General features: G+C 33.8%; 1 protein-coding gene and 1 long non-coding RNA gene across 2 annotated transcripts; one reads left to right on the top strand and one right to left on the bottom strand.

Moving 5' to 3' along the window:
- Positions 1-34,691: 34,691 nt before the first annotated feature.
- On the bottom strand, positions 34,692-51,353 carry LOC107854134 (salicylic acid-binding protein 2). Its single transcript, XM_016699126.2, has 3 exons — positions 50,742-51,353; positions 35,527-35,664; positions 34,692-35,166 (listed from the first exon to the last, which is right to left on the bottom strand). Exons 1-3 carry the CDS (start codon positions 51,114-51,116, stop codon positions 34,885-34,887), a joined length of 795 nt encoding a protein of 264 aa, XP_016554612.2. The 5' UTR covers positions 51,117-51,353; the 3' UTR covers positions 34,692-34,884.
- On the top strand, positions 35,660-37,974 carry LOC107854135. Its single transcript, XR_007052041.1, has 3 exons — positions 35,660-36,321; positions 36,415-37,313; positions 37,659-37,974. It is a non-coding gene; the product is annotated as an uncharacterized LOC107854135 (long non-coding RNA).
- Positions 51,354-72,089: the final 20,736 nt, after the last annotated feature.

Here is a 72,089-nt window from a genome sequence, read left to right as displayed (position 1 = left end):
AGAAGAAAAACGTACCTTACTAAAAACTGAAGAGATAAAATCAATAACCCCATAGAGATCATGCGTTACCCACTTTGTTTAGAAAGAAAGAAAAAGACAAAGATAACAAGATACACATGAGATTTGAACTTTCAACCTCACTTAAAATGTGCATCCGATCTTTATATTTTGATTTGAGTACGCACATTTATATTCAAGTTATTTTAAAAAAAGAAAAAAAAAGATATCATGCTACATTATTTAGACAGGAAGCATGAGTTCACACAAATTCGAAAACATCGAAGATGCACCTCTGGATTCAGGATGGATCCTATGTATCTGTAAAAGTTCAACTGAAGCTAGTACTTTCAACATGCATAAAACATACATTTATCTGTAAAAGATTATACTAAAATTGTAATATTTCATATAGATATTATAAACAAAAATATGCAAAATTAAAAAGAGTATGAATAAAAAAAAGGCTAACATTAGTAGTCCTTTCTCCAAAAAGTTATGAAATAACTTATGTGCACCATTTTAATATAATTTTTCTTTAAATTAGATATTCGTACTTAAAATTTAGTGTGTGTGACATAAATGATGATTATCGTAAATATTTTAGTTTTACACATAATATATTTGTTACAAACTATATTACATGATATTTGAATATACTCTTATAGAAAGGTAATTTTATAAAGAGTGTATAGGTATGATAAATGTCATTTATTATAAGTAAAAGGCCACTAGTGAGACTAAAGTATAACATAAAAAATCAGTTCTAGAGAAAATCAGGAAACAATAGTGAAATGCCGTTATAAGGAGGTGAAGTTATACTGAGAGGTCTAACTGTACTACAATATGGAGTTGTTATAGTGAGGGTGCACATTTTATTTTCATGTTATATTGATATGCTATTAACAAAAAATTGGGTGTCAAATATGACCAAAAAAGTGATGAGAAGCCCTAAACTTGGTCATATTCGACACCCTATTTTTTGTAGGACTAAAAATAGGTTCTGGGTCAGGGTTAGGGCTTGAGTTCTACGTCAAAGTCAAGTCTCAAGGTCCTTAGTTAGGGACAGATCTTGAGTCAAAGTCCTATACTGGGTTCTGAGTCAAAGTGAAATCTTGGGTCTTGGGTTCTAGGTCAAAGTAAGGGTCTAACCTCGGGTTTCGGGTCATATTTGAGTCTCGAGTTAGGGTCGAGTCCTAAATTCAGGATCATATTCATGTCTCAAGTCTAGGGTTAGGGTCGAGTCTCATGTCTCAAGTTAGTGTTCTATCTTGAATATTTTGTAATAGTCATGACTCGGGTCTTGAATTGCGATAAAATATTATGTTTTGAGTCAAGGTCAGATATAAGGTTTTGATTCAAACTAGGTTTAAGTCAGGGTAAGAGTCAGTTCTTGGTTCCTTAATTGGGTCTTGGATCCTGAGTTAAGGTCAGGTAATTAGTTCCTGGTTAAATTTAGAGTTGAGTCTTAGGTTATAGGTTGAATTTGCATCTTGGGTCCCGTTGTTGGATCGAGTATAGGGTCAAAGTGGGTCTTAGATCCAAGTCAAGATTGTATCTTTAGTTTTGATTTAAATTAGGATCTCAAATCTTGAGTTGGGGTTGGGTTATAGTTAGCGTCAAGACGCGGGACTCGAGTTATGAGTCAAAGCTGAAGCTTGAGTCCTGGAACGAGTTGGGATCAAGTCTTGAGCCTCAGGTCAGAATTAGGTCTTAGGTTTTGATTCATGATGGGTTCTCAAGTTTTGATTTAGGGTCGAATCTCAAGTCTATTATTTTGAGTGTTAGATCAAGGTCGAAAAATGAGGATTGTGTTCTAGGTATTGAGTTAGGATGGGGTCAAAGTCAAGTCTTAGATCTCTGGGATTGGATTAGGTAAGGGTTGGGGTTGTGAGTCTTATCCAAAGGCTTGAATCTCCATAAATGGTAGCAGAGGGATGGAATAGAAAATGGTGGACCATTTGAAAAAAATAAATCAAACTGAGCGGGTCATGACCCAACCCATTTTAGTCCTACTAACTTTTGGGTTGATATAAGATCAATTCATTTATTAACTTAGTCCACTTTAACTTGTTCAATATAAGCCTGTTTAACACTCCTAACAAAAAGTATGACAATTACTGACAAGAAAATAGTTTAATCTATGGTAGTAGCAACTACATGTCAATAATTTGGAAGCCTGTAATATGGAAAAGAATCTTCCAGCCAAAATAGTACAGAAAGCAGAGAAAGTGACAAATAATGAATAGAGGATTCCTTATAGCCAGGGACCAAGAGGACGAGGAGGGATTGTGTATCACTTAGTTATTAAGTTTAAGATATACACATTATATATTGGAAAATTTTAATATGTGATAGTAGATTTGTTGAGTTAGGTTGAAATTTTCTTTATGATTAATATATAAATATGAAATTTGTGTAGTGTAATATAAATGCACATTACAATACACCCTTATGGTGAGTCCTTTCTCGGACCCTGCGCATAGCAGGAGCTTTAGTATACCAGGCTGTCCTTTTTTTACACAAATATAAAAGACTTAGGTCTATAATAAATCTTTTGGAAAAACTGGTTATGGTAATAACTGGGTTGAAAAAATATGGAACCAGATTTTTGATAGACTATTGATCAAAAATTGTACAGTAATTTCAAGAAGGATTTCTTGAGGAATTAATTTATGAGCTAAATGCATGGATCAAGGAATTCAAACTCAATGTTGGTAAAATTACAATAACATTACAAGTGAAGGAAATAAAAAGTTATCTTCTTCTTTTTCGGCAAAGGCGCAGATATCTTGCTCTCTTTAAGGAAATTCAAGCCCACTGTAGCAAATTATTTCACTGGTATAGCAGTAATATTCTTGACCTATCCTCTCTAGGATACAACAGCCTTCTCAGAAGGAATAACTCAACAACTCTGGACAAGAATTGAGTCCAAAGCTCCATAAAAAAAACTTTCCTTTAACTAATAAATTTTCTTTTTTACTAACCTTTGTGAACTCTATACTATATTGTATGTGACCAAACCATACAAAAGCACCTCTATTTATAGATGTGGAAGTCTTTTATGCAGTGAATAAGAATGAATAAGGGGTAGTATAGATGGAATGTTAATGGATTTTAGGTTATAAAAGTTGCAAGAGTTACAACACATAAAGAGTAGGATAATGGAGGAATAAAGAGTGAGAAGTTACATGAATCTGAAGAAAAATGGTGGCCAAATTTAGCCACCACTACCAAAATTCAAATGCATTATATGACAAAATTGTTCATGCACATTTATACCTTAAAAAGGCTATTAACTCCAAAGTAATAAATATCCTATAATGCCACAGTTGAAAAAGAGATATGCAGCAAACTCTAGGCTGCCTAATGTTTTCCTTGTGATGGCTTTTAACCAAGAAAAATGTAACAGAAGGAGTAAATAGCATGAATGCTCCATTATGCTGCATAACGTCCAAAAAACCATGCATAATAATATTAAATAATACTAATATTAAAATGCTAAAAACAACATCAATAAACCATCCTGGGTTTTGAACGTTAGAAATTTTCTGGAGTTCTGTTCTTCAGTTCCAATACGACTCATGGGTACGAGCCGTATGTTGGGGTACGAGTGGTATGATCTTGTCGTATGCTAGCCAATGTTGGTTGGTGGAATTTTATTGGTCACTAGAATGGGTACGGCTTAGGGGTATGAGTCATTGGGCTTGATACTAGTTGTATTGGGGACTCGTATGGTGGGAAGTGTTTGATCCTCCTGGTATTTCATTCTGCCAGGGATATGGGTCATGGGTACGGATCATATATTGTAGTTACAACTTGGTTGGATGAGTCGTATACTAGAAAGTATTTGATCCAAGGGTTGAGTCTTGGATATTAGTGGTGGGTATCAATTGTATAAGAGGGTACAACTCGTATAGGTCAGTCGTATCCCTGTGATGGGTTTTTAAAGGATTTAAGTGGGGGTATTCTAGACATTTACCTACTTACCCTAACTATGACCCACGACTTCTAATACACTTAGGAGTTTATTTACCCTATTATTCTATTCATTAACACTTAAGAATTATGTTGTAGTTATAAGGCATGATTCTCTTCCCTCATTGTAATTTCTACTTAAGGCAAGGTTTATGTGGTTAATTTTATGGTTTAACTATTTCATGAATATGATTTTTAACTATTATTTAGGGATTTTGATATTAAATGCTTGGTTATGATTTTCTAGGGTTTTAATTATTCTTTTGTATGAATTAATGGTGGTTTTGGACAAATGGATTACATGGTAATGGTTTAATGGTCTTTGGTTATATTATGGCCCCAAGGTGTTTGATAAAATGCTTATAAAGATATGTTCATTGCATTGACTTCTTTTAATGAAACTCTTGAATATTTTAAACTTGGTAAAGGAATTATGCATGATTTAAATGGTTTGAAAAGGCTAAAGGCTAAATGGTTATGCTTATGGAGAATATGGAAGTCTCCCAAATTGTTTAATATGGTATATGAAAAGGGCACTTGAAAGTTTCCCTTTAACTTAAATGGTTTGTCTATGGATATTACTTGCAAGTACGGGGTGGTATGATGATACCATAAATATTAGCCTTGGTTAACAAGATGGTAAATGCATTGGTTGGATATTGGAAATAGTTTTAATTAGGCATTAATGGCCGGGTGTGTAGAAAAGTCATGGAAGGTGGCGGTCTTGGAGCAACCAAAACTGAAAACTCGTATTTTCTGATATAAGGATTGGTCTTAGCGGAAAGTGTGCATGATGTCACACTATTGGGGTATGTACTAGTCAGCCTATGGGATACTTACCTGGTCATACGGCTACAGGCACTAGGGCCCTTTCAGCAGGGGAAGTTGAACCCATATAGCCTGTGGGTGGTTTAGGACGAACAAGCTACACATCCTAGGTAAAGGTCTTAAATGCATGTTAAACCTGGTACTTTATCCCGGCACTTATATATATGTATGGTTGTATGAAATTTGGATGGTTTTACTTAGTTTTATAACTGGCATTATTTTCTCCTTATGCTGAGATTCATGTTAGCATCCACTCGTTAACCCCATCTACTGGTGGTTGTATACCCATGCTATGTGGAAATCAATCATTCTACTCCTCCTATTTAGCACGCAAATTCGGTATCAATATTTGGACTGAAGTGGTGAGCTTTCATCCTTTCGAAAGGTATCATTTCATGTTATGGATTTCTTTAGACACTATGTCCTTTATTTTGGATGTTGGTTTTGGCCATGGTTGGGGGCATGTCCCAACTATATTTGTTTACTCTTTTGGATAGAGGCTTTGTGGTACTTTTGGGGGTTGGTATGGGCAGGATCGGTGTTGGTATTTGCCTTGGCATCAGTATTAGTGTTGGGGCTTACACCCTTAGACGATATTATTGGTTCTTCTATCATATTATATTTTGGGATTGATTATGATATTACATTTTGGTATTCTCTTTAGTTATGGCCTGGTTTATGGCCTATACTTTGGCTTGGTATGGTTGGTCGGTTAGTGTAGTGCGGATGGACTTAGTCGAGTCGATCACGATTGTGATCATATCCTAGAGTCTTAATGACAACATTCATACTATCTTATTATATGTTCGAAATTCAGTCCATCTAAGGCTGGATATAGGTGGTTGGGTTGGGTAACATGGAGTGGTCCCCGATCCTAGTTGGACTTGAAATTCCTATTACGACAAGGACTAGGGTTGGGTTGTGTCAAGTTGGTATCAGAGCCTAGGTTTATGGTCACTTGTGATTCTACAAATTTATGTTGAGTAGAGTCTCTTTTAGGGGTGTGAAGTGTGCCACACTCATAAGGGAGAGTATCATGACCCGAGACTGCCCCCTAGTCGTAACACGGTGCTTGGAACCACAAATATTCCCAAGCAAACCCATAAACTGGCATACTACTTAAGAAACTGATTTTTAGTATTTTAAATAGTTGGTTCTACCGTGCAGAAATATAATCATGATAATATTTGGGGAAAATATAATACTAATACAATTTACAATCTGATAAAACTGAAAAGAGAACTGAAATTACAAGGCTAACTCTGACTGACATCTATGAAGCCTCTACTATATTGAATATAGATAGCTGGGACATGCTTCCAACTACCACTAATCAATACATATGAATAATAAAAATATAAAGTACACGAATATCTTACTGGAATCCCTGAAGTAGGAGAACTCATCTCCTACTGGATGGAAACTACACCTGCCTGGTCATGATACGTAGGCTACAGCTGATACCTATATTATGAAACAATATAGCCACACAGACGTATATATGGATTAATACTTTTGGAATGTACTGAGTAAGAAGGGGTGAATGCAATAAGTAAACTGATTTCATTCATAATCTTAAAACATGCATGCTAAGTGTAAGTAGACTCACCAAGAGATTGAAATAAACTAAAAGCTGAAATATCTTAAAACATGAGTAACAAATATAATCTGATAACTGGTGAAACACTACACTTAGTTTCTTAAAACTTTACTTTTTGTATAATAAGTAAATCTGGAGATGGAGTATGGTATAACATGAATACATAAACATACAAAACCAAATATACATGTACTGAGTTGATCTGATTAGTTGAATAATTGCTTCCTGGTCAACAGAATGATTAAATCTGAGAAAAGGGATAACTAGCACTAATATACTAAGTAACTAATATATAAACACGGACTACTGATGTCCGAACACTGATTAGCTGATGACTGAATACTGATCATGTAATACTAAACTGAACTTAGTCTGAATGACTAGACTAAAACTGTGAAGTACTGTGCATATGAAATAAGGAATAACTGAACAACATAGGATAACTGAACATGGATGCATGAAAAATTAATATCTGAGAATTCAGGACCAAGCATTAGCATATTTCTGAAATAATCTATAAACTGAAAGACTAAAATCTGATAACTGAATAACTAAGAGTCTGTATACTTTGGCAATTAAACCTGAACTGAAACTATACTGAATACTATATTAAGACTGCGGGAGGTATCATGTAGCCGACATGCCCCAATATCAGCAAATCGGTGTCTAATCTATAACCCTAGTTGGAAGGGTGTCAATACCATGCCACGGGTACTAACACTGGTTAATGATGTGGATCCACAAGGTTAATGTCACGAAGGACTAAGGAGTTACCCTATACTAGCAGGTGCTCTCATGAGATGTGTGTCAACCCTAAATTAAAAGGAAGACATCTCAAACGTACGCTGGCTATATAGTTCTTTAACTTAGGGATTGCTACTAAGGGTCAAACCCTAAACTGGTAGGAATGCCCCCATCCCTGTGTTCACTTGGTGCTAAATCCTACTCCTAACAGAATGACACCAGAATACTAACTAGTATATATACTGCTAACTAATAACTAATAAGCTCAAGTCATGGTATTCTGAAAATAACAGTGCCTATGGATTCTGGGGTAATTAATAACACATAAATTGATAATGCTCATCATAAATATGGATATCTGAGTGTACTGATAAGATTCATGGATTAGCTGTCGGAATACTTGAAAAGTTGAATTTAAGTAAATCACATGGGTATCATATGTTCATAACCCACCAGCACTGAAGGAGTATAAAATACAAAATTAAAGCTTAAAACTTTGGGACTGAATTATGGTTCAAAGACTCAAAAGCATAGACATTTCATCAAATACTTGGGAATAATGAAGTTGAACATGATAATATCTTAAAAACCAACATCACAGGGTCAGGAAAACTAATTTAAAAATTCTCAAAGTTAAGAGTTCTTAAAAATGACTAAGTCCCCAACACTTAATGAAATTTTCAGGCTTTAAGGCTCTTATGCATGCAACTAGAAGCTGAACTAAGCTAAGAATAAAATGGGGTATTACAGAGAGACTGCAAGACAGTTAGGAATGTTTCACTTTCTTGGTATTCTATCTTTAAGATTAAGTTTTCAAAACTAGAATATTCTCTAATCCTTTTTTGTTCATCTTTCAGATTATGCCTCCTAGATTTGGAACACAATGAAATTCTTCTATCCCATTTGGGGATAATGTTGAAGGGGTACGTCCCACATCTGGAGTAAATCTTTAATCTAATGGCCCTAGTCCTGATGGGGATGGAGTTTCTCCTATTCCAGCTAGTTCTCCTTAGGTCCCTCGAGGAAATATGATGAACAAAAAATTTTGTTAGTCTATTCATGTTATTACCTAATTGGTTATTGCTCAGGTTGAGCGGGGTACGACTGGTGCTTTGTCTGCTGAGGCCACAAGGGTTGGTCAATTTATAAAAATAGGTCCTCCTACTTTTATTGGAGTAAAGGTGGAGGAGGATCCACAAGGCTTCTTGGATGAGATAAAAAAATTGTTTGGTTGATTCAGGCTACTAATGTAGAGAGGGTTAACTTTGTATCTTATCATCTCAAAAATATTGCTTATCATAGTATAAGGAGTAGGATAGGGATAAGGGTGATATGGAAGAGTAAGGGTTATGGGAGGGTTTTTTTAATGCCTTCTTGGATCGATTCTTTCCTCAAGAGTTAAGGGAAAATAAAATGGAGGACTTTGTAAAACTCAGGCAAGGGAGGATTTTAGTAAAGGAATATGATTTAAACTTCCATCAGCTATCAAGGTGTACTCCTGACTTGGTGGCTGATATGAGGTCGAGAATGAGAAAGTTTATTTCTGGGTTGAGTAAAGATTTGATTTTGAAGAGTAATACTTCTTTGATGATTAAAGATATGGACATCTCAAGTTTGAGTTTTCATATACAACACGTTGAGGATAAGAAGCAAAGGAAGGTGAAGTTTGGGGATAGGCAGGGAAAGAGGAGTAGTTTTTCTGATCAAGGAGGTGCTCAGTCTTAGAGGTTGTAGAGATGGTGGCATATGGAAAAAAACAAGTGGGGAAGTTCTGGCTCTTTTTTTGTTAGTGCTCCTTATCAGTCGGGAGACAGGCGTCATCAAGGTGGTAACATTTCTTGGGCATAGGTTGCCTAATCTCAAGCGAGCGGAGGTCAATCAGTTCCTTCGTGTCCTTCTTTTCAATTCTATGGTTGTACTTATCGAGGTTATTGAAAGAAAGAAAAGGATAAATGCTTCAAGTGTGACCAGGTAGGCCATTAGCTCAGAGATTATCTAGTTAACAAATTTACTATGGGGGAGAATAAGATTTTTATCGCTTTATCTTCTACTCTTGTACCTGGTGGTAAGGCATCTGGTTTTTTTACTGCTCCTAGTTCTAGTGTGTATTGAAATAGGTTACATGCTTTGACGTCCCAATAGGAATTTGAGGCATCACCTAATGTCATTACGGGTATGTTACAACTTTTCTCTCATGACATATATTATTTGCTTAATCTGGGGTTGACTTTTTCTTATGTGACTCTATATATGGCTGTATCTTTTATTTTGGATCCGTAAGTTATTTTGGATCCTATTCCTATTTCTACCCTTGTAGGTGACTCAGTTATTGCTAAAAGAGTCTATGAGAGGTATCTGTTGGCGAAAAGCAGACCTTGGTGGATCTATTTGAGTTAGATATGCTAGATTTTGATGCAATTCTAGTTATTGATTGGTTGCATCCTTGTTATGTATCTTTGGATTGTCGGACCCGTAGGGTTGTATTTAAGTTCCCTAGTGAGCTAGTTATAAAATGGGAAGGTAGTTCCTTACCTCATAGGGAGAGGTTTATTTCCTATCTTAGAGCTTAGAGGTTAATCTTTAAGGGTTGTCTTTATCACTTGGTCTGGGTTAAATATTCTTACTCAGAATGTCCTTCTTTGTCTTTGGTCCCTGTGGTTAATGAGTTACTATAGGTCTTTTCGGATAATCTTCCTAGTGTTTCTCTGGATAGGTAAATAGAGTTTGGTACTGATTTGCTTCCAGAAACTCATACAATTTATATTCTTCCATATAGAATGGCTTTGGCTGAGTTGAAGGAACTTAAGGAGCAACTTAAGGATCTTCTGGATAAGGGGTTTATTCGTCCTACAGTTTCTCCATAGGGTGCACCGATGTTGTTTGTGCACCAGAATGATGGTTCCCTTCGAATGTGTATTGACTAAGGCAGTTGAACAAGGTGATGATCAAGAACAAGTATCCTCTTCCTCTGATAGATGATTTGCTTGACCAGTTATAAGGTGACAAGTTTTTCTCTAAGATAGATCTTCGGTATGGGTACCATCAACTTAAAATTAGGGAGGTGGATATCTATAAGATGGATTTTTGTACACGGTATGGGTATTTTGAGTTCTTGGTGATGTCATTTGGGTTGGCCAATGCTCCAGCAGCATTTATGGACTTGATAAATAAAGTGTTCAGGCAGCATTTGGATCTCTTCATCAATGTGTGTATTGATGGCATTCTAGTTTATTTGAAGAGTGAGATGGATCATGCTAATTATCTATGTGTGGTGTTGCATACCTTAAAGGAACAACAGTTGTATGCCAAGTTCTCTAAGTATGAGTTTTGGTTGAATGTTGTGACTTTCTTAGGTCATATAATTTCTAGTGTAGGGATCATGGTGGATCTGCAGAAGGTTGTCGCGGTAAGGAGGTGGCCTAGGACCATGACTCCATCCGATATTCAGAGATTATTGGGTTTAGCCAATTATTGTAGGTGGTTTATGGAAAGTTTTTCTTCGATAGCTTCTCTTTTGACTAAGTTGACTAAAAAGAAGGTTAAGTTTTCTTAGTCAGATGCTTGTGAAGGGAGTTTTGAGAAGTTTAAGGATAAGTTGACTTCGACTCCAATCCTGACTTTGCTAGAAGGAAATAATGAGTTTCTGGTTTATAGTGATGTATCTTAGGTAGAGCTTGGTTTTGTTTTGATGCAACATGGGAAAGTGATTGCGTATGCTTCCAGGCAGTTAAAGGTATATGAGAGAAATTATCCTACTCATGATTTGGAGTTATTGGCTGTCGTGTTTGCTTTAAAAATATGAAGGTATTATTTGTGTGGTGTTCATATGGATATGTTTTCTGATCACAAGAGTCTTCAGTATGTGTTCACTCAGAAAGATCTTATTCTCAGGTAGAAGAGATAGCTTGAGCTTTTTAAGGATTACGATATGAGTCTTTACTACCACCCAGGAATGGCTAATGTGGTTGTTGATGCTCTTAGAAGGTTATCCATGGGTATCTTAGCTCTTATGGAGGAGGAAAAGTGGGAATTGGTGAAGTATATTCACCATTTGGCTAATATTGGAGTTCGTCTCTTAGACTCTAAGGATGGTAGAGTAATGGTGCAAGAAGTAGTTTAATCGTATCTTTGCGTAGAGATTAAGGAGAAGCAAATACAGGATCCTATCTTGATGAAAATTAAGAGTGTTGTTGGTGGGCAAAAAGTAGTGGTGTTTTAGATTATTTGCAATGGTACTTTATGGTACCAAGGGAGGTTGTGTGTTCATGATGTCGACAGATTGCGGCAAAGGGTTTTGGATGAGGCGCATGAGTGACACTATGTTGTTCATCCCGACTTGACTAATATGTTTCATGATCTCAAGGAGATTTATTGGTGGAATGTTATGAAGAGGGATGTGTTTGATTTCATGGCCAAGTGTATGGTGTATCAACAGGTTAAGATTGAGCACATAAGGCCAGGAGAGTTGTATCAAGAAATTAATTTGCCAGAATAGAAGTGGGAAGTAATGAATATGGACTTTGTTATTGGTTTTCCTCGGTCTCAGAATCAATATGATTCAATTTGGGTCATCATAGATAGGATGACTAAGACTGCATATTTCTTACAAGTACGGACTAACTTTTTGGCAAAGGATTACATAAAGTTGTATCTTCAGGAGATTGTGAAGTTACATGTGGTGATTGTTTCGATTATTTTTTATTGTGGTACGCAGTTTACATCTCATTTCTGGTAGTTTTTCTAGAAAGGGCTGGGGACTCAGGTTATTTTAAGTACTGTTTTTTACCACAGTCAAATGGGCAAGCAGAGAGAGCTATTCAGACATTGAAGGATATACTTAGGGCCTATGTGGTTGACTATGGTGGCAATCGGGTTGAGTATCTACCTTTGGTGGAGTTTGCTTACAACAATAGATACAATTCGAGTATTGGTATAGTTCCTTTTGAGGCATTGTATGCTAGGAGGTGTAGATCTCCTATTGGTTGGTTTAAGCTTGGTAAGGCAAACATGTTTGGCCCAGATTTGGTTCATCAATCGATAAACAAAGTAAGGTGATTCGGGATAGGCTTAAAGCTGCCCAAAGTTGCCAAAAGTCCTATATGGATATTAGGCGTAGAGACTTAGAGTTTGAGGTCGGGTATAAGGTATTCCTTAAGGTGTCTCATATGAAGGTAGTGGTGTGGTATTGTCTAGAAGGGGAAACTTAGTCCTCAGTTCATTGGTCTTTATGTGATTTTGAGGAGTGTTGGGAAGGTTGCTTCTAAGCTGGAGTTGCCTTCTAGCTTGATCTTGGTTCATCTGGTCACCATGTTTCTATGTTGAGGAAGTGTTTTGGTGATCCTTCTTTGATTGTTCCTTTGGAAGGATTGGATATTTTGGATTCTCTGTCTTATAAACAAGTCTCGATTCAGATATTAGATAGATAAGTTCGTCAATTGTAGACTAAGGATGTGGCTTCGGCTAAGGTTTTATTCAGAACCATAAGGTGGAAGAAGCTACATAGGAAGCGAAAGAGGATATGAAGTCCAAGTATCTGCATTTGATTTCTGCTTCTGGGATTTGTGCAGAAGGTATGTGTCTTCAACAGATTTTTTTTTGAGTTTGTTAAAGAAAAGATTAAAATCCTTGTCTCTTTGTTTTCGAACTTTATTAAAAGGGTGTTTGATAATCCAAATGACTCTGTATGTGGTTACCCCTACCTTGTCCGTTATTCGGGAATAAATGTTCCTAGTGGGGGAGACTGAAATATCCTGGGTTTTGACCCTTAGTAAATTTCCTAGAATTTCGTTCTCCAGACCCAATACGACTAATGTGTATGAGCTGTATGTTTGGGTACGAGTGGTATGATCCTATCATATTTTGAACAATGATAGTTGGTGAGATGGTTTTGGTTACAGAAATGGGTACGACTTAGGGGTATGAGTTGTTAGCCTTGATACGAGTCATATAGGGAACTCGTATAGTGGGCAGTATTTGATCCTCCTGGTATTTCATTTTGCCAGGGATACGGGTCATGGGTACGAATCATATGTTGTGGTTACAACTTGGTTGGATGAGTTGTATACTGAATAGTGTTTGATTCAAGGGTTGATACTTAGATACGAAGGTGGGTACCAATCGTATAGGAGGGTACGACTCGTATGGGTCAGTCGTATCCCTATAAGGGGTTTTTCAGGGATTTAAGTAGGGGTATTATGGATATTTCCCTACTCACCCTAACTAGGACCCATGACTTCTAATACACTTAGGAGGTTATTTACCCTATTATTCTATTCATTAACACTTAGAAACTATTCCAAAATACTTCATAATTCTGTCAAGAGCTTTTGGAGAAAGAAGGCTAGGATTTCATCTTGAGGATTGCTTTGGGGCTTGTCTTGACAATTTTCTTCCATCAATTCTTTGGTATAAGGCATGATTCTCTTCCCTCATTATAATTTCTACTATAAACATAGTTTATATGATTATTTCATGATTATGGTTTTCAACTATTATTTTAGGGATTATAATAATAAATGCTTTGTTATGGTTTCCTATGGTTTTAGTTATGCTTTTGTATGCATTAATGGTGGTTTTGGACAATTGGACTACATGGTAATGGTTTAATGGTCTTTGGAATTGATTTTAGTTATATTTTACCCCCAAGGTGTTTGATAAAATGTTTATAAAGATATGTTCATTGCATTGACTTTTTTTAATGGAACTCTTACATGTTTTAAACTTAGTAAAAGAATTATGCATTGTTTCAATGGTTTAAAAAGGCTAAAGGCTAAATGGTTATGATTGTGGAGAACATAGAAGTCTCCCAAGTGGTTTAATATGGTATATGGAAAGGGCACTTGAAATTCTCCTTAACCTAAATAGTTTGTCTATGGATATTACTTGCTAGTAAGAGGTGGTATGACAATACCACTAATATTGGTCTTGTTTAATAAAATAGTAAATGGATTAGTTGGCTATTGGAAACAGTTTTAATTGGGCATTAATGTCGGGGTGTGTAGCAAAGTTGTGGAAGGTGGCAATCCTGAGGGGACCAAAACTAGAAACTTATATTTGCCGATATAAGGATTGGTCATAGCGTACCCTATGCATTGTGGCACACTATTAGGGGATGTACTAGTCATCCTATGGGATACTTCTATAGTCATACGGATACACACATTGGAGCCGTTTCAGCAGGGGGAGCTGAACCCATATAGCCTGTGGGTGGTTGAGGATGGCTATGTTACACAGCCTAGGTAATGGTCTTAAATGCATGCTAAAATCGATTCCCTCTCCCGGCACTTATATATATGTATGGTTTTATGCATTGTAAATGGTCTTACTTGGTTTTATAATTGGAATTATTGTATCCTCATCTTGGGATTCAAGCTAGCGATCACTCACTAACCCCGTCTACTAGCGATTGTATACCCACGCTATACAGGAACCAGCCATTATACTCCCGGTATCATTATTTAGACTGAGGTGGTGAGCTTCCATCCTTTTGAAAGGCATTATTTCATATTCTGGATTTCTTTAGACATTTTCTCTTTATTTTGGATGTTGGTTTTGGCCATGGTTGGGGGCATGTCCTAATTGGATTTGTTTACTCTTTTAGATAGAGGATTTGTGGTACTTCTTAGGGTTGGTATGGGTGGGATCTGTATTTGTGTTTTCCTTGGCATCATTATTGGTATTGGGGATTAGACTCTTGGACGATATAGTTGGTTATTCCATCATATTACATTTTGGGATTGATTATCATATTATGCTTTGATATTATTTGGTTATGGCCTATGGTTTGGTTTGGTATTGTTGGGCGGTTAGTGTGATATGAAAGGACTTGGTCAGTTCAGTCACGGTTGTGACCCTATACCAGATTCTTAATGAGAACATTTACGCTATCTTGTTATATGTTCAAAATTCTGCCCATCTATGGCTTGATGTAGGTGGTTGGGTAACAAGGGGCGGTCCCCGATCTTGGCTTAACTTGGGATACCCATTATGCCAAGGCTCGAGGTTGGGTCATATCAATCAATCCCTTATTCATTTTAATATTAATATAAGAGAATCTATTAGTTAAAGGAAGACTACCATGCATAATAAAAGTGTGCCCTGCATTGAACCTCCACTTAGTAAAATAGTATTTTTTACTCCAGAGTTGTAGCGGTATTAGTCTTGAACTATGACTGCTTAAAGAACATAAAAAGTTATTGCTTACACATAATTGTCAAGGTGTTGCATGAGCTTTACAACCAGCACATTTCGACCTTATGTTTTCCCAATTTCATGAGTGTCTTTGAGAATAAGCCTAATTCTCATAGGAAGCGGCCTACCTCCATACTCACATAGGTGAAATCTATCGAGAGTGCTCCTATAATTTAGCACCTCACTCATACGAGCTACAGATTTTCATTAAGAGATTTTTAAACTTATCCTCATAAATCATTATAGGTAAATGCACTCACACCATAGGGAGGAATAAAAAATAGTGCATTTTTCACAATAAGTCATCATGTGATTCGTTTTTTCCTTTGAACCTGGTTATAGGATCTCAAGATCCCAGGTTGGGTTTCCTCACATACGATTCAAAATTCAATAGGCTTCAATTTCAGCCCCCTCGATGTGCTCCAGACCTTTTTTCTTGCTAAGGCCTTAGTCAATGGATCTGCAAGATTATCACAAGATTTGACATAATCAACATTAATGGTACCATTTGTCAAATATTATCTCACATTACTGTGTTTTCTCATTATAGGTATGGATAGACTTACCATTGTGATAATGGTTTTGAACACTACCAATTGTGATGGTGCTATCACAATGAATTAAAATTGGAGGAATTGGTTTATCAAAATAAGGTATTTGAAATAACAGTTCTCTCAACTAATTCACTTCCTCACTAGCTGAAGATAAAGTAATTAGCTCAGCCTTCATGGTAGAGTTAGCATTAATGGTTTGCTTTTTAGATTTTCAACAAATAGCACCACCATCCAAAGTAAATATATAACCAGTAGTAGATAGGAAATTACGTGATAAAGTGATTCAATCTGCATCGCAAAATCCTTCAAGTACAATAAGATATTTTTTTATATAACAAATCACGAGTTTTCGTTCCAATGAAGTATCTTATAACTCTCATTATAGCGTCAATGTTCATTACCTGGCTTTCTAGTAAACTTGCTAAGTACTCCTACTACATATGCAATATCAAACGTAGTGAATTAGTCACATATCTCAAAATTCCAATTATGCTAGCATATTCCTTTTGATTTATAATATCATTTTCACTTTCAATAGGAAATAAGTGAACACTAGAAGCAAATGGATTTACAACATGCTTTCAATCAAGGAAATAATACATTTTAAAAACTTTCTCAATATAATGTGATTGGTCAAGGAAAATTTCATCACATGTTCTAGTAATTTTTATTCCTCTAATAAAATTTGCCTCTCTAAGATCTTTCATTTCAAATGAATTTAAAGAATATTTTTAGTCTCTCCAATCACATTCATGTTTGAGACAACGATCAATAAATCATCAACATATAGGCAAATAATAACATGTGAATTATTCCAAAACTTATTATATATGGACTTATCACGCTCATTGTTTTAAAGTCATTATCAATCATGCAGGAATCAAACTTTTTATGTCATTGTTTTTGTGCCTATTTCAAGCCATATAGAGATTTAGAAAGTGTACACACTTTGCTTTCTTGACCATCCTCAACTAAAAACTTGGGTTGTTCCATGTAAATCTCCTCATTTAAGTCTCCATTTTAAAAAGCAGTTTTTCCATCCATTTGATGAATTTGTAAATCAAACATTGTTGCAATAGTAACTAAAAGTCTAATGAATATAATTCTAGTTATCGGAGAAAAAATATCAAAAAATTTTAGGCCTTCTAGTTTTTTAAAACCTTAAGCCACAAGCCTAGCCTTGTATTTATCAACAGATTCATCCGATTTTAATTTTTTATGTAAGACCCATTTACATCCAATTATTTTACAACTTATGGTAAATCAACTAGCTTCCAAGTTTTATTGGAAATTAGTGATTTCATTTCATCATTTATAGCCTCTTTTCAAAAAAATAGCATCATGTGATGGCAAAGCTTATTTTAAAGGGAGAGGGTCATCTCCAATATTAAAAACATAATAGCTAGGGCCAAAATAATTTTTCACTCTAGCTTGTTTACTTTTTCTTAACTCAAAATCATCATTTTCTTTATTTTTCAAAGTAGAAGTAGAAGAACTAGATAGTGACAAAATACTTTTTCAGTTCGATGACACCTACTATTTTTTGAATCAAAAGAGAATTTATTTTCATGAAAATTAGCATCACCAAATACAATTATCATACTATCTTCAAGATTAAAAAATCTCTTGGTTGTACTATTTGAAGCATAACCTAGAAAAGCACAAGTAGTAACTTTTTTACCCAACTTAGAGATTTTAGGATCCATTAATCTTACATAGGATAAGCAACCCCAAACTCTTAGATAACCTAAATTTGGATTATGACCTTTTCATTACTCAAAAGGTGTTAGTTTGGTCTCTTTATAAGGCACACAATTCAATACATAACAAGCAGTCAAAAGAGCTTCACCTAAAAAACTTAAAGGTGCACTAGGCTCAATTAACATGGCATTAGTTAACTCAACCAAAGTTCTATTTTCTTTTCTTCTAATATTACTGTTGGGTTCAATTAGTGTGAATGAAAAATGGAGGGAACGTCTTGGAGGGATAGGGTACTCATTAAAGAAAGTATACTTCTCCCACATTACTAGGAGAAATCAACTTTAGTGTGTTTATATTGAGTAACACTTCTTCAAGTGGATAGTGAGGCAAGAACCAAGAGTTGCCTCGCGCCATCGTCGCCGTTGCTCACTCAGCTCGGCGTCGGATTTGAAAAATGATTGATGAGGTTAATTTTTTAGAAAAATTTTAATTGAAACTTGAGAAAAACAAGTTTGAAAATCCAAAGAAAAAATGCAATATTTTTTCCTTCTCCAAAAATGTGCATGCATGTATGCAAAAATGCTTTAAGGAAATTTGAATGGGACAAAAACCTTCGAGTAGGAGACACATTATTTTGGGAAAAGGGATGACTGCTTGGTTGGTTATGATACTTTAGAAAAGACATACTTTTTTGAAAGGACAGACATGACTATTCCGAAATGATACACCTTTCTGATGAACCATTACTTCCTTTCTGAAGGGGTACTTTATGTCTATAAAAACCTGCACTTTTTCCATAGGTTTGGTATGAAAATTTCTACACTAAAAAAAATTTCTCTTGCTTCTAAAAATCTCTAACTGATTATCTCCCGTTGAGTGAGTTCGAAGAAATCAGAAGGTTTGAGGTACTGGTACATTTTGATTGTGAGCCATTTTATCCTGGGAGGAAAAATTCCACAACGTTAGATACTTGAAGAAAATTAATTCCTTAAGGATACTCCATGAATTCGGAGGACTTGGTTCTGCTTTTCTAATTCATCCTGTTTCTTTAAAATAACACACTTCTTTGATAATTCATGTTGAACTTGTGTTGAAGGTGTTGAAAACTTCATAAGTTCTCTTGAATTAATCTTGAACTTGTGTTGAAGTGTTTGAACTAACATACAAATTGCATACCCGAAACAACAATCTTAAGGAATTAAGTATCGTAATCTGTATTGTTTGATTTCTGGAGATTAAAGCTTTATGCTTTCTACTCTATTTGAACTTAAAAATTAATTTGAAGAAATAAAAACTTCATCACAAGTTAAATATCATTCGTTTAATGATTGAAAGACATAAAAACTTCATCATTAAAATAGAAACAAGTAATGTTTAAAATTAATACAAACTTGTAATTAGTATTTTTGATATACTAAAGTTGACAGTCTTTCTGTGATAGGAAAAATGACTAAAGACAGTCATGTAATTGAAGGTGTGAGAAGTGTGGAAGTAATCGTTGTTGCTACAACCAGCCACACAACTGCACCACCCGCTTTGGCACTAGCGGAAAAGCCCCAAAAATTTTCTGGACTTGATTTTAAGCAGTGGCAACAGAAGATGTTCTTCTATTTGACAACCTTATGTCTTAAAATATTTATTTTAGAAGAGGCTCTAGAAGTACCCGAAGAAAATTTGGACAAGGAGCGGTTTGTTGTAATAGAGGCATGGAAATATTCTAATTTCCTATGTAGGAAATATATCCTAAGTGGCCTTCAAGATGACTTATAAAACGTTTATAGTGGAAAGAATACATCTAAAGTATTATGGAATATGCTGGAAACGAAATATAAGACTGAGGATATGGGAACTAAGAAGTTCTTTATTGCACAATTTCTTGAGTACAAAATGATTGACAGCAAGACTATTGTTTCTCAAGTATAGGACTTGCAAGTCATCATCCATTATCTCCTTACTGAAGTTATGAGTTTAGTGAATACCTTATTTGAACATGTTAAAAATATTCTTAATCCTCACATAAACTTTGTTGTAGGTTTCGTTGTGAACGAAGCATTTCAAGTAGCTGCAATAATAGAGAAGTTGCCATATTTGTAGAAGGAATTCAAGAATTACTTGAAATACAAACGAAAAGGGATGACAGTTAAAAACCTCATTGTGAGGTTGTGCATAGAGGAAGACAATAAAGCCTCAGAAAAGAGGTCAAAACAAAATTCTGTAATGAGTGAAGCTAACATTGTAGAAGATGACTAAAAACTCAAAGAAGTAGATGAAATTTGGACAATTAAGCAACCAACCTAAGAAGAAATTCAAGAGAAAATTCTTTAATTATGGTTAGATTAGCCACAAGTTAAATAATTGTCGTACCCCAAATAAAGGCAAAAAGAAGGATCATGTGAATTTGGATGAATCCAAGAACAAAATGTATGATCTATGTTCCATGATTTCTGAATATGACTTGGTAGAAAATCCTTGAGAATAGTGGATGGATTCTGGTGCCACTCTCCATGTTTGTGCATATAAAGAGTTGTTTGTTGTTTTTGCTTTGGCTTAAGGAGAAGAGAGATATATATGGCAAACTCCGCAACTACAAAAGTTGAAGGGACAGAAAAAGTCTGCTTGAAAATAATGTCAAGTAAAGTGTTGACTCTCAACAATGTCCTTTATGTACCAGAGTTAAGAAAGAACTTGATTTCTGTATTACTTCTTGACAAAAAATGGATTCAAAGTGTATTTGTATTTGTAAAGATTGTAATTAGTAAAGGAGAAGTGTATGTAGGAAAAGGCTACCTCATTGAGGGCCTACTTAAGATGAATCTAATGAAAGTTGAAATCAATAAAAGTTTTGTTTCTTCTTACTTGCTTGATTCTAATGAATTATGGCATGAACGACTAGGATATGTCAATTACAAAACTTTGCGAAAATTGATTAACTTAGAAGTTTTGCCAAATATTGAGTGCAATAAATCAAAATGTCAAACGTGTGTGGAATTAAAATATGCTAAGCATCCGTATGAGTCCGTTGAAAATAATTTCAATTCCTTAGACTTAATATACACTAACATTTGTGATATGAAATCAACACCATCTCATGGTGGAAAACGTATTTTATAACTTTTATCGACGATTGCACTAGGTATTGTTATGTCCTTTTCCTAAACAATAAGGATGAATCAATAGATGCATTTAGGCAATATAAAATGAAAGATAAAAATCAAATAGAGAAAAAGATCAAAACTATAAGAAGTGATAGAGGTGGAGAATATGAATATCCATTTGCACAAATATGTGTAGAAAATAGAAATAACAATCAAACTATGGCCCCATATGCTCCTCAATCTAATGGAATTGTGGAAAGAAAAAATCGAACCTTAAAGAAAATGATGAATACTTTACTAATAAGTTCAGGTTTACCAAAAAAATTTATGGGGGAAAGTTATCCTTACAGCTAACCGAATACTCAATAGAGTGGCCCATAGTAAGACACAATCAATTCCATATAAAAAAGGAAAAAGAAGGAAACCCAACATAAAATACTTTAAAGTGTGGGGGGGTCTAGTGAAAATCCAAGTTCCTATGCATAAAAGGGTGAAAATAGGACCTATTACAGTGGACTGCGTGCTCATAGGATATGCTAAAAGTAGTAAAACATGTCGGTTTTAGATCATAAATCTGAACATCCGGATATCAATGTAAATACCATAATTGAATCAGATAATATTGAGTTCTTTGAACACATTTATCCATATAAAACTAGACATGAATAGTCTAGTGGGGGGTCTAAATGACCTCAAGATGAGCCAAGTGAGGATGCACATAATGATGAGAATCAAAGATGTAGTACACTTCAAAGAAAGTCAACTTCATTTGGATCAGATTTTGTAACATTTTTCTTAGAAAATGAGCCTCGAATATTTAAAAAAGCAATATCATCATCAGACTCATCCTTTTGGAAAGAGGCAGTCAATAGTGAGATCGATTCAATCTTAAGAAACCATGCTTGGGAGTTGATTGATCTTCCTCCAGGAAATAAACCTTTAGGTTCTAAATGGATCTTTAAAATAAAAATGAAAGTGGATGGTACTATTGAAAAATACAAGGCAAGACATGTAATAAAATGCTTCAAACAGAAATAAGGCCTTGATTACTGATAACGCTCAACTTACACCTCAAATAAGTGCAAGGCGATCGTCGTCAATATATTTACCCAACTTTGGAGTCTGGATCGAATACACAGGGAACAATGTGAGTGGCAATTAAACTAGTTCAAAACTATAGCTACAAGTTAAATTTAAATAAAAAATAAGAAAAGACAAAATAGGGGTTTTATCAATCAAACAAACTCTAACGTTTCAACTTATTTTAGAACTCAAAACTTAGATTTCAATATTTTGAATCAATGATATAGAGAAACTAGGGTTTTTAGTTTCTCATAAGATAGAAAGAGATAATAAAGATTGGATTCATAACTTAAAGCAAGTGAACTTACAAAAGATGAAATTCAAAGTTGTTTCTCCTTCAAGTACAATAAGAATTTTCCACAACTAAATAAAAGGATGGAAAATTGAATTTCTAAGTTAAGAGACTAAAGAAAAGTAAAGTCGTCTTTGGAATAAGTTCCAGACATTCCTATATGTCCAAGATTCCCCATGAAACCCTAAAAGTTGCTATTTGTACCCGTACTTTAAGAAAAAATTCGAAATAAATATTTCAGAATTTTTACTTTTTGTGACGCCATTTGTGATAGGCTATCACAAACACGACACCCTCCGTGATAGCCTATCACAACCTGACGCCCTCCGTGATAGCCTATCACAAATCTGACGACCTCCGTGATAGCCTATCACAACCTGACGACCTTCGTGATAGCCTATCATAACCCTGACAGCTTATCACAACATGTCGTCAGAAAATCTTCAATTTTCTTGTTCTCTGTCTAAACCTGACGACCTCCGTGATAGCCTATCACAAACCTGATAGCTTATCACAACATGTCATCAGGAAATCTTTAGAAACTTTTTAAAACTAAATTTCTTGCATCTTTTCACCAAAAATCATCCTTCTTGATGTAGATTTCATATATTTCCTTCCATCTTGGTTTTCCTACAAAATCATAAGAAATATCATCAAAAACACCAGTAGTTACTTAAGAACTTACAATTATTTCGAGTTAAAAAGTCTTAAATGTGCTACAAAAATCTAGCACATCAACACCCTCAACTTAAAACAATTGTTTGTCCTCAAGAAACTACATAACACCATATTACGATTCTTAACCAATAGACACATAAGATACCTATGACAGTTGATTATCAAGTTACCTATGACAGTTGATTATCAAGTTTATCTCAAAACACATTACCCTCTCCATTTTTAATCACCTTAAACCCAACTGTGCATATCAATGAAGATCTATAATGTAACCCAAAGGATTCAAGATATGGCATTAATTCAGCAACAACAACCATACATGTACCAATATTACACTATCCAAACAAGTTAACAGCTAGCAATGTAACTGATATTCCCTTACAACAAAGAAGTCTCTCCTCCCTCATATATGAACTCAAATATGTCAATGCGGGGACGATCAAGAGACACTCACTCTCAGAAAGAAATTCCAATTAATGAATGTCAAATACCATATGCTTGCCCTTATTTTCATTACCAAGGTGTCCAGACAGGTAAGTTAGGATCATTATAGGTCTTTTCTTCGGCTTGTAATGTAGGCTAAGGGCTGGTATGATATTCAATGGCATTTAGAGTGACTAAGACTCCTTGACACTACCTTAACTTTTGGGGTTCACTTATTAACCTTTTTCTTATTTTTCTCCTTTTCTTGATCACACATTATTCAGGATGGATGTGGCTTTTCTTATTTATTTTTTTTCACAACTATTCTTTTCTTATTCTTTTTCCACAACACCTACTTTTTATTCTTTTTTTTCTTTTATTCTACCATTCCTCATACTCATTTTACATCACGCACCCCTATGATAGCCACCCTCAACTTAGGTTGTTTGCCTAAGTTAAGGTGCACAGTGTCCAAGGAGGACCAGGGCCAAAACAGGTTCATTATGATATAAATGAGAAGGTGATAGGTGTCATAGAAAAAAATGGTCAATTCAGGCTCAAAATAGGAATCAAGAGATATCATGCATAATAGGGAAGGTCATTTAGGCTAAAAGTGGACTAACATCAACAACAGCCTATGATCCTTTCCCAACCCCTATCTTTCAACCAAAGTAAGACTAACCGGGCAAGTTCTGGATTTAACACACAAAGGGAACTAAGTAGTATCTCACACACACATAGCACAAAGGTGCATCATAAGCTACTACCTATCCGGTTCATGCGATTGCTTAGCAGTGGATATCATGTCACTAGTATTAATGCCATAACAAGATGCACAGTGGCCACACATAAATGTATATCACACAGTTATAAAACAGACCAACAAAGAGGTGTTTATCAGTCTTAAAATCAACAAAAATATGTCAACTATCCTAGATACTTATTTTTCTCCCAATTAACCACAACATATCACAAAACAAAACACAATACGCCTAAATATGTCAGCTCTACTAGGAACAAGACTCTGGGTAAAAGAGGCACGAAAACAAAACTCCCAGAAGGACATCACACCCACAAGTAGCTCCACCCTCAAATCAATATCATGCAGTGTTCCCAATGTGTCAATACAAAATAAAAGAGTTAGAAACATACCTGTGGCACTATGAGTGCGAAGATCTGATGTCAATCACACAATACAAATACAAACAACAAAATACCTTGGGTTGCCCCCTAAGAAGCGCCTAATTTAGTGTCGCGGCACGACCCAACTCAGCTTTTTCCTCCATCTTGAGGATATGAACTTCTCCACCAACTTAGAGTCCATCTTCTTGCCTCGCTCATAGGAAGGTGGTACAAAGATTAAGAAGCCGAGTAATGGATGATGCATGGTAAACAACTCAGCCTTAAAGTGAGGTGTGTTTTTGTGTTGCTTATCAAGTGTAAAATAAAGAATATAGGATTTTTTTTCCTCATCTTCACAGTCTTCCACTATTTTAAATAATTCCACAAACAAGATATCATCTAAACATAATGTGGAAAAATGCTTCGAGGGTGGCCCAACAAATCATACTTCAAAATTTACACTATCCTCTATACACTCACTTTTATTCATCTTCTCCACATTTTTACTTTGAATTGGGCTAGAGTTTTCATAAGAGATTGGCTTGGCTTCTTCTTTTGCCTCTAGAACCATTCCCTCAATCTTGGCATCATCCCTCATGGTTGGCTCGGTTGGTTGGGAAATCTCCAAGGGTTGATCAACATCAAGCTCATCATCAGTATAGGAATCTTGTTCTTCATCGTCACACTCTTCCATTATTTTAAATGATTCCACAGACAAGATATCATCTAAACATAATGTAGAAAAGTGTGTTGGATGATTGACCTCGATATCCATATCTTCTATTCTTTCTCTTCCCTAATTAAATGCCCTAATGCCTTGATGTATGTCATATATGGTATCATTCATTGTATCTATACGATCCAATATTAGTTGAAGCATAGCTTCAATGTCACTCTTTCTAGTGCTCCGTTCTTCCTTTTCTTGACCATAAGACCTGTCATACTCATAAGAAGAACTAGAACTGGGGTTAGCGCAATAGAGGGAGGGGGCATTGGGGCAATCACTCCAATGTCCATCTTAACCACCACATAAATAAAAATTATACTCCCGGTAGGATGGAGATGGTGCACACATCTCTCTTCGGGAAGCATATCTATAATTTTACCAAAAGTGGGGTCCATCACAATATGGACATGGATCATCCAGATAAGATTTCCAACCATCAAACTTACATTCATTCCATAATGCCATAGTAAGAAATAAACAAAAATAAAGAAAATCTACCTAACACAAGAAACAAGGAAATCACAAACAAGTATTTACAAGTTTGAATTCAAACAAGTAATCTAAAATTCCAAACTAACTCAATATAAATTGTTCCCAGGCAATGGCGCCATTTATGATAACGCTAAAGTTACACCTCAAATAAGTGCAAGGCAATCGTCATCAATATATTTACCCAACTTCGGAGTCGGGGTCGAATCCACAGGGAACAATGTGAGTGGCGATTAAACTAGTTCGAAACTATAGCTACAAGTTAAATTTAAATAAAAAATAAGAAAAGACAAAATAGGGGTTTTTATCAATCAAACAAATTCTAACGTTTCAACTTATTTTAGAACTCAAAACTTAGATTTCAATATTTTGAATCAATGATATAGAGAAACTAGGGTTTTTAGTTGCTCATAAGATAGAAAGAGATAATAAAGATTGAATTCATAACTTAAAGCAAGTGAACTTACAAAAGATGAAATTCGAAGTTGTTTCTCCTTCAAGTACAATAAGAATTTTCCACAACTAAATCAAAGGATGAAAAATTGAATGTCTAAGTTAAGAGACTAAAGAAAAGTAAATTCATCTTTAGAATAAGTTCCAGACATTCCTAGATGTCCAAGAATCCCCATGAAACCCTAAAAGTTGCTATTTATACCGGTACTTTAAGAAAAAATTCGAAATAAAAATTTCAGAATTTTTACTTTTTGTGACGCCATTTGTGATAGTAGTTGGAAATAAACTCAAGACTATACTTTGCATTGTAATAAATATTCCGCGGTACTTGAAAGATATAGTGATGAAAATTGGATCACCGGACCGAATGAAGTAAAATCCATAAGTAGATATGTATTTACTATAGGTGGAGAAGCAGTCGCTTGAAAATCATCCAAACAGATATGTATTGCTCACTCTACAATGGAATCAAAATTTATCACATTAGATAAAGCCAATGAAGAAGTAGAATGACTCCAAAATTTCTTGAAAGATATTCCTTATTGGCCCAAACCATTGACACTGATATGTATACACTATGATAGCGGGGTTAGGTAGGGCAAGGAGCATGATGTATAAAGGTAAATCACATCATATAAAATGGATACATAATACCATTAGAGAACTACTCTCTAGTGGAATTATCACCATTGACTATGTGAAGTCAAAGGATATTATGTCAGATCTACTTACAAAGGGCTTATATAGAGAGGGAGTTGAGAGAACATCCAAGGAAATGGGTTTACAACCTAGTACAAGTCAGCATAGCGGCAACTCTACCTAGAAAACTGGAGATATCAAGATCTAGGTTCAAGGAGATCAAATAAAGTTGTGTCTAACAGGTTAAACATTGTCAATATACCCAACTCATTCTCATGATGCAGACAATCTTTAGTAAACAAGGATAAGACTTATGGTTGAAGTCTTTTAACGATTATCTAAATTTGGCAGATTTGACCAAATATTTTAATCCATTAGATTGAATGTTTATAAATCACCTATGTAAGGGTGAAGTGGAAGCCGCTTCAAGAAGAATATTAGTAAAGGCCTATTCTCTAAGATCTCATAAAACTGGGACATGTTCATGGCTAAAATGAACAAAACAATGAGAACTATAAATGGTAAAAGTCTATTGTGTGACATATGTTGTCTAGGTGTACATTAAAGCTCGACAGTTCAAGGATATCAAATCTGTCGATTGCTCGAGTGCATCTGTTGCATGTTCACTATGGAAAGTTCAAAGGGAAACCCACTTATTTAGATGCAATAAATATTTCCTTGATGATCACACACTTGTCCATAAAGTTTTACAAAGAGTAGCTATTCCCCTTTCATGTGGGGGATTGTTGGGTTCAATTCATGTGAATAAAAAATGGAGGGAAAGTGTACTCATTAAGGAAAGTATACTTCTCCCACATTGGTGGGAGAAAGAAACTTTAGTTTGTTTATATTAACACGTCTTCAAGTGGATAGTAAGGCAAGAACCAAGAGGTTCGTTGCATCGTCATCGTCGTCGTCGTTTGGCTTCGAATTTGGATTTGGATTTAAATTTATCAAATTATCGATCGATGAAATTAATTTTTTAGAAAAAAGTTTCATTGAAACTTGGGAAAAACAAAGTCCAAAAATCCAAAGAAAAAATGCAATATTTTTTGTTTCTCCATAAACGTGCATGCATGCATGCAAAAACATTCAAAGGATGCTCGAAAGGAACATAACTCTTCGAGTAAAAGACCTACTGTTTCAGAAAAAGGAATGACTGTTGTTGTGACTGTTAAGAAAAGACATACTGCTTTGAATGGACAGACATGACTATTATGAAATGATACACCTTTTCGATGAATCATTGCTTCCTTTCCGAAAGGGCACTTTAAGGCTACAAAAATCTGTACTATTTCCACTTGCTTGGTACGAAAATTTTTTCACTGAAAAATATTTCTCTTTCTTCTAAAAAACTCTTGTGCCATCATCTCCAATTGAGTGAGTTCAAAGAAATCAAAAGGTTTGAGGTACCGCTACATTCTGGTTATGAGCCCTTTTATCCTGAGAGGAAAAATTCCGCAACCTCAGATACTTAAGGAGAATTAATTTGACACTCCATGAATTCGGAGGATTTGGTTTTTCTTTTCTACTTCATCTTGTTTCTTTAAAATAACACACTTCTTTAATAGTTCATGTTGAACTTGTGTTAAAGGTGCTAAAAACTTCTTAAGTGTTCTTGAATTAATCTTAAACTTGTGTTGAAGTGTTTGAACTTACATACAGATTGTATATCAGAAAGAACAGTTAGATGTGGGAAAATAAGGAGGAGTAGTTTCATGAATTATACCCAATGATCTAACAAAAGAACTGAACTCATGTGACTCATATTCACGATTTTTATCACTTCTTATTCTTTTTATTTTCCTACCAAACTGATTTTCAATTTCATGGAGAAAAGTTTTAAAGTTCTAAAAAGCATCATTTTTATTTTTCATTAAGTAAACATATGTAAACTTGAAAAAATCATCAATGAAAATGATAAAATATCTATTTTTTCCACGAGTTAAAATTCTTTCAAGTTCACAAATATCAGTATGTACTAATTCTAATAAATCAATTTTTCTTTTAACTTAAAACTTAGGCCTTTTTGTGATTTTGGCTTTACTACAAGCCTCATATTTTTTAAAAAAAAAATTGATCACTAAAATTAATCCTAAACTACTCATGATTCTCACATAACGATCATTTATAAGACACAAACGGACATGCCAAAAATTCATAGAAGAAAACATATAAACAGAAGTAAATGTTTTATTCATTTCAACATTCAACTTGAACATACCACCACAAGTATACCCCTTTCCTACAAAAATATTTTTTTTCACAATTATATATTAGTCAGATTCTATAATTTGTTTAAAGTCTGTTCTATTAAGAAGAAAACTAGACATTAAATTTTTTTTCTTAGGGAAGGAGTATAAAGTACATCTTTTAGTATCAATACCCTTCAAGAAGTAAAACTGAAGTTGATATCTCACATTCTAATTACTTGAGTTGTGTGAGAATCTCCAAGCATGATGGTTTTGGGCTCCTCAAAATTAGTTTATTTTTTAAATCAGTCTTTGTCATATTATATATGATGTTTTGCACCAGAGTCAGTCCACAATCCATCAATATTATCCACCATGTTTATGTCTGTTATCACCGCCATAAATGGTTCTTCGATAACATTTGCCTAAGGTATAGGCCCACGTTTCTGAAATTTATAAAATCGAGTAATATGTCCACTCTTACCACAGACAAAGCACGGTTCCTTTTTTTGAAAATATTAATTTTTTTCTTGGTTATTTCTACCATTATTGTCCTTGGGATGTGTACCATCATTTTTTTAAAAAAATTTCTTCTTAGGCTTAAAAGTAGCATTTTTGTTAGTTTCAGGGGAAACATTATTTGAAGTAACTAAATTTACCTTCGGTGTGATGTTGTTCTACTCTGTTTGTAAAAGTGTATCTTGTCCCTTTGCTTTTTCTTCCATGTGGATTCTCACTATCAAGGTCTCAAGCAAAGTTTCCTTTTGCTTATGGCGCATAGCTTTTTGAAATTCCTTCCACGAAGATGGAATTTTATCAATTATGCCACAAATAATAAGATTATCTCCAATTTTGACTTCCTCGGACCTTAGATCTCCAACAATCAGTATGAAGTCCTGAGTTTAGTCTACCACCAATTTATTGTCCACTATTTGAAAATGAAAAAATATGTTAGCAGCATACTTTTTTACTCCAACCTCCTCAGTGTCATACTTACTCTACAGGGCTTTTCAAATTCTCTTTGCGTTAGAGTAAGTTCTATCATAATAATCATAAAAATTATCAGATAGATAATTAAGTAAAAAGTACTGATACTTTTAGGAGTCGCCATCGTATTTTTCGACTTTCTCCTGAAGAGAAATAAGTTCTTCATCAATCATGGAAGATTTATCTTCTTTGTTTTGGATTCTTCTCAGTTAACGCATAAGAAATATTGAGAAGACTTTAGTAGAAAAGCATTTTACCCTCCTCTTGAAATAAGTACCATTGTACCAAAATGGCTTATTATGATCTCCTATCTTGACATCCGCGGATTTTTTATTTGTTTCCATTGAATCTCCTTAAAATTATTGGTGAAATTATAATAATATTACAACTGAAAAAATTACAAGTGAAGAAAATAAAAAGTTATTTTCTTCTTCTTCGGTTGAAGTGCGGATATCTCGCTCTCTTTAAGGAGATTCAAGCTCACTGCAGCAAATTGTTTCGTTGGTCCAGCGGTAATCTTCTTAAATTGCCCCCTCCAGGATAACAATAGCCTTCTCATAAAGAACAACTATACAACTCTCAACAAGATTTGAGTTAAGAGCTCCATAAAAAGAACACCTCCCTTCAACTAATAAACTCTTTCTTTTACTATTTTTTGTGAATTTTATATTATCTTGTATGTGTCAAAATCATGCAAGACCACCTCTATTTACAGACGAGGAAGTCTTTCATGCAGTGAATAAGAATGAATAAGGGGTAGTAAAGATAGAATATCAATGGCTTTTAGATTACAATAGTTACAACACATAAAGATTAGGATAATGGAGGAATAAAGAGTGGAAAGTTACATGAATCTCAAGAAAAATGGTAGACAAATTCAGCCACCACTACCAAAAGTCAAATGCATTATATGACAAAATTGCTCAGGCACGTTCATGCCTTAAAAAAGATATTAACTCCAAAGTAATAAATATCCTATAATGCCACAGTTGAAAAGGAGATATGCAACAGATGAAATGTTGCCTAACATTTTCCTGCGATGGCTTTTCAACACCAAAAAATGTAATAGAAGGAGTAACTAGCATGACTGCTCCATTATGCTGCATAACGTCCAAAAAAACATGCATAATAATATTAAATAGTAATAATACTAAAATGCTAAAAACAACATCACTCAACATAAAAATAATGTTACACTTCCTTAAAAAAATAACTTTCGACGTAGGAGTAAATCAGGTGGATGCTTGACACAAATAAGGAAACCAAATTAAAATAGGATTGAATTTCTTGATCAAACTAGGTCTAATTTTGGGAAATAAAGTGAAGGTACCCTGTTATAATATTAAAGCTGATGCTATTCACACAGATTAAGATTTCTTCTTGGCAAATAGCAGGCATTGTGAGGAGTGCATTGAGAGAGTCTAATGGTTCAATACAAGAACCCCCTAGAGGATTAAATGAGTTGAGGATGCCTCTCAAGTCACCAATTAATTAAAAGGGATAAATATATCCCGCAATATTAGTGGCTTATGTCCTTCAAACAACTACACACGGTTGTTCAACAACTATATAAGTTGTTCCGACATCTCTATCATCCCGATAACTTTGCACTGTTGTCGAATAACTTTTATAGTTGTTGGGACAACTTTCATAGTTGTTGGGATAATTTTTAAATTTTTTGTGGCAGAAGTATAAAAATAAAAAACTGAAAAGAAATTGTTATTTTTACTTAATTTTAAAACATAAAAAAACCCCACAATAAACTTATTTGTCACTTCTAATTTCATATACCTAAAGGAAAAAATTATAACCTATTTTCTTTTTTAGATGTATTGTAATAGGTGATCATTAGTAAAATTTGTTATAGATATTTACACGAGAAATTAGTCTTGAAAGAGGTAGGTATCAGCTTTATAGACCAAGTGGGTCGCTTGATATAAAATTCTCGAATAAATTTTGGAATTAAACTTATTTCATATTTTATATGAGGTATTATTAATTTAGGAAATATTTCATTCCATCATCTTTACTAGTACAAAATAATTGCATGTGTTATAAATATATTATTATATATAGTGAATATCTACTTACCATATATAGTAGATGTCTATTTTATCATATATGGTGAATGTCCATTTATTGAAAAGTTAGAAACCCAAGGTTAGTTTTTCCCTATCATAAAGTGGTTTTCCTTCATTGTAATTCACCCATCAACAGAATCCCTCAAGAGAAATAAGAATTACTCTCTCTTCTCTCCCTATTCTTGTTGGTCTTACTTTATATTTCATACATGTTACCAGTACGAGACTCTTCCAAATAAGGTGAGATGACAAATCTAAAGGTAATTTCAAGGTTAGTAATTCTTTATGTTATTTGTCTTTTGCTACTAATGATGTAATTATTGTTGTATTGGAGGAAAAATAATTGGTTTGGAACCACTTATGCTTTGTATTTATTTATGAAGAATAATATTGTTAAAAGATATGATGATGAATTTAAGTCGCATCTCATTAAGAGGATAAGACATTAGGTTAAAAGTTCCAATACACCATGATGATAAGGTATTGGGTTCAAGTCTCATCGAGTTATAGACTAAGACGCCTTTATATGGATAAGACATTGAGTTTGAATCTCAATGCACCATACTGATGATTTTATGATGACTAAAGTAAAATAATGGGTGTTTGGTGAAAAATTCATGAAACATGTCCCATTGATATATCTATTCCAATGGAATATGGTAGCAATATCTAATGAATCTGAAAGTTGACAACTTGCTCCATTCTTGAAAGGAATGGGTAGCAGTGCATAATATGTCTGAAAGACGACAAGTAATTGAATGCACGAATATAAGCGTAAAGGGACGACATGATAATAATCATCAAAATTAATAGTATTTTCACACGATTATTACAATTATTAGATATGCTAGAGAAAAGTTCTTGACAATCATATGTATGCCTCGATTTGCTCATGAATTAGCAATATCTTAAAAAAGCTATAAGCTATTATAATTTGATAGGCTTAAGACACGATTATATTTCATTTCTAGGAAATGAGAAGCTTATTAGTGTAAATGTACCATTGATTGTGATGGTATCACAACTCACCTCTGAAAGAGGCTGAATGATTAAGAAGAGTTATTTTGAAATCTACTTCTAAAATAGTAAAATTAAAATTTATTCATGTAATAGTAAATCTGAAATTTACTAAATAAAAAGGTACATGTCATAATAAACTTAGAGTTTACTAGTATAAAAGTTCATAAATTGACTTGAATGATTGCGGCATCCTAAAGATGTGCATAGTGAGTATTAAACATAATTGAAGAACTAGACCAACAAGACACTTTGTTGATAGATTCTCAACTGATATTTTATATATTTACTATATTTCTATAGAAATATTAATTTACCACGAAAATTACAACTCCAACTTTTTGTTTGATGTCTGATGAATCCGATTTCTTCAACACGTAGGTGATGGCAAAAATAATAAGATTAATTATTATTTCTATCAGATTTTGATCACTTAATGGTTATCTGGAATTTAACCAATTTACTTATAATTACTTAGCTATTGAGTGGCCTCATTATAGTGTGCAAGTTTTATTTATCACTGTATTGAACTTAATACTGAGCTCGTTGATGATGAGCAACATGCCACTATAAATATCAAACACAATTCTGAAAGACGTGCACCCCTGGTATGTATGCTAAATGCACATTTAATTTGTGGAGATACAATGATTTAAAGAGGGTTTGGATGAGCTTTTAAAAAATAATTTAAAAATTAAAAATCATAAGGGAGACCCTATTTTTAACTTTTGGTTATTTTTGTACTCCTACTTTTTTTAATCTAAAAGTTGTGAGATATTTTAAAATAAATTGATAATATTGGGTCAAGAAAATTGAATCATGGGATATGTGTATAATTTTCTTTGTCCCAAAAAAAGAAAATTTGATGTGAACTTCAATTGGTACACTTGGCAAAATAGTGTTCAAATAATAATTGGCATGTATACTTGTTTCCAAAGTAAACAAAACTCCACCGCCTTAATTACTTATAAATAGCTACTTCCTTTATTTGTCGCAACATACTTTGAACCAATTTCCATAATTTTCTTTTCCTTCTCGGTCTATTTCTTGCTTTACTTTACTTCTTTATTCAAATAATAATATTATTATTTTTCTGTCTAAGTTAAAATTTATTAATTTATTATTAATTTTGTTGATTTCTGCTTTGATCAATTAAGAAATATTTATTTAATTGTAAATATTGTCTAAATAAATAAGATAAGTATTGGTTTAATTTTGAGAAAATATTTCATATTACGAAAATAGTTTATTAGAACAGTGCTTAGTATAAGTTAAGTATTTTATATATTACTTAAAATATTATAATAGTTATTTAATTGCAACTTATTAATACTAATATATAAGAAATATTATTATTGTTGCAGTATATTTTTTTTACGTTGACATTGAAATTTATTACTGTTTTTCAATAAAAGTGAGTGTTTAAAAATAATTGTGTCAAATACTACTAAAATTAGAAACAAAATACGTGAAAGCCAAACGCATTTAAAAATAAGTTAATTCCTACACTCCTTAGGAATAATACATAAACATAATCTTTTAACTTGATTTAAGCTTACATCTATGCCTTCTAATAACTTTGGTGTGCACAAGTAAATCCATAAATTTGTATAAAGTTAAATAAGTAAACACACGTATTTTACGTGATAATTTGGGTGGGACGTCACGTAGAATGTGTATGTTTACTTGTTCAACTTTATTCAAAATTAGGTGTCTACTTGTGCACATTTAAAGCGTATAATTCAAAATTAATGAGGCATAAATACCAGCTAAGGCCAAGCTAATTTCATGAGACTCAAAAATGGTAAAATACACCGAGAGTACAAGGATTAATAAAATAATAAAATTTATTTGTCAACCACAGACTATATATAGAAAACAAGACAATCATGAATCCGTCTAGTAAAATTTTTCCAGTTGAAAACCTCAAGATTAATCACTCAATAACAAAAGTAGCTCATAACAAGTAATGAGTTGAAGATGTTGACTTGAGACGAAGACATAAATATAGAGATCAGTTATATTTATGTGCAATCTCCAATAGACTGGCAGAAAGTTGTTTGGGCATGCTTAGCATTGCCATGTGATCAGCACCTATAAGCTCCTTTACTTCTGTGCCACTAATGTTGTCAGTTTGCCATTGCTGAAACTCTTTTGATGTAACTTTATCCTCCGTGCAGATTATATATACTTTCTTCACTGATCCATATCCTTCATCCGTGAAATACTTCGTCTTTGACAAATCTTCCTTAAATAGAGAGCTTGGTCTCATCAATGATATTGCTAATGCAAGATCCTAGCATATTATCATTTACATGTCGGTATTTAGTACGCTCTTCCATTCACCCAAAAAACAACACTATGGTATCTTTTGGTACGTGAGATAAGGTGGGATATTTCATGTTAAGCTTGGGATAAAATTTATCCATATTTGTGCAGGGTATAAAGTTACTCCACGATTAATTTATATCATGTACTAAAAGCATTATAAATCTTATCCTGGACTTACTGAGATACCACACCTTATCTCATTCAATTTGAGATTATTTTATTCCATCTCCCAAATAGAATAAATTAGAGATTATAATTGCAGATCTATAATCACATAATCTCACGTACCAAACGAGCCCTTGTATTACTTCTAAGTAATGCTTACCTCAGGAGAACATAATTGATAAAGATGGGAAGACAAGAACTTGGGGCCAAAAAATATGGATGTCAGAGGCTCTTCAGGGGAACCATATGATTGAAACTGGGTGTCCAACCAATTGTTTGCTGGTGTCCGCTCAAGGAACTACACAAAATGATCACACATTAGAAGTAAATTTGGAAGTAAAACAATCATAACTAGCATATTCTGTTACTGATGTATATATACATTGCAACAAAGAGGAATAGTTGACAGTTTTCATTCTCCAAAATATCTGTCTTCATTGGCTCTCGCATGAACTGCAAATCTCAGCTCCTCCAATATGTGAGCGTCCATGGAGTTTTCAAGTCAATTTTTCAAGTTAAATCCTTCGCTTTGACATGATATCAGCCGTAAGGGTTCATATTCCTCATTCCTCGATCGATTTCGTAATTCTTCTATGATTTTCTTTGATGATTTTTGTGTTTTTTTCCGCACCAATCACACCTATTTTCTCCATTGATACAGCTGTTTTTGGCTTCTCTTCATCTCAACAATGGATAATAACACACCGGAAACCACCAATCTGAATTCGAGCACCTCACATGAAACTTTCAATTCGAACAATGTTTTATACATGCATCCCTCAGAAAATGCCAGTTCATCGATTATTCCAACTCAGCTCAATGGTACAAGTCAAGGAGGAGAGGAGTACTTTGCGCTCTGTCCGTGAAAAACAAAATCGGTTTCATCAATGGAAAACTTCAAAAACCTGATGTTGATTCCCCTGAATTTGTGTAATGGGAACGCTGCGATGATATGGTAACCTCTTGGCTATTGAATTATCTGTCTAAAGATCTCAGTGATATTTTACAGTTTGTAATGCTAAGGAAATATGCGACGAATTATGGATAGGTATGATCAAACAAATGGTGCTAGATCGTACCAACTTCAACAAGAAATTGACAGACCTCACTCAAGAGAACCTAGACATCACAGGCTATTGCACTAATGCTAGACGCTTATGGGAGGAGTTGAGTGCTTTGGATGCGAATACTTAGAGCACCTGTGTGTGCATTTGTGGAGGTAAGAATAAGATGCAAAACGCTGAGCAAGATAGACGTTTGATTCAGTTCCTAATTGTCCTAAACGAGATCTATACAGTGGTTCGGGGAAGTATATTGATGATGAATCCCCCGCCTACAATGGCTCAAGCTTTTTCTATCCTCATCTAGGAATAGAAGCAAAGAGAGGTCCGACTTGCTAATAGACTTCATTTGGAATCTACTTCCTTAGTTGTTATCAACTACTCTGCTGGCACCTCTGGGTATAAGACCACAGGTGCTAGTTCTAGTAATGGGGCCTTCAAAACCAATTATGCACCAGCTCACACACCCTTTTGAAATGGGGGCACGAGTGCATACAGGATGATTGGTTCGTCTTTTGGAAATTACTCTGCAAGTCAGTTCACTAACAGGAATGATCTGTTCTGCAACTATTGTAAGAAAAGTGGCCACATATAGGTCAAGTTTTACAAGCTACATGGACATCCACTCTATTTCAAGTTTACCAAAGGTAAGAATGTAGCTCAGGAGCAACTAATATCTTGGCAAGTACTGATAGCTAGCCTCTTAGAGATCATGATGAATGTATCAAGCATGCAACTCAACATCCTCATAGTTTGACAAAATACCAGTACAACCAACTTTTGACTCTACTGGTGAATGTCCATGTGAATGGAGATGATGCAACTGAGAATCCAAGAGAATCAGTGGATGACTTCATCAATGGCCATAGTGTTGTAAATCTTACAGGTATCTTAGCTTGTCATTCTTCCATTATTGAAATTGGTGATTTGTTATGTAATTGTGTCAAATTATCAGCCGACTCATGGATTATAGACCCGGATCCACAAAGCACATATAACATACAGTAGATCCATACTTGTTAGAATAAGAACTTTGGCCTACCTTATTACTCTACCAAATGGCTACAAAGTCAAGGTGACAGAAATTGGTGATGCACATTTGAGTCCAGTAATGACCTTACATAAAGTGTTGTTCGTTCCTAGTTCTAAGTTCAATTTGGTCTCTATTCATTGTTTGGCTGCTTATCTCAAAGGTGTTGCTAGTTTTAACAGCTCTTCATGTCTTATGCAGGGTCCTTCACTGAAGAGTCCTCTAGAGATTGGTAGAGCAAGAAGAGTTCTGTGTTACCTCTTTGCAGGCTGCCACAATTGCTCTCCATCTTGTTGCTCTTCCTCTACTCCTCAAATTTTACCTGTTTTATCATCTTCTACTTATTCATCTCTTCCTAGTTTAGCATCATCTAGATCTGAATGCTCATCTTCATTGTCTTCTTTATCTGTATTAAACAAGCAAGATGTTGCTATATACTCTACTTCACTTGTAAGATCCACATCTCCACGTAATAAACTTGTTCGCAATCCTAATCCTAGTTATTTTTCAGATTCAATGTTTGTGTTTTCATGATTCTCATGCAGCATTTTTGTACCATGGAAACAATGTAGACCTTTTGTGTCATACTAGACTAGGCCATGTACCCTTCAGTAAAATGAGAGGGATAACTAATCTACTTATTTTTTTTGCTCCTAGATAGCCTTCACTTGCATAGTCTGCCCTATAGCACTACAAGACATTCTTTTTCACAGAAATCACCTCATCAGTCCAAACACCTATTTAATCCCTTGCATATTTTGATCTGTGAGGGCTATACCACACATCAACCAATACTAACCAAAGGTATTTCTTAACCATGGTTAATGATTTTAGCAAATCAACCTGGACACAACACCTAAACTATAAAAGCATTGTGCTACCCACCATCAAAGCACTTGTATCATTGATAGAAAATCAGTTCAACACCACAGTCAAGTCCATTAAAACTGATAATGGATTGGGATTAACAAATAAAGAAGAATCTTTTTTTTCTGCAAAGCAAAGGCATCATACAACAAAGAACTTGTCCTTACACACCACAACAAAATGGTGTTATGGAGCGGAAACACAAGCATCTCCTTGAAACTGCCAAAGTCTTACTTTATCATTCTAAAATTCCTCCAAAATACTGGGGAGAAATGTATTCTAACAGCTACAAACTTGATAAACAGGCTCCCCAACACAATGCTTAATAACAAAACCCCTTTTGAAGTCTTATACAATCAACAACCTACCAATTCACATATCAAATCCTTTGGGTGCCTTTGTTACCCAGTCACACTTAAAACTCACAAAGAAAAATTTGAATCAATAGCCACACCTCATGTGTTTATTGGCTATCCCTTCAATACTAAAGGATACAAGGTCCTAGACTTGAGCACTAGGAGGTTAGATGTTTCCAAGGATGTGTTGTTTTATGAGAATATATTTTCTTTTGCTGATAGTAACTTTGATCTTGTCCTAAGAAAACTCAGTCCTACTAGTGATCTGTTCAAAACTACCTTTAACATTTTTGATGATGTTATGAGAATGTTGCACATGACACTAGTTTATACAACCCTACCACTACAAATACACCACCTACACATGACATTAACACTCAAACCTACCAACCAAGCACTTCATCACCTCTTGATTTTCATGATGTGCACCATACCATCTCATCAGTACCACCAAGCACTTCACTGGTGACTGTCGAGTCCATTCTAACACTCAAGAGATCTAGCAGGACACACACTATACCACCATATTTAAAAGAGTACCCTTACAAGTTACCTACACAACACACTTTCATTGCATCTTTCTCACATGACAGTCAGCAGTTGATGAGACACATTTCACATGAAATTGAGCGTTCTTCATATGAAGAAGCAAGCTTGAACCCTGCCTAGCAAGCAACCATGACTTTGGAGTTTGAAGCTTTCTATGCAAACAATACTTGGACCTAGTTTCTTTGCTTGTAGGATAGAAAGCTATAGGGTGCAGATGAGTGTACAAGATAAAATATAAAGCTGATGCTTCTATTGAAAGATATAAAGCTACACTTGTGGTGAAGAGCTATACACAACAGGTTGGAGTTGATTACATAGAGACCTTTATCCAGTAGTCAAGATGACCACTGGAAGGACATTGATTGGCCTGGCAGTAAAAAGAGGATGGGATTTGTACACAGTAAAAAGGACATCCTTCATGTCATGGTGATCTTCATGAAGAAATGTACACAGGTATGACACAAAGGTTGCTGGTCAGTAATAAAAACATGGCTTACAAACTCAATAAGTCTTTGTATGAACTTAAGCGGGCTAGTAGTCAATGGTATGGGAAGCTAGCTGCGACATTGTACTCGAGAGGTTATTCACACACCACCAGTGATTATTTACTCGTTAACAAGAACGATGAGACATGTAACATATTTGTTTCTATTTATGTAGATGACAAAATAATGACAGGGACTGATCTGGCAGAGATACAATCCTTAAAGGTTTTCCCGCATGACCAATTCAAGATCAAGAATCTTGGAAAATTACTATATTTTCTGGGGTTAGAAATCTTGTACACAGAAGAGGGAGTGTTGATTTCACAACAAAAGTTTGTCATTGATTTGATCAAGGAATTTGAATGCTCAAGCTATTGCACTATAACGGCACCTCTTGATCCTAACATGAAACCAAATTCAACTGAAGGACAACCACTAGTTGATCCAACTTTCTATAGAAAGCTTATAGAAAAGTTAAAACTTTCTCATTCACACAGGAAAAGATCTCACCTGTAGTGTTCCACATTTGAGCTAGTTCCTGCAAACACAAAGAGAACCAAATCTCAAGGATTCATTCCATGTGTTAAGATATTTGAAAGGTGATATGAGTCAAGAAATTTTCTTGTCTAAACAAGCAGATCGCACGATCACTGCATACTGTGACTCAGACTGAGTTGTATGCTCTAATTCCAGAAAATCTGTAAGCGGTTACATTTATGTATATGGAGGACAATCCTATTGTATGCAAGTCAAAGAAGCAAATTATTGTGCCCTTATCATCACGGGAAGCAGAATACAGAGCTATAAGTAAAGTGGTTGGAGAGCTTGTCTGGCTAGAAAGGTTGTTGACAGAGTTGATAGAGCCATGCAACTTACCAATATCAGTATTCTGTGATAGTCAAGCAGCTATCCACATAACTAAGAATCTAGTGTTTCATGAACGTACAAAACACATAAAAGTCATTTCGTTAGAGACAGGCTACAAGAAGGCCTCATTTCTCTTCAATATCTATCCACAACTGCACAACTAGTTTATCTTCAAACCAAGGCCTACAATGGACCTAAATACTTTGAGATTTTTGCAGAAATTGTCAGTGAACATCACACCTCCAACTTGAGGGGGTTTGTTGAGATTAATGACTCGGGATATGCAGATTAGGCAGAGTTAGTTAAGTTTAATTCAACTGAGCTTAAGTTAGTTAGGTGGCAGTTTAGTAAATAGTCTAGTCGATTAGATTAGATATTTTCTCTTCATTTTTTATTCTGTTACTGATGTATATATACATTGCAACAAATAGGAATAGTTGATAGTCTTCATTCTCCAAAATATCCTCTTCAATGGCTGGCTCTCATGAACTGCAAATCTCATCTCCTCAATGTGAGCCTCCATGGAGTTTTAGATCAATTTCTCTAGTTAAATTCTTCACTTTGACACATGATACTCATTTTCTAATTTCCTAAAAATATCCCTATCAACATTTTAAACAAGAAAAACAATAGGGATTTACTATAATAATGTGAAACCAAATCTAAAACAGAACTGATAATGCATTGAACCCAATGTTAGATCACTTATCTCACCCAATTTTGTTAGTTCTATTGATACTTTTAAAGCAAAATTAGTGGCATGCAGTTTGTATATAAATTTATGGACTTCTTTTTCAGCCTATGAGAAATAAATGAAAAAAATGGTCGACATATTTATTGAATAAAGTCAAAATTTGAGAAGATGAATGCACTATAATGAAGATGAGGAGATCCAGCATAAATTTGATCAGTCAATCATTAGGTTTGTATAATTTTGAACTATGTTTAAAATTATTACTATATTTTGCTAATATATAAGTATGTTCCGTATTGAAGATGTTAGGATCAATTGAACCAATTGAATATTTGTTATATCATCAACCATTTACTAGTTTGAAAATACGTATTTGATTTAATTATATAAAATTTATGATTGATGACTAAGAATAAATAGGAATTTTAATATGTTGGAATTTGGAAATTTTAAAAGAACAAATCAAAGGAAAAAACAAAATTACCATACTTAAAACTAAAGAGATATAATCAATAATAGATAGAGATCAGCGTTATTCATTTATTTTAAAAAGAAAGAAAAAAACAAGAAAAAAGATAACAAGATACGCATGAGATTTGAACTCCTAACCTCACTTAGAAATGTGCATTGAATCATTATATTTTGAATTGAGTTCACATATTTATATTCAATTAACATCATTCTACATGATATAGAGAGGGTGAATGAGTTCACACAAATCGGAAAACCTCGTAGATGAACCTCTGAATTCAGGGATGGATCCAAGGTATTTGAATAAGTTCAAATGAACCCAGTACTTTTAACACCCGCAGAACGTACATTTATCTTTAAAAGATTATACTAAAATTTTAATATATACTTCTTTTGTTTAGTTTTAGCTGACCCTCTTTCTAAAAATATTTATTTTAATTTAGTTGTTCCTTTGATGAAATCAAGAGGATTTTATTATGTTTTTTCAATACTATCATTGACATCAAATGACTAAACAAAGTATATTTATTCAAATTTATATTTTCAAAAAACATAATTAATAAGATTAATTTGATAAAATAAGCAGTTAATTAATATCTATCTATATATAATAGGAGAGGCAAAAGTGACAAGTGTCAACACTACAAAAATTCTACTTAAAAAAATAATTAAATATTATACATAATAATTAAACATTAAATATAATTAACTACCCATATATAAATTATACATATATATACTAATTTGTACATTAACTACCCCTATATAAATTACACATGAAAAAATGAAAAAGAAAGAAAAAAAATTCTTAACATGCCCGTTGATAACATTAATAATACATTTTTCTAAAATCTTATCAATTAGTACTTTTAAATGTTCTAAACTAATTACAATTTAAAAGATAATGAAAAAAATAAGTAAAAACAATTACTAATTTTTTTTAAAAAAAGCAAACCCTACAAAATCAAAAACTGCCCAACTTTCTTTTAAATTTCTATCTTAATTTTTTTAGAAAAAAATATCAAATCAATTCAAATACTTAAAAGATAATAGAATAAGATTTGAAAACCACCACTTCTTATCTACTCCCGTTCCTTTTCTTTGAAACAGTGGTTTTTTTACATGACTGACAGTTTCTTTTTCTTTTGTTTTCGCCCCTCCCCTCTATTCTTTTTCTTTTGATTTACTTTTTCCCCTCCCCTCTATTTCTGTATGTGTATAATTGTTAATTTATATATAACAAATCATTCAAATCCATTTGGCAGAGAGAGATTTTGGTCACTTTTTTTAATTTGACACTATTCAATTTACAATCAGTGTTGTTTTTCGTCAATTATCATGGCCTTTTATTCACTTTCTTTGTTCATACACTTTCCATCAAACGTTGCTACTTCAGATAATACCAATACGTCACATTTATTTTAATTCATGCATCTGCTCTCTCTGTTTGAATTAGACATAGTTGCATTTGATGATGGGATAGAGATGTATTTTTTATTTGAAATATGACAGAAATTTGGAGAACTGAGATCTTAGTTTCATGCATACATGCAAATCATTAAGGATTATAGAAAGATATCGAGATCATTTACCAGATAGAAACATGTAACTGTACTAGAAATGATTGTGAATTCAAAACCTCTGCTCGAAATCCTCTCAGAACCTAGGTATTATCGACTCTTGGCACTTTCTTATTTGTTGATTAGTTTATGAAATTCAGAATTCTTTTTACATTTTAATTTGTGTTAGATGGACAATTAAACACTTTCTCCTTCTAAGAGAGTTTTCTCCTTCTAAGAGAGTATCATTTAGTGGTATTACTTTACACTTCTTTCTTTTTCAACAAATTCAGATAATTGTCTCAAATTTTCAATAAAATCCCTACTACAGTTTTATCAAAACTAAAAAAAAAAAATGAAACAGTGAGTATTGATTATATTAATTATTTTATAAAAAAAAATTAAGAAATAATTAAATAGACAGTAGGAGTTTTGTTAGGCTTATTATATGTGATTTTAAGTCAAATTAACTTTTAAGTAATTTAAATATATTGATGTTTAGATCGATTCATCTTTGAGATATAAATTAAAATATTTAATTTATAGAAATATTTCTCCATCTCTTATAAATTTCTTTCATAATTTGTCAATTTCCTTATATTTTTTCTTTGTAATTATTAATTTCCTTTTCAAATAAATAAAATCTCTCCATATGAATTTAAATATAGGATAATAATTGATAATGTTGTATTCAAATTTCTATATTACAATAGACTTGAAAATTTTTTTCAAAAAAAGCAGGACTCTAGAAGACTTTCAATAATCTATATTAATAGATAATAATCATCTTTATCTTCATAATTAAAAAAATTAGGAAAAAATTTGTAGGAATAATAATATGTGTGGAGATGTTATTTTTAATAGTTGTCATGTATATCTCCACATTTCACTCCCAATTAATAGTGATTATAACTTTCAACTGTATCCTTATGAATTTTACAATTAATACATTACTTATTTAAAATACCATTTTATGATTTTAATTATTGAATCGTGAAGAAAGAACAAATTCGAAGAAGAACATCATTCATTAAATCTACATTTCTTTCTGCTCATTCAAGCTTTGTTTTACTGCTTATTGGACCACATCATGCGAATTTCTTTTAAAAAAAAAACTATTACTTAAATACCAATAGATTTTAGAAAAAAAAATCAATGAACTATACATTTATTCTAATTCAAAATTTCAATTTAAAATATTATGAGATTACACAAAATAAGAAAATAAGATTCTTAAAAATCTCAATATACTTTATCATAAGTAAAAATAAATTTATTTATACTTTGAACTAACTAAAAATAATAAATTAGTTATGAATTAGATATTATTTGATATTATGTATTAGGAAGGGAACATGAATTCACATGAATTTGCTGACCCTACCTAGATATGACCCTAAAATCAAGTAACAAGTGAGTAATGTAGTAGCAGTAAATAAAAGAGCATAACCAATATGGATGTGGTGCAGTGGATGGGGCTGCTCCACCCTTAACTAGAGGTTGAGGGTTCAACCCTGGGTATGGAGAAAATTATATTGTAAGCGCTGCCATCTTAATGGACCATGCAACATGCGATCCAAATTAGTTGGAACTCCAATGCGAACACCGAACACCGAATGGAAAATCAAAAAAAAAAAAGAGCATAAAGAAAGAGTTCATATAAAATATAAAGTATAAAATATAGCTAAAACATTCTTTGATCTATTTAGATTAGGGATGAGAATATTTTGATTCAAATCGAAACTATCAAAAAATAAACTTGAAATTTAATTTCGGTTTTAATCTTTTAATTTTTTGGATCAATTTCGATTTTAAATTTTACAAATTCGCTTAAATGGTTTGATTTTGATTTAAAAAAAAAAGAAAAAAATTTTGGTCAACTACTTAATATATTTGTTCATACATTTTTTAATAATTCATGTTGAAATTGTGTTGTTGTATATCAATAACATAAGCCAGTTTGATGGGATCTAAAGAGAATACAAGCAAAACTCTAATAAGACATGGCGAAATAGAATTCTTTCCACTTAGTTGTAATTGATGGGATCTTATTTTTCTTCATTATTTTTAGTTTACTTCTATACTATACTTGAAGTTTAAGCTTATTACGACTTGAAAATAACATTCCACTCAGAATTATTGTTGCAATTTTATATATTTTATCATAAGGGGTGAGAATTCAAATGGCAACCTCTGTTTGATTATCAGTTACCACTTGAATGTAGTTACTATAGATTAATAGTTTCTTCGCTATTTTTTATGGTGATAATTTTATGGCAGGTGAATTGGAGGCAGAGGCAACAGTAAATGGGGATTCATAACAATTATTTAATTAAGAAACAGAGGAAATTTACCATTGTTTCTCGAAATCCCTTCGAATCATTGAGGGTTCAACTTTTGGTCCATTTTAAATTTGTCCCTCAAAATTGAAAAGTTATGGAGGTAACAATCCTAAGAGTTAGACTGTATTTGATTTGTGTTTTCTTTACATTGAATTTGTGTTTTATCTTATTTCAACTTTTAATTACTATTTAACTTCGAAATTAAGAAAACGTTGTTTGCTAATATCATATTATATGACATTTATTTTTCAGTAGTTTAATTACCAGATCTATTTCTACTATCAAATTACTGCTTCTTTATGTCCCGTATTGAAGCCTTCCTTTTCGTATTTAGTCCAAGTTGAGCAATTAAGAAGCTAATACTCGAGGGAATATTTTTATCAGTCAAACTCATTGATTAAATAGTTGTTGAGGTGTCGGAAATTTTATTTATAACTTTTTTCCTTCCAACTGAGGAATCAAAAAGCAAATAGTTGCGGGAATATCTTTATCAATCAAATCTTCCCGAATAAATGATTTGTAAGATAGCTATTGCAGATTTGATTTGTGCCTTTTTGGATCTAAACTGAGTAATACAGAAGCAAACTTCACCAATGGCAAAAAAAAAAATTGAAAACTGGACTCAATATATGAAAGCATACATATATATATACATACACACAAATAGTAGAGGAAAATTCTTACCAATCAAAAATTTGTCTGCCACTAAAAAGATATTGTCGAGATGTGTGTTGGAGATTCAATATGTTCCTTTTTGAAAATATAATATTATAGGCAAAAAGAATAACCTATGCCTCCTTTCAATAAGCCATGCAACAAAGGAAACGTCTTTGATCTCTCCCATGGCTACATCGATATAACCTTAAAGATTTGCTATATTCACAATTTTCTAACTCCTTATACACTTAATATTAAAATATATTGGTAAAATAAAATTAATCTATGGGACATATATTGTTTTTTCATAGTTGCTTAATTAAAAGGACATAAAATGCACGTATAATTATTTTAAAAAGAAGTACATCATATTTGCCCGTTAAATCGTCAACTGATCTTATTTCTTTTACAGTACTTTACAACTTCTGACATCTAACTTAGATTCTCTTAGTTTCTATATCGTAAAGCAATTTGAGTAACTCCTTTCACTGTTGAATGCTAAATTATTGAAGTTATTTCATTATTTCAATTACCATTACAAATTAGTGCCAAGGATATATGTATGAAATGTATACAGTTTATTTGCATCACATTTATATTAAGAGCTCAGTCGATTACGCTCTCTCTCTCTCCCACCCTCTCTCTTTCTCTCTCTCTCATGAAAAGCATGTTGATATTGGTTATAATTATTCAAATGTCATCTACCAAAAAAAAAAAATCAATGCAAAACTCTATTTGTGATACTTATATTTTGTGTGCCCCATCTTCTCTATCATGTTATGCAAGAATGTGCCTATACCTTTTTCTCAATGGAAAGAATACTACTAGAGTTATCCACCAGCAGTTGAAATTTTGAAACTTCTTATCATGCTGGATTATGTTCAGTGTAAAACCTTGAATTATAGTTATACTTGGTCTTGATTACACTGTGAACACATGCATATGTATAGTAGTGTTAGGATTATTTTTTGTGAGTTCAATAAAAAGAAAAATTACTGTACTTAGTAGCTTTTGCTGTAAGTTGAAGCTATACAAGTATTGAACAATATCTATATTTCAATAAGGAATAACTATAATAAATTTTAGAACAATGTTATATATGCATTTCTTTTGAATTTGTGCTAAATCTCAAAGGTGCAGTTGTTTTGTTAGTTTTATTAGTTTTCCTGCAACAATGCTCTACATTACGAGATAAGTTATTAAATTTAATTAGTGACTTTAATTTTTACCAATAAAAAGTCAATGTTTCGATAAAACTATTATCTTTAAAAATTTCTGCGCATTGCGCGGCTAGGAATACTAATTTTCTTAATAGGTGTGGCAAGCTCATAGGGACCAACTAATTTGAAACGGAGGGAGTACTAGATACAAACTCATAACTCAAAAATATAATGCATTTAATGTTGAAAATCTTAAAAGTAAAATGGGGAAAGGACAAATATAGCACCTAAAATTAAAATAATACCATAAAAATAGCACCCACAATTAAATATCAGTAAATAGCCACCATCATAATCATTTCCACTCGGCTGAGCTTCTAAACCTCCCTTAAACCCCGAACTACGCAACAAATTTGACGAATTTCCACCACTGTAACTATTATCATTTCTATTATCAACTAAAGTACTTTGATAATCCTTTCGAGACCGGAAATCACTACTTCGTGAGGATAAACTCCCATACCCGAATAAAAAGTTTCCATTTTGCGCATGTGGGTTCTTCTTAAATCCTTCAACATCCTTTGGAAAATAATTTCTAACACCACTAGCTGATTCTTGAAATCCAGTTTTACACTCTTGAAAATCAACTCCACCAGTATTCTGCTGATTATATCCCCATTCTTGACCTTGCCAGTTTGGTTTATTAAAGAACTCAAATTTTTTGAGCTATAATCAAAATCCCCATCTGGGTTGCGCCGAAAATTACGGATATTTCTCCCTCTTAACTCAGAAAAGGTGTATGAATGTGCTATATGTACTGTATCAATTTTGTATAGCTACTGTATATGCTTACACAGATTTCCTCTATAAAAGGTGTATTTATGTGGTATATATACTGTATCGGCGTGATAAAAGTGTATCAATGCGGTATCAAAGTGTATCAATGTAGTATAAAAGTGTATCAATATAGTATAAAAGTGTATCAATTGGATATACAGACTGCATATGACCGATGGGTCAAATGGCTAAAAACAGAAATTCAATAGAGCCGACTGGCTCCAATTGTCCAATGTTTAAAATTGTTGGCCATTTCTTCTCAAAATCGTCAGCCCATGTCCTTTTTCCAAGTAAAGTTCATGAATTTATCTTTATCTGAATTTTTGGCTTAAAATTCAATGGTTTTAGGTCATTTACAAAAACTATTAATGTGAAAATTCAACATCACGTAAGGGTCTGTGTGGTAGAGTTTATAAGAATAGCTTGACAGAGAGTATAAAAATAATACTAAATATTATGTATTTGTATTATTAATAATATTGTGATCAGTAACACTAAAATTGTTTCTTATTTACTGTTTAATTTGATACATAAAGAATTTTTCAAAAAAAAACCAGCTTATCCTTTCATATCAAGCAAAAGAAAATAATATCATGATTAATATATTTATTATTTTCTAATCCATCTATAGGGGAGAGGGCCAGATCACAGATGAACTGATGGAGGGCTAATGGGACACCAAATAATGACGATTGGGTTTAATTTTTTTCGAGAAGACCAAAAGCTTCATCTTAATCAATATGATAATGTTGCAATGAATTGTTAGGGGTATTTTAGAAAATTTAAAAGTAGGTGCCGTGCTGAGAATGGAAAATCCATATATATACAAAAAGTGCACCAACTCCCCAACAAAATGAAAAGCAACAGTTGTACAAACTTGAAGACATAATGATGTAACCGTCGACTGGTTTTCAACATCTTTCATTCATAATTTTCGCAGACGCCAAAAAAGGCTATGACGGTAGTAAGTTTTAAATTTAGTGTTATCCCATCAATAACATGGAACTGTTCCCAAATAGGTGTGTGTATATAAAATTTTTATTTGCTTAATCAGTAAAATATTATTATTATATCAATAGTGTTATTTTTCAAAAAAAATTCTTATAAATTTTTATTTAATTTAATCACTTTTAAAATGATTATTAATATTTTTTTTATCTAAGAAAATAGTATAATAACCCATTAGACAGTATAACAAACATATTTTTTTATCTTTTATATGTATATATATATATAAAAGCTGTATTTTAATGACCATAAAAATTGATTACATTAACTTAGAGGTAAATGAGAGTTAATTAGATAAAGTCAAATGACAAAATAAAATAGAGCAATTTTAATAATTCAGTAGTATAAGGTCATTCAAGCATTCAACTCTCCACAAGAACAGTGACAAACTGGTAGGAGTGTGTATCGATCGATTCAATTCGATTTTACGTGTTATTGGTAATCGATCTTACGTGTTATTGGTTTGGTTTATCAGTTTTCGATTTTTAAATATGTAAAATCAATAATCAATCAATAAGATATTTTCTTATTGGTTTCGATTTATTGGTTTTTTGTCTTTAACAGATTTAACCAATAAGAAAATACTTATAAAATAGAAATAGTAACAACTAACATAAACAAAAAAAGATCTTAATTACCTCAAAACCTATACAATGCATTTTAGTTTACAAGAATATTCAAACTTAAACTGAATATTAGTTAGGAAAAAAATTGAATGCTAATTGTTGGAAGCTATAAATGATTCAAACTTTTTATTACGATAATAACCAAACTTTATATTATGCCTTTGTTGTCCTGAATATGTTAATACTTTGTGAATCACTGAATTATGAATTAGTAGTGTATATTAGTAGTGAATCACTGAACTGAGTATATATATATATATAAAGAGAGAAATTTAAATATATAACGTAAAATGGGATAAAACAATAACTTAGTGTATCTAAGACCGATACCGAACCGTTTATCCAATAAATTTTTTTTTATAAAATCAATAAAATATTGTTAATCTGATAATTCAATACCAATAACCCAATAATATTTTTATCAATTCGATTTATCGATCGATTTGATTTTTGTACAACCCTACAAACTAGACTAGACGAAGCAGTTATGTCGAACTTGCAAAGTTTAGCTCTGACCATACATGGAAGTAGCAATATTCGTTGACTCATAACCGATTCTGGATTCGCAGGGAAGCGAATAAGAATCAAAAAATTCTTTATCCAATGAAAATATCAGTGTATATATTTTATCGTTTCAATTTATTTTATCCTACTTTTTCTGTTGATTTCAAAAAATTAAAGATTATTTTATTATATTCTGTATATTTTTTTAAAATTACAAAATGTTTTTTTAAAAAATTAAAAATTCTTATAAAATAAATTTCAATAAATAAATTGAAACAGAGGAAAGTAGTAATATTATTCACCTGATCCAAAACATAGGAGGACGTGTGAACAGCATCAGGCAGGAGGGCAGCCAAGAAAACAGCAGCATAAATCTTTTGTGGGTATTTTTCCATAGCAAGTGACAAATTCATACCACCAAGACTATGCCCAACTAGTATGACTTTCTCCTCTTCTGGAAGGGATTCCATCAACTCCATCAATGGCAAGGTGTAATCATGAAGTGTGCGGAGTTGCTCTATTTTTCTCAAATCAATGCCAGAGGCTGCCATGTCAAGAGTTGTGATCTTTTGGCCGGCAGCCTCTAGCAGGGGCTTTACCTTGTACCAACACCAACTTCCATGGCATGCACCATGTACCAAAACAAAATGTTTTCCTTGTTTCTTGACAGGTTCCATTTTTAGGCCTTGTGAATTGTTTTGTTCTTTGGTTTAGTGTAGAAGAACACTATGACGATGGATTATATGGTGTTTTGGTGGGTAGATCGAGGAGGAGGCACTAGGCACGTTGATCCAAGCCGTGTCATCCTAATCCACTTGGCCAAAATATGAAAAATATTTTCACTTATTATTATCTTATCTAAATAAAAAATGTCCATATATAAATAATCTGAAAACTGAATTATTTGGCACATGCAACGCAAAATGACAATCATTATGGGCGGCTATTTGAATGATCAGCTACTCTGGAAGTTGAATTATATTTGGCACACGCAACGTAAAATAACAATCATTGTAGGCGATCATTCGAATTGATCTGCTACTAAATACTAATTGTAGTAGTTCGCTCGTTTCAAAATAATTTATCCTAATTGACTTGACATTTTTTTTAAAAGAAATTTATTAGAAATTTATTTTATTAAATTATATATTTTTAAAATATAAATTTGAGTGTATATACATTTAATATAGTCATTTACTGATAGAAGTAATATTTAAAAAATATAATAAAATTATTTTAATTTATAAATAAAATCATTAAATTAAAATAAATATTTTTAATAAAAGTATCAACTAAAATAAAATAGAGAAAGTAATTTATTTAGAGATTTTTGTTTTCGGAAATTATTGAAGCGACCGGATTTTGATCATTTGACTCCAAGTTAGGGGTGTCAAGTGGGCCGGCTCGATCCAGCCCAACCCGACCCTTGTAACTAACCCGGCCCAATTTGATCCGGCCCAGTAAGTCCTAGGACTTTAGGGTTTCGGGTCCCGGGTCCAGGGTCGGTTATTTTTTTAAAATGGGTTCGGATCAAGTCCGGTCCAGGCCCGCCGGTTAACCGGCCCAGCCCAGATACCTTTTTTTTCTAAAAACAAAAAAAAAAGATTTTGGGTCAAACTAGCAGTTGGCCCAACGGCTATGTAGCCGTTTTTGGGTCCAAATGGCTAGTTTGGGCCCATTTATTAAAAAAAAAAAATTAAATTTAAAAAATATTTTTTAATCCCAAAAAAATTCTATAAATACCCTACAACTTCAATTCATTTTTCACACAATTTTTCACTCTCTCAAATCTCATTCTCTCTCAAATCTCAATTCTCAATTCTCAAATATTCAATATATTTAATTTCTGAAAGTGTTCACTTTAATTTTTTAATTTTTCGTTTACAAAGTACGAGCGGAAGTTTCTAAAGTCGCAACCTTCGGATACTTTCAAAATTTCGTATTGTCGTTCCATCTCTTACGTTTAATTTTTATTTATTGTATTAATTGTTTAATATTTAATTTTATTATATTTGTGTATTTTGAATATTTTTAGTTTAATTTAATTTATATTATAGATAAATTAAGAAACCTCGCTACTAAAGGTGTTAAAATTTTTTATCCCGGAAGCGGTAGTGGTAGTAAAAAGCGAATTACTAGCGGTAGAGGTAGTTCAAGTAGTAGATATACCAGTGTGCCTTCGCCTCCGGTACCGCTTGCTACACCTTTTGAGGAAGAAATAGGTGTAGGTGCTCACGATATCGATTATGTAGAAGCTCAGGAAAATTACGGTATAGAAGAAGAAAATGAAGTAGATGCGGTTAATTTAGACGAAGATAATGAAAATATTGCTGAGACACCCGCAGTAGGAGATGCTAACGTTAGATCTGAATCGGTTAATCTCCCTCACCGTCCTCCCAGTGCCCCAAGACCACGTAAAAGAACTAGTATTGCATGACAATTTTTTGAACATATATCAGATATTGAAGTGCAATGCAATATTTGTCAACAGATATATAAGCATAGAAATGGAGGCAAGCAAGGGGGTACGGGTACGTTAATGAGACATATAGCTGAAGATCACAAAAAAGAGTTAAATATTGTACAAGGTGGTAGGGATGTTGGTGGGCCAAAGCAAACTAGAATGGACCCAGCAACCGGTCACGTAGCGAAGAAGTATAATAAATTGAGGGACGGGAAGAAATAGCTAAAATGGTAGTTGTGGGTTTTTTGCCTTTTAGTTTTCCTTCTTCTGATGCCTTTATTCATTATATACAAGCAATTTATAATCCTATGTTTAACGGTATTCCTAGAACTACTTATCGGTCTGATATTTTTAGACTCCATTCACAATATTGTTTTTATTTATCAATATTGTTAAAAAATATTCAATGTAGATTGTCCCTAACGTCTGATCTTGATCGTGCTGTAAATAAAAATGATTATTTAATCATTACTTGTCATTGGATGGATAGTAATTTCGTGATGCAAAAACGTATTCTTGTTTTTTTATATGATGAAGATCGTAAATATACTGGACAATTTATTGCTGATTCTATTGTTAAAATTTTCGGATATTATGGTATGAAAAATAAAATTTTATGTATTGCTTTTGATAATGCTTCTAACAACAAGACTGCTATAACAAAAATAAAATCTACGCTATCTCCGCCCTTGCCTGAAATTTTTCATATTAAGTGTGCATGTCATATATATAATTAAATTGTAAAAGATGGTTTTGAGTTTTTTGAGTTTTATATTGAAAAAATTCATCTTGCCGTTGGTTTTATTCAAGGAAATAATCGTAGATCGAGAATTAGAGAATTTAAAGTTAAATGTCAAGAAAATGGACTTACACCGATTTTGATGCCTGAGGAAATTGATACTAGATGAAATTCTACGTATGAATTTTTAAAAACTTGTTATAAATATAGAATTTCTATTACACTAGCTTTTAACCAACATTGCGGTTCATTTGCTGATTCTGCTGATTGCATGCTACATAATTCTGATTGGGTTGTAATTAATGATCTTGTTAAGTTTTTAGAAAAATTTTATGTAGCTACGGTTGAATTTTTCGGTGCTTATTATCCTACTGTTTGTAATATTTTGGCATATATAGCCGATATTTTTGGTTTGCTCAAAAAATATAAAAATAAAGAAGGTTATAAAGAAGCTGTTGGCGCATGTTTACGAAATTTAAAAAATATTTTTTTTCGATTCCCCCTATTTACTTGGTTGGTGCTATGCTAAATCCGTGCATGAAATATAATAATATGTGTCACTTTAGTACTCTTATTTATACTAACTTAGAAATAAATACTAACCATGATTCTGAATAAGTACAACCTAATTTGTGGACGGCTACGGCTGATGCAAAGGATTACATAGAAAAATTATATAATCACTATGCTGATTTATTTGATTTAGCCGTACCTACAAATATCACTCCAACTATCGCTCTTCATCCTCCCGAGAAGCCATAATTTTCTAAAAGGCCGGCACATAGTGGTTTTTCTGATTCGTTTTATGATTTAAATTGTTGGAACAGTGTTGATGAGAGAACTTACACCTCAACTTATCGGGAAGAGCTGAAATATTATCTTCGGACGGCATCAGAGGATCGTAGACGACGGATCAACACGTTGGAGTGGTGGAGGAGTAATGAAACACAATATCCTGTGCTTTCAAGATTAGCTAGAGATATCTTGAATGTTCCAATGTCAACCGTTGCATCAGAGAGCGCCTTTAGTCAGAGACGATAGCAGCTTGTAGACAACCGACACTCATTGGGAAGCAATGTAATGAATGTTCTAGTTTGCCTCAGAGATTGGATTAGAGCAGAAAGAAGAAACCAAGGAATGAAACCGGATCCAAGTGACGAGCTGAAACTTGAAGAAATTATGACTTCACGGGAGAACTCAGCAAAATCAAGTCCAATGCATGGTTTTGTCCTCGTTGACTTCGACTATCCTATGCAAATTCCCGTTAATATTAACATGAATGAGTTGGAAAAAATGAATTTGTAAGTTTCAATTTGTATGATATAGATTTTTATATTCTTAAGTACTTTTTATTGGGATGTATAGAGTGAAAATTGTGGATTTTGAAAGTGGGGAGATAATTATTCAATTTTTTTTATCCAAATAAATAATTTGAAGGCTAAATTGAAGTGGCAACGATGAAAATGGAGACTTTGAGAGATTCATTGAATGTAGTTAAGATTGAAAGAGACCATTTAAAGAAAAAAATGAATATTTTAGAGACAAGAAACTATTCCCAGGTGAACAAATCAAGGAACTTGGAAGAAAAATTATTGAAGATGAAGATGTTCTATATTGTTTCATTTGTTGTGCGAATTTACTGTTTCAATTTTCAAGTGATGAAGCCGAACAATGAAGTCTGAAAGTAATGAAGATGAAGCTACAATTAAATTAGGCTTTTCTATTTTTTAAATTTATTTTGAAGATTTGGCCTCTTTTTATGCTTGGTTGTATTAGTTGATTAGGCTTTGGGTTTTCACTAGTTCATCCAAGCAAATCAGATAGAATTGGATATTATAATGTATCAACTAATAAGATTTTCATTTTGGTGATTGTATGTCCTCCGACTGTAAAAGTTGTCTTTTAATTGATTTACTGTCCATAAGTAATAAAAACTTATGTTATCAATTAATCCTCAAGTAACATGAAATATATATGGGCTAGTGCTTGGTTTAAGCATGTATTTGCATACTTTAGCTTGCTATATGGTATGTAACCCTTTGTAGCCCAACCATATTATACTTATGTTCGGACTTATGTCTAACACATCCAGATTCCATACATGCTCACCAAAGTTGTATGTTCTGCAAACTTTTAGCCGAATAAATTATTGACCTTTGTGGTTTTCTTTGAGACTTAGCCAGGCATCCCAATAAGTAAAAGTAAGGTCAAAGAAAATCTTTGAAGGTTCCAAAGAGCAGTAAATTTATGTAAGAAATAAGCACATTAGTTTGAAAGGATATGCCTTTGATCACTTTGGAGATAGTTCAGCCCAAGTTGATCTTGAAAGCATCCATTCAAGACCAGGAAAAAAATTTGAGTGATAAAGAGCACCTGAAGTGTATGATACGAAGCATTTCAGTGAGATTAGAAAAGTGAAGCTCTATTTACTTTGCTAAAAAATCACTTACAAATATCAATACATTTCACTTTGCTAAAAAACCACTTGCAAATATTAATACATTCCAGAACATCAAGCAGAACAATGGGATTAACCTACATGAAGGATACATTTTTTATCAGCTCAACAATGACATATAAATTGGTTAAAAAAATTTAATCTTAGTTTTTCCTTTTGCAGTCCAAAATATTCATATTAAGCCTACAATCTAAGAAAGGACTATGGAGTCCTGAAAAGAGTATCGAGAATTTCTCTTATGACAATCTTAGACATAATATTTTTTTGTGGGTATGTACGAAAAAAAAGTCAATTATGAATGCTTTATATACATATACATAGAAAAAGAATTGGATCTTATTAGTTCAAGATCTTATTTCCTATTGCTGTTTTAGGACTTTCTAGGGAATAAAAAACAAAATGAAAGTATAACCATTCAATAGAACAGAAAAAAAGAAACCATCTTCTCTAAGTAGTGTGTTTAGGTTTATTTATTAAATTATGACCAATAAACTTTTCAATTGAAATGGGAAAAGAGTTCAAAATAAAAATCATAACAACGAATCCATAGGAAGAAAAAGGAAGAAAGATATAACTTACAAGGATCTTGGACAAACTGCCTTTCTCTATTGTCATTCCAAGAAGAAACAACTAGAATCGACCTGGGATGTTCACCACAAGGATGTAAGAACTGCTATATTTGGGACATCCAGAATAGGTATTTTGCAAACGTCATCCCCATATTTTAGACCAAGTTCCATTTTTGTTGGTTCGCTATCCTACTTAAAATATTTGGCCGACCAACTACAAAAAATGTTTATGCATACAAACCTTGAGAACATCTCCAATGAGACGTCGAAAACTGCAGAAAATGTTTATGCGTACAAACCTTGAGAACATCTCCAATGAGACGTCGAAAACTGCATCTACTTCAGAAACATTCGAAGTGGGAATGAATTCTTTTTTACTAGAAAGAATTTCAATCATGGGAATTACTCTAAGAAGATGCTGCAGAAATAACAAATGTATTAGCAATATTCACACAAGCTAAAGGAACAAAGGGATCAGGCATCCTAGAGCTAGCATTTTTTCGTTGCTCGTGCAATAGTATCACTTATTATTTGCTGCAATAATAATAATCTTAACAAGATCAAAATTTTCAAGCTGTCACGTAAATGCAAAACCAAAACTGAGTTTGAGATAAGAAAAAACTTGGTAAAGTTTGAATATAATGGATGAATGATAAGTGGTGAATTTACCACTCTTCCGCACTTGACATTTATGCACATTACTTTGTTTTGAATGAATAAGTAAGATATATTTGTGAGAAAATACACTAATATTCACTCTTTGCAGGTATAGTGTTGAAAAGATAGAAAGATGTGGAATGGAGTTTAAATTGATTGAAAAGGGAGCAGGAATGTTCAGTTGAAGACTTGGAGAAAAAAAGGCCTTAGGTACCACGGCCGCGGTCCGCTGACTGTGATCATGATAGTCAAGCAAAATTCAATCAACTGCAATCACGGAATTTAATCGTGATTGCATAACCGTGGCTGCTTCCAGAACCGCACGATCGCGGCTTAAAGGAAGAAATCATCCCAAGAAAAAATTTGGAAATGCATGTAGCTGATCCCAATTTTGACAAAAAGCCCCAAACCCTAGCATAATCACATCATTCCATCTTTCCCAATTTTTTAGGTTTAGCTTTTGTAGTTGTTAAGCCTCTATTTTCGGAGAAAAAAATATTGTATAATTTTTGGGTGAAGAATACATTGAAGACTTTCTAAGTGGAAGATTAGCTCACTTCCATTATTGATTTGTGGGAGTACCAAGTTTGAAGTAACATTCACTTAAGCTTCAATAGATCATTTCAATGAAGATTATGGGTATATCTATGCTTATTTATCCTATGTGTAGCTAGATCTCCCTCTTAGGATTATTTGTGAATAGGGATAAAAGAGAAAGTGAGTTGTTATTGATTACTTTTTATTTAGTATTTCATGTTTATGTATTTTATCATTGCTATGCTAACTTGGTTGGGATTTGATAGGTGAAAGCCCCAAATTTCCACATAGGTATGATGAGTGAAAGCTCCATGTTCTAGAAAACCCAATACCATTTTCGAAAAAAGGATTTTGGGTGAAGCTTAGGAATCTATATCATCCTTGAAAGAGGGATGTGGAGAACAAAGCAATGATAGACAATTGTGCATGTAGTTGGCTAAGTTTTCACTATCTTAGACATAAGGGTGAGTACTAGGTTGACTATGCCATGGATATTTTCCTAGAAATAGGGATGCTTAGATTTAAGTTGTGGTTACCAATTATTGAACACACTTATTAGGTATTTGAAAGAATCAGTGGGTGAAAGTTTGGTATTTTGTTGAAAGACTAGCATCAAAATCTATAACCAAACCTACCCATATTTGATTTACTAACTTGAAGTTGATTGCCAATACCCACACCACTCCCTTTGTAATGCATAATCCCAAGATTCGTGCATAATTGTTAAAACTTTAATTATTTGTAGCCTCAAGTTTATACTAGAAAAACTCAAAAAGAAACATCAGTGTAGATACCTATCCCCCTATTTTATCTTTTTATAACATTGGTTTGAATCGAACTCGTAGCTATTAATTCAAACTTATTTAATCGCCACTCACATTTTTCCTCGTGGATTTGACTCCGACTCCAAAGTTCAGTAAATATATTGACGACAACCGCCTTGTATTTAAATTGATGTGTAAGTTGAGCGTTATCAAAAATGGCGTTGTTACTAGGGAATAATTTGGCGTATTGAGTTAGTTTGGAATTTTAGCTTGCTTGCTTTAATTTAAACTAGTAAATATTTATTTGTTATTTTCTTTTCCTTCTTGTCTTAGGTAGATTTTTATTTTTGATCATTTGTTACTATGGCATCTTGGAATGAATGTGAGTTTGGTGGTTGAAAATCCTATCGTGACAATCCATGTCCATATTATCATGGATCCCATTTTTGGCAAGATTGTAGATATGCTCCCCGGAGAGAGATATGTGCACCATCTCGATCTTATAGGGAGCATGTATGTTATTTGTGTGGTGGTCAAGATGGATATGAGAGTGATTTTCCAAATGCCCCCTCCCCCCGTTATACTAGCTCGGTTGCTAGTTCTTCTCATGATTTTGACAGGTTTATGAGAAAGAAAGGGAAGAACAAAGCGCGAAAACTATTGGTGTTGAAGAAATGCTTAAACTTATCTTGGATCGATTAAAATCAATGACGGATAATGTGTTTCTCATAAATAAATCCAATAAAGACTTCAACTCAATCCAAGAACGAAGCACCAAAAATAAATATAGTAAAGCAAGCCATCAACATATCTTAGAAAGAGTGGAATCAACAAAATATAACATTCATGATATACATCAAGAAATGGGGGCATATAATAAGGAAAGTAAGAGGATGAAATAGATGGTCATGGAGGTCAATCATGCAAACACTACGACTATGTCGACTCCTCTAAATGAGCTTAACATTAAAGAATGCTAGATGATTTCCCAACCAACCGAGCACAATATGGTTGTGGATGCCAAAATAAAGAAAATGGCGCTAGAGTCAAGAAAAGAATCCAAGAAAATTTCTTATGAAGACTCTAGTCCATTTTGGGGGTGAGAGAGATAAGATGGATGAAATTTCAGAATTAAGGGAAGGACCCCATTCTAACTATTTTTCAACTTTATGATTGGTGGATTTGACGAAAGTCTATCTACCCGAGCAAATGATAAATTTTAAAGAGAAGGAACTCCATCCTTATATTTTGGAGTTTGATATTCCAAAAGAGCATAGGGAGCCCCACACTCGAAGGCCAAGGATCACAATGTCTGATGTTCAACTAGTGTCCTATTCCTACCTTTGCCCAAGGATCCTAATTGAAAGATTGATGTTAAGTTGGGTAAAAGATTCAAGTCTTCGAAGTGGCAAGATAGAACATATTTCTTCATGCCCTTGCATTTGCCAAATGTACCTAATTGATCAAAAATTGGATAGAAATTCAAATCCTCTAAGTGGAGACATAAATAATGATTAAAGAGGCATCGTGCCATGATGTTAAATCAAGAGCTTTATGGGAGGCAACCCATTGTTTTATGCATGCTTCATATTCTTTTGAATAAGTCACATAATTTTGATGTTTTGTATATGCTTTGGACAGAATTGGAAGACAAAAATAAGGGACAAACAAAGTTTGAGAAATGTGATAGCCCTACAGAAAATAGGGCAAACCAGGGAAGGAAAATGCCTCAAGTACCGCAATCGCAGCTCGAGGAACGCGATCGCGACATATATGCCACGAACACGACAATCTCTCTAGTCTGCACCTTAGTTATCACTGTGGTTTCAGGGAGACCTTTAACCCTTCTTATACTATTGTGTTATGTAGTAAGGTCACTACAAGTCCTTTAGTTGGGGGTGTGGCCCTACCCTTGTATGTATTCATTAGTTTACAATACTTGAACTGTAATACCCCATATTTCCCTAGCATAATCTAAGTCCCAATAAATGAGTATTCATTTACAAAATTTTTAAAATACTCATTATTTTTTAGTTTAAAGCCTGCCATTGTGTAGGAAATTCAATTAGCTTTCCAATGAATAAAATCCTCCCAAATCCGATAATCGGGTAAGAAGTTATGAAAATTGTAAGTTTCAGTCGTAAAACCCCATCATTTTAAACCTTAGCGAGTCGAAAAGCCAGTGTAAATAAAAATTGTTAATTTCCAGTATGGTACCACAATATTGGCGCATCGTGCTAAAGACTCAGTTCATGTTTGGCAATTTCCAGTGGGCCTCCATGATTATTGTACGTCACGGAGATAGACAAATTGGCATCCAATGGCTTACCGCGATAGCTCCACGTCGCGGTATTTGTCCAGTTCCCAGTTGTCCTTTTTCCAGTGGATGGGTGCGATAGTGGCGCATCGCGCCAAGGAGAAAAATCGATATTTCAGTTTCTAGCTTGCATTTTTAAATCTGTTTAAGGGTATTTAGGTCTTTTTCCTAAGCCCTAAACTCGTCCTAAACACGAAATTTAACCCCTAAACACCCTAAGTAGTCACCATTATTCAATTTCTTCCAAATTAAAATAGCCCTTTCCTCAAGAAAAAAAACCCTAGCCTCTAAATTACAAGGTCAAATCTCAAGAACTCGCCATCAATCCTCACAAATTCGTCAACCCCGGTATGTTAGATGTTCATACAAGGGTTTATTTCCCCCATGGAGTCCAAGTACCCACTTTAATTTCAAAAGTTATTAGCTTTTCAAGATCCGTGATATTAAATTATGATTTTAAACTATGAATCTCCGTGAACTACGATTTTATACCATGTTTCAATGAAATTATTGTTATTATTCAGTCCTCCATGTTTAAATGTTATTATTTATTGAATTAAACTATGACTTAGTGCTTTCCATGTTAAATCCATGATATTTATACAACTTCCACAGTATTTCCATGATTTGACTAAGCTATGAACTACAAGTGTTTGATGAAATGCCTATAAGAGTAAATGTTTTATGAAAGCCTTCATGTTATGTCCTCCAAGTTTTAGAGTCATTTTACTATTTTTTTTTTGAGTCCCGGGGGTATTGAATACCCGAAAACCATAGTTTTTTATTTAGTCTAGTCCTATTACATTATATAATAGTCTCCAGAACATACTATGAGCACTATTAGAACAGTCAATATCAGTCAGTTAAACTCAGAACAGTCTAGTATTCCAGTGTCTTTTAGTTGAGAGTAGGATTTAGCACCGAGCGAGTGTAGAGATGATGTCTTTACTATTAGATAAGTAGAGTAGTTAGTAGTAGTCCCTATACTCCAGAACTACGTAGCCAACTTAGGATATGAGTAGTCACCTATCAGATTAGGCTTGACTATCTCGCAGGGGTCACCTGTCAGTTCAGGCTTGACACCCTTAGTCCTCTGGACAATAAATCAATTTAGTGGATCCACACAACCAGTGTTAGTACCCGTGGCACGATATTAACACCCTTCTAACTGGGGTTACAGGTTGGACACCGATTAGCTCAAACTGGGGCATGTCGATTATATGATAACTCCCATAGTCTCAGTTACAGTCTTAGTTATAGTCCCAGTTCAGTTATTTAGTTTTAGTTGTTTGACCAAAGCATATAGATATCAGTTACTTTAGTATTTCAGTTTACAGATTTTACTCAGTTTACGTTATATTCTTGGTCATGCATCCTCAGTGTCTACAGATTTTCACGCATCTTTAGATTTTCACGCATCTTTAGTGCATATTCAGTTAATTATTATTCATATTCATGAAACCATACATATCAGTCTACCTCATTTAGCATACTAGTATATTCAAAGTACTAATTACATACCTTTATTTTGTGCTATGATGTATTATATTGTAGGTACTGATGCTTAGTTCCCGGACCGTGCTTGGACTTCACATCTCAGGCTATCAGCAGTACAATAGTAGTGGCGAGTCCTTATCATTTGAGGACATATTATTTATTTCATGTCTCAGCTTAGTAGTTAGTTAGAGTTTATTGGGGCCTGTCCCATTAACTCATATATAGTCTTACAGTTTAGAGACTTTTTAGACACTACAGTCAGTTAGTTATTCAGTTTATCAGTATTTTTCTCAGGTTCAGACCGTTGCTTTCCGTCTAGATTTATATTTTAGTATTAATTCAGTTATTAAAACCTTATGGCATATCAGTATTCTTCCACATTAATGATTATAGTATCCATGCTCACAGCATGTACCAGCTCATGGGTTAGCTTATGGTCCCTCGAGACTGTAAGCACCGTGTGACACCCAGGGTGTACTCTCGAGGCATTACATGAACTTAGACACATGAAGCATAAAAATTTTGCAAATAGATAATTTTCATTTGTAGTTTTCTTGTTCTTTTGATAATGATGGTCGACGAGATTTTCCCTATAATGGATTGATTAACAACATTCTTAAGGGAAAAGCTTTGTGATTGAGTTTTGATCCATGGATGCATGGGAAGTCTGAGTACGCGTAGCATCGAGATCGCAAATACAATGGAAGTCTAAGCACCTGTGGCATTATGTATTTGGGATTACATGCATACCATTGGCAAAGTTTGAGTAGCCATATATTTGGTTTATCTATATGAAGCCAAAATATGAGACCAAGTCTTGGGTTGTTGCCATGGTTAGCAAATTATGCATGGTGCAAATGCAAAGCGAACACCCTCCTCTGTTTAAAATCTTTTCTAAAATTAAGGGGATGGACGTGAATGACATCATAACAATTTCTTTTCTCTTATTGTGACTCCAAATATTTAACTCATGAAAATTGGTAGATACTCCATTTTTGTCTCTAGCGGGAGGTGTAATTGAGCCTCCTTGGCAAATTTGCATGCCATAGGTAGTGAGCTTATTTCTTTGAATCTCATGTATACTTGTACCATCTAGAACTTGCCCCATTAGTCTCTCAAAGCTAATTTTGATTGTACTTGGTTGGTAAGATAATCTTAGGCCATCCTTATGACATTGGAAGTCCACTCTAGCCTAAAAAGCCTACCAATGCGTAGATGCTATCCCTAGTCACCCATTTTGAGCCTTTGGACCTTTCTTTGGCAAATACATTACAACTCGTGAGCCTTTCTCTAATCCCTCTTTTAAACCCTATCCTCTTTGAACTTATTGGTGCAAATTGAGACTTAAAGCTTAAGTTAGGGGTGGTAAAGTTTAGTTGAGAAAACTTTGGGCCACGACATTGTAAGTGAGTGCCTAAAAAGTTAAGCATTGAGAAAAAGTGTAGAAGAAAAGGAAAGGATACAACAAAGGAAATAAAAGCACAAAGTATGAAAGAAAAAGAAATAAAAAGAAAGTTGGTGAACCAAGGAATCCAAAAATAGTCACATGCATAAAGAGAGAAAACAAAAAGAAGTGGCCCACGATCAAAAGATGGATTAAATAGTATGAAAAGGATGTAGATGTTCAAGGAGGGTGTATTCACTTTATTCCTAAATGATGTCCTACCCATTCTTCCCGAACCTACATTATAATCCTAAAAAGTCCTATAAGATTTCCAACCAAGTGTATTCATTATAGTGGCGATTGAAAATAGGGGCAAGCCTATGGCATGGTATATGTTAACATCGAGATTTCTTTTGTGAGGAAGAGAGTTTTTTCACTTAAATTCCTTGTTGCATATGTGGTAGCTTGGTGTATGTAATTTCCTTTCTTGTGAGGAGGCATGTAAACAAGTTGAGGTGGGTGATTTTGTCATCTCCCAAAAAATCATGCAAAAAGGAGTATTATGTCGTTGAGATCAAAGAGGAGTCATTTCTTGAGTATTAGTGATTGTTGCATGATTGCTCTTTGATGTCTTTTGCATCCTTGAAAATTATGTGTTATGTTGAGGGGTGTCATAAAATTAGTCTTGCCCATTCTTGAAGAGCTATTGGTGGTAGTCATCAAGTTAAAGTCATCATGATCATTTGGGTCATCTGATTTGGGCATAAAAGTACATTGTCTCATGGTAAAAAGTAGTGTTGCTTGAGGATAAGCAAAGCCTCAAGTTGGGGGTGTTGATGAGTGGTGAACTTACCACTCATTTGCACTCAACATTCATGCACACTACTATGATTTGAATGTCTAAATGAGACACCTTTGCTATTAAATGAACTAATTCTTATATTTTGCAGGTACAAATTTATTGAGATGAAAAGAGGCAAAATGAGCTGAAAAAGGATCAAAGCAGGAAGAGAAGTGTAAAAGCTGGAAAACCTGTGAAGACTGGGCCTCATGTACCACGACCAAAGAGTGGCCTCCGCGGTTGCATTAATTAAAAAAATTCAGAAGGTAGCGATCACGTGAAGAATATAGCGATCGCGGAGCTGCGATTATGGTTAGGCTAGTGCAATTGTGGCCTAGCAAGATTTCAGCCCAAAGGGCAAAACCGTAAATGCATGAAGTTGTCCCAAACTTTCCCAACAAAAAGAAAAATCAAAACCTAATCATGTTATAATTACACAACCCTACCATACATAATTAGTTTAGGATTTTTGCAATTTCTTGGAGTTTAGTACCTTATTTGTACTAATTTTGAACTAAGGAGAAATTAGAGTGTCTTTAAGTGAAGGATTTACTAAATCCATTGAGGATTTGTGGAGATTTAAAGTTTAGTTTGCATTATTTTTTCTTTAATGAATCTACTTAATGGAAATCATGGCTTATTTATGTTTATTCTCTTTATGAGTTGCTAGCCCTTCCTCTCGGGGTTATGTTTGAGTAGGGAGCAAGTGTAAGGGTTGTGATGTATTTGTGTAGATTTTAGTTTGTTGATGATGGGTTTCACTATTTCTTGGGTTGATTAGTTGGAATTTGTGGGTGAAAACCCCCAAACACCTAAAGTGGATTTGATGGGTGAAAGTCCAAAACTCTAAAAAGCTTATACCATCCTTGAAAGAAGGGTTTGGGTAAACTTTTGGAACCCATATCATCCTTGATAGAGGGATGTGGGAACCAAGGAAATAGTGTATAATTTATTAGCATAGTTAGCTAATTCTTTCTATCTTAGACATAAGGGTGGTTATAAAGTTCAACTATACCATGAGTATCATCCTAGAAATAGGAATATCTAATTTAGGTATTTGGTGGCTTTAATTGATCCACTTGTTAGGCACTTGAAAGGGTCAATGAGTGATATCTTTGAAGTTTTCTGGAAAAAACTAGCTTCAAGGACTTTAAACCTAGCCTACCACATCATCAATGATAGAATTTGCACCAAATCATTATGCCCCCATACATAGGTTTCCCCTCTGAAAACATAACTCCAAGATCCATTCTTAAGTGCTTAGGCTCTAATTATTTTTTAAGTTTCAAATTAGTCCCTAAGAAGCCCCAGAGGTGCCTTTACATATGACAAGATTGAAAACCCCCAAACCATTTTGTACTCTAGGTTTGAATTTAGCAAGCAACTACTACTTCGGACTTACTTAATCGCTACTCACATGTTCCTCGTGGATTCGACCTAGTCTCCTAGCTGGTTAAATATATTGACAATGATCGCCTTGCACTCAAATTGACACGTAATTTGAGCGTTATTAAATTTTTGATAATGCTCAACTTATACGTTAATTTAATTGTAAAGCGGTGGTTGTCAATATATTTACACAACTTTGGAGTCGAGGTCGAATCTACAAGGAATAATGCGAGTTGCGATTAAATAAGTTTGAATTAATAGCTACGAGTTCAATTCAAACCAATGTTATAAAAAGATAAAATGGGGGAATAAATATCTACACTAATGTTTCTTTTTGAGTTTTTCAAGTATAAATTTGGGGATATGAATAATTAGAGTTTTAACAATTATGCACCGATCTTGGGATTATGTATTACCCAGGGAGTAATGTGTGGGTATTAGCAATCAACTCTAATTTAGTAAATCAAATATGGGTAGGTTTGGTTATAGATTTTGATGCTACTCTTTCAACAAAACACCAAACTTTCATCAATTGATTTTTTTGAATACCTAATGGGCGTGTTCAACAATTGATAACCACAACCTCAATCTAGGCATCCCTATTTCTAGGATGATACCCATGGCATAGTCAACCTCGGTCGCACTCACCCTTATGTTAAAGAGAGTGAAAAATTAGCCAACGACATGCACAATTATCTATCATTGCTTTGGTCTCTACATCCCTTTATCAAGGATGATATGGATCCCAAAGCTTCACTCCAAACCCTTCTTTCGATGTTGGCATTGCGTTTTCTAGACCATGGAGCTTTCACTCATCATACCTATGTGGGAATTTGGGGCTTTCACCAATCAAACCCCAACCAAGTTATCATAGCAATGAAAAAACCCATAAACATGAAATACTAAATAGAAGCTAATCAATAACAACCCACACACACTTTAATCCCTATTCACACATAATCCGAAGAGGGAGATTTATGTAATACCCCAACTTTTCCTAATTTAATTTAGCATTGAGAATATCAAGCGTTGGATTCAATAGAGAATAAATTTTCATACATTTAGAATTTTCTAGTTTTAGACCCTCCAATGAGTAGGAAATTGAATTAACTTTTCAACGATATAAGATTCGCCTTAATCCAATAACCGAGTAAGAAGTTATAGTGATTTTAAGTTTTAGTCATAAAACACCATCATTTCGGTCACTACCACATCGCGGAGAGGTCCAAAATACTAATTGTCAATTTTATATAAGACTCCATGATTTCATCGCATCGCGGTGATGTCCCATTTCACAATTGTCACTTTCCAGTGAGACTCCATGATAATGACGTGTCGTGGAGGTGGCTAAAATGGAAATCAGAAGCGTACCGTGATATTTCCGCATAATGGCGTATCGCACCGTAGGCCATTTTCGAGAATTTTTTCCAGTCCGAGTAAAAGTTTAAAAAGGGCTCTTTATTTTTTTCAAGCCCCAAGTCGTGAATAACATAGAATTTAGCCCATTTAAAGCACATCATATTCACTTTTCATCTATTCATTCTCAAAAGAAAACCCTAAAGCTAAAACTTTCTCTCCAAGAAATCTAATTTCTCAATTAATTCTCCATTCAAGACCAATGACTCATAGTTCAAGATTAAGGATTCCCAATTCAAGAACTCTTAGAATTCATCTCCAAAGACACAATAGGAATTCAAGATTCAATCTTTTCATTCAAGATCATCAATTAAGGTATGTGGGGGGTTTTTTAACAAGGATAATCCTTTCATCCTTGTGCCCAAAACTTATTTTAATTACAAATTTACTGAATTTTTATGTGATTTCCCATGAAATTAAAGTTAGGGTTTATACCCAATATTGCTATTTATAAGATTATGAGATTTCAAGGGGATTAGAAGTTTAATCGCATGTTTATGTTCATATTTTCATGTATATTGAAGGAATTTCCAGATTTTAAGTTTTTTTTTTAATAAATGTTTACATTACCAAGCATGAATATTATGATGTTTTAACATGAGTTTGATGCATGGGTCATTAAGCCCTAATTAAGATTGTTATTTCAAGATTGTTTGTGCTATGATCATTCTTTGATAAGATTATTCTCAGATTTTTGATAAAGATTGAAAGTTTTGGTCCTAAGCTAAGATAAAGAATCCACATTATTCATGTGACTTGAGATTTAAAGAAAGAAAAGCATAATTGGTTTTCTTATAAACCCTTGTGCTATTTTGAAGTGGATTTTCCTAAGATCCTGAGCATAAGAATGGGAGTAGTATTTAGCACTGAGATGGGTATGTTACCAAGGTTTCATCCTCAGAACTACGTGCCACCATAGGATTAAGATTATTCCTACTTTTACGTGGATGACTAAGATTGTGATCACTTAAGATAAGAAGTTCTATTCTGATGGCAAGGGTCGAACAATTCTCCCTAACATAGGTAAGATGTTGGACTCCATGAATGCTCACAAGGTTTATGTCGGTAAGAAGAACCTCCCAAAAGAAGTCCCCTACTCTTAAAACAGTCTGTTGGTTTAAAGCGTTAATACAAACGTATATGTTTTGGAAGTTATGGTTTTTAGGATTCTTAAAGTCTTGAGATGAAGTATTTCCCTTACAGTTCTCATGAAATGACTCTAAGCCTAAGCGACGATTGACAAGATAATGTAGTAGTTTTTTCCTGAAAGAAAAGATTTTAGAAGGGAATGTAGTGGCACACAAGATTTATATTATATTCTTTATTATTCATGATTTATGATCTGTATCAAGACTATGTGTCATTTACATTTAGCATTCATGATTTCAAGCCTATGTGCTCGAGCATCTCATCTACATCTCTGCTGTTGGTGAGTCCTTATAGTTTAGGTACTTAGCTATTCATATTTCTAGTTCGTTAGTAGATGATTCTGTATTCATTTCAGACAGTTTGAGTCAGCTAGGACCTGTCCCAGTGACTCTCTATATTTAGTCAGTAGAGGTTTGTCAGACTACTAGATCAATTTTAGATTTTAGTTGCAGTATTTAGATTTTTAGTATTTTCTATATCAGACTGATGAGATAAGTATTTTTAGATATACTTAGATAATTCAGACTTTTTTCCATATTTATTTTGATTTTACATTCATATTCCCCTATTTTGAGATTTAGATTTAGTAGAAGGAAACCAGGGTTGGCTTAGGACTATTTGTAGTTTGGAGCACTGTGTGGCATCCTAGGAATTTAAATTTTAAGGCGTTACAAACTTGGTATTAGAGCTGAAGGTTTAGAGAGTCCTAGGAAGTCTGACAAGCTGCGTTACATAGAGTCTTGATCATTGGTGAGAAGTGCGCAACATCTATGAGCAAAAGGCTATGGAGCGTTCTAGGAAATCATCTCTTCTTTCATGATGTATCATACATTCAATGTATCTATCTACTTGTAACTGTGCTTTCACATGATAGAAAATGCCTCCTCATCGAGCTAACACATGCAAAAATAATAACTAGCCACCTCAGTCCACAAATTCTTTAAATGAGAATGAGTTACATCCAGAGTTTTAGGCTGCCTTTCAGGCGCTAGCCCAAGCTGTGACAGCTAATGTTCAGGGCAACCGTCAGGCTGCAGTCCCATTTCAACAAAACGGGGACTTAGCCGCAGCTAGAATTTAAGATTTTATAAGAATGAACCCGCCAGAATTCTTTAGTCCAAAGACAAGTGAGGACCCATAGTTTTATCTAGATGAGGTAAAGAAGATCACCCAAATTATGCATGTTTCTGAGAAGGAGAGTGTAGAATTGGCATCCTATAAGCTGAAGGATGTTTCATAGACAAGTTCTTCCCACGTAAGATAAGGGAAGCTAAGATAAAAGAGCTCATGAACCTGAGGTAGGGCTCAATGATAGTGAAAGAGTATTGCCTTAAGTTCAACCAGCTATCTAAGTTTTCTCCTGATAAGATGACTGACCCTAGGTCAAGCATAAGAAAGTTTATGACCAGTGTGTCTGGGTTAGTAGTTAAGAATTATAGGACTACTATTCTTATTGGGGACATGGATCTTGCTAGGTTGATAATTCATGCCCAACAGATAGAGATAGAGAAGTTAAAGGGTAGAGAGAGGGGAAATAAGAAAGCTAGGACAGGGTAGTTTGAGTATACCAGGCTAGATCTCAAGGAGAAAATTATCTGCAGTTTAAGAATCGTTCATCTATGCAAGAACTATCTTTAGCTAGTGCTTCATTTGCAAGAGGTAGACAAAAGCAGTGGGGTAAGCCTTCTATACCCAAATGTCAGAATAGTGTGAGTGGGAAGCCCAATTATCCACCATGTGCTAAGTTTGGTAAGATCCATTCGGGTGAGTGTTTGTGGGGCCAAAAAGGTTGTTATGGTTGTGGCCAGCTGGGTCACAAAATTAAAGAGTTCCCATATGCTAGGCAGGGAAATAGGGATTTCTGTCCTAAGACTCAGGCCATCCTCAGGGCACTTTATCCAGTACCGATGACAGTTAGAGCCAGAATTGGTTCTATGCTTTGCCAGCCCATCAGGAGCCGGAGTATTCCCCTATTGGTTTGCTTCGTGTCTTTCATATTGATGTTTATGTGTTGCTAGAACTTGGGTTGAGTTTGTCTTATGTCACCCCATTAGTTGTAGTAAATGTTGAGATAAGTTTTAAAAAGATCCTTGAGTCTTTCTTAGTTTCTACTCCAGCAGGTGAGTCAGTTGTTGCTAAACAGATCTATAGAAAGTGTCCTATCACTTTTCTTCGTAAAGTCATTTTAGCAAACTTAATAGAGTTAGATATGGTTGACTTTGATCTTATTCTTTGTATGGATTGGCTCCATTCCTGTTATGCAACCATAGATTTTCACACCCGAGTGGTGAGTTTCAATTTTCAGATAAGCCAGTCTTTGAGTGGGAAGGTAATTCAGTGTCTCCCAAGAGTCATTTCATATCTTATCTTAAGTCCAAAAAGTTGATATCCAAAGGTTGTAGTTACCATCTAGTTCGAGTCAAAGACACAAAGTCTGAGACTAACAATTCTGTCCGTCCGAGCAGTCAATAAGTTTCCCAAAATTTTTCCTGAAGATCTCCCAGGGGTAACTCCCAATAGAGAGATAGAATTCGGTATTGACCTTCTTCTAGATACTCAGCCCATATCTATTCCTCCCTATCATATGACTCTAGCTGAACTTAAAGAGTTAAAAGAGCAACTCAAAGATCTTTTATATAAAGGTTTCATAAGGCCTAGTGTTTCTCCATAGGGCGTTCCCGTCCTGTTTGTGCGAAAGAAAGATGGTTCCTTGCGCATGTGCATTGACTATCATCAGCTGAATAAAGTTACAGTAAAAAACAAATATCCTCTTCCGAGAATTGATGACCTATTTGATCAACTCCAAGGTGCAGGTTACTTTTCCAGGATAAACCTTAGATTCGGCTATTATCAGCTTAAAGTAAGAGAGTGCGATATTCCAAAGACAACTTTCAGAACCCGTTATGGTTATTTTCAGTTTCTAGCCATGTTCTTTGGGCTAATAAATGCCCCAACAACTTTCATAAACCTCGTGAATTGAGTATTCAAATAGTATCTAGATATGTTTGTCATAGTATTCATAGATGATATCCTTGTGTACTCCCGTAGTGAGGATGACCATGTAGATCATCTTAGAATTGACTTGAAAACTCTTAGAGATCATCAATTGTTCACCAAATTTAGCAAGTGTGAATTTTGGCTAAGATAAATAGCCTTTTTCGGTCATATTATTTCCAGGGAGGTTATTAGAGTAGATCCCTAAACGAAAAAAGCCGCAAGAAATTGTCCTAGACCTATTACTCCATCAGACATTAGGAGTTTCTTGGGTTTAGCGAGTTATTACTGATGTATTATTGATGGTTTCTCATCTATTGCATCTCCCATATCTAGATTGACCCAAAAAAAAGTTAAGTTCCAGTGGTCAGATTCCTACAAAAAGTGTTTTCAGGATTTGTAGACTTGACTCACTTTAGCCTCTGTCTTAGTGTTACCCGATGGTATAGATGGATTTGTAGTTTATTGTGATATA

This window comes from Capsicum annuum, chromosome 2 (assembly GCF_002878395.1).
Source record: "Capsicum annuum cultivar UCD-10X-F1 chromosome 2, UCD10Xv1.1, whole genome shotgun sequence".
NCBI lineage: Eukaryota > Viridiplantae > Streptophyta > Magnoliopsida > Solanales > Solanaceae > Capsicum > Capsicum annuum.
This window is presented reverse-complemented; position numbering and strand designations above follow the sequence as displayed.

What these genes read in the sequence shown, in the direction of transcription:
- LOC107854134 (XM_016699126.2), bottom strand. Translation starts at nt 51,116, where the DNA reads ATGGAACCTGTCAAGAAACAAGGAAAACATTTTGTTTTGGTACATGGT. An exon ending in CCTCCTATGTTTTGGATCAG is followed by an intron (nt 35,665 to 50,741) that starts GTGAATAATATT and finishes CATTTTGTGTAG; the next exon opens with TTCCTTGAGCGGACACCAGC. An exon ending in ATCAATTATGTTCTCCTGAG is followed by an intron (nt 35,167 to 35,526) that starts GTAAGCATTACT and finishes ATAATATGCTAG; the next exon opens with GATCTTGCATTAGCAATATC.